A 72,089-nucleotide genomic window follows, 5' to 3' on the forward strand; every position below is an offset into this window, starting at 1 on the left:
AAGAGGCCATTGTAGAGGATCCTGATGCGACCCTATAGGTTTAAATGGAACGATCATGTGTCCTGGATTGGAAGAAACAATCCGTCAAAGTTTGACAATTTTTTCGGACTCAGGGCACTTGAGAGATCACGTCGGCAGGGTATGACTCTCGACGTTCTGGTGCTTTGGTATGCACGAAAAGAACATGCCTAGCGTAAACCTGCCTACACAAACGCACTCATGACGTCGATTTGTGCACACGATGAACCAAATCAATTCTAGCCTATTTTACAACTTTGCATTGCATGCAACTGACGGTTTTTGCAGTAGGTGAAAAAAATCTACCAATTGAAAATGGCTCCGAATCATGAAAAACCGAGATAAGCCATTGTAGAGGAGTCTCACGCGAACCCACAGGTTCAAACAGATTGATCATATATGTCTTGGATTGGAAAAAACAGTCTGTCAAAGTTTGACAATTTTTTAAACTCGGGGCATTTGAGAGATCGCACCCGTAGGGTATGACTCTTGACATTCCGATGCTTTGGGATGCACGAGAGGAACATGCCTAGCGTAAACCTACCCACTCGGACGTGTTCGTGACGTTGATTTATGCACACGACGAACCGAATCAATTCTATCCTATCTTGCAACCTTGCATTGCATGCAATAACGGTTTTTGCAACAAGCGAAAAAATGCTACCAATTGAAAATGGCTCTGAGACGTCAAAAATCAAGATATGTCATTGTAGACGAGCCTCACACAACCCCATAGATTCAAACAGATCGATCATAAGTGTCCTGGATTGGAAGAAACGATCTGTCAAAGTTTGACAATTTTTTGGACTCAAGGCACTTGAGAGATCACGTTGGTAGCGTATGACTCTCGATGTTCCGACACTTTGGGATGCACGAGTCGTGCATACCTAGCGTAAACCTGCCCACTCGGATGCGCTCGTGACATCGGTTTGTGCACACGAGAACCAAAATTTGACCATTGCGAACATGAGGGTGCTCTCACACAACACACATATTATTGTTTATATTCATATTGTCGATTTTTGTTGTTTATATTCATATTGTTGATTACATAAGCAAATATTCATTTAAATTTATAAAAAGGTAGCCACCAAATACAACTAATACACAATAATGAACTGAATACAAGAAGTTTTGTAGGGTTAATTCGACATTTTAAAATTTTTATCAAATCATATTCCACGATTGCAATGTTTTATATCATAGATTTTTGTTGTTTATATTCATATTGTTGATTACATAGGCAAATGATCAAGTAACTTTATTAAAGGACAACCACGAATACACAATAATGAACTCAGTACACATTTATTGGATCGAATATCAACATTTATATATGTATAAAAAAAAAAACATGTATGTCAAGTCAATACAAGTATTACAAAAATGTGGCATATGTCATTGTCCAAATCGATATACAATAAAAATGTAGAATATATCTACATGTATTGGACATTCTATGACCACAACTAACACTATATGATCCTAAACTTGTGGTGGATCATCAAAATAGAGCCTCTTCGATGCAGTACACGACTTTGTAGATGGCTGCAAAACCACAATTCAAAAGCCAAGTTGAATTCTTTTGTAGAAAATAGTTCATAATTAACAACATAACTATGCGTTTAACTATAATTTTTTTGCAATTGAATGTAGATTACCTCATTGGTTGATCTCGGAGCTAATGTCTTCACTCTCCTCTCCTTGTCCCTCTTAGGAGTTTTCTTGAAGACAAACTTAAAAGGATCCACGTTATTGCCAAACAGCAAAAGGGGCTATTGTAGATTAAATGTACAATTAATACAATGTACTAACATAAATACATCAAAAACACTTAAAAGCTATAATATACAGAACAATGACGTATCGGTGCCTAAGATGCTTCTCCAATGGACTGAGAATGACTCACCATCGATGGAAAAACGGTTGCTATTACCTATACAAAAAATGATCAAAGATTAAATAAAATTAATATAATGATAAGTATTGTAGGTTAAAAACAATTAATGTAATATATCAAACAAAAGTGTATCAGGTCCTGAGATGCTTTTCCAGTGCACGGAGGAGGGCTCGTCATTCATGAAGCAATTATGGATATTTCTTGTATGGAAAAATTATAAGATTATAATTTATCACAACTTCACATGTACACATGCATGTAATCATGAAATCAAGAAAATAAAGTAGAGATACATACTTCCGCCCTTTCTCAATCCACGGGCGAATTGGATGCATTCAACAAATCCACATAGCTCAATGCTCGTTGTACATGTAAAATAGACAAAAAAAAACACTAATCAATCTACAAACCTCAACTAAGACTTGATTTCAACATTTTCAAACATTGATACAACTAAAAATGTGTTCCATTACCTTCTTCCCACGTTTTGGCGTCTTCGACGAATTCTTTTGTTTAAGACAAGGCCTAGATGTGGAGGGGGTACCCTAAAAAAACAAAATTAACATGAGATCTTAGTACAGATAATATATTAAACATAATTTTAAAAATATAAAATTAAATGACTTGCATATTCCATCAAAACAATACATAAAAAAGGTTGTACAAAATATGATACCGTGTAGCCTTGTAGGCCAAAATCGATCACTGAGAGTGTGATGTCATGAATTTGGGACATTTACTCCCCTGTCAACACCTACAAACCAAAAATTGGAGCAAGCATTAAAGATAGTTAGTATATCTTGTAATTTTTTTGAATTCAAAACGTACTATTCTATTTTAACATGTTACAAAATTTATACCTCAGGCATCGAAGTTGCAATTGTAGTAACTGCAGGAGTATGGGATATCGTTGCTGCATTCTAAAATACATATTATTTGTCTCAATTTAAATCGATGTATAAATGAAATTTCATTTATGTAATTACAAATTTAAAGTTACTGATAAATAAAATGCTATGAATTCAAATCAACACACCTGTGTTTGTCGCTGATGGGCAAACACCATGTCCATCAACTCCTCTGCCAACGCCAAATCCTTAGTCATGCAGGCCTGACATCTACTCGCAAAAAATGCACGAATGAGATGTGGATCCATCTGTAGTGGCCTCGTCATCCGTCCCTGAGCATATCCCCGAGCAACTAACACACATATGTTGAATAGGCTCTTTGTCGCCACCTGGACCAACTAATGGCTCATCATCCAGTACAAGAGGGTGTGTTAACGACGTCCCATCCTAGATGATGGCACCAATCAATGTTGTGGCCGCTTGAAGAATCTATAGCTCCATCGACTCTATCAGCTCTATTGGGACAGTCTGATGCACCTTGGGTTTGGGTCCTAGGGGGTGGCTACTCACCTATGGGCTCCAGGTCTATCTTCAACAAAGCCGCCACCTCTACCATGGAACTCTCTCATGTCAAAATAGTTTGGCCGCACATTGAGGACAAACTCACAGTATACGTTTTTCAAAAAATACAATGGCACCTCATAATTATTACAAGCTGGATCATCAAACACCACCACCATCTCTACCAAAACATATTCTTCATCTGCACATTGATACATCAATGTATGGGAAACCTCTTTGCATTAAAAGGTAATGACTCACCACTTTTAGGATCAACAAAAAGGGCACATATTTGTTGTTTACTAATATTTTTTTTTTTCACTCCCTCGTCTGATAACCCATTAGCATAGTATTTACGACACCTATCCCTAAAGTTTCCCCATTTTATAATTTGTGTGGAAATGGTTGTGGCACCAATAGCTAATGTTTCTAGGCTAGTGGCAAGGAATTTATGATGCTCAAGCTCAGTTGTTTTGAATTTATTAATCCGAATATTTATTTTAGACGTGTTTTGTCCTAATTGATTAATCAATTGCTCATGTGTTTCAAGTGTACAGTCAAAAGGAAGAACTGGAGGTGTATCTCGTAGGTTTTCTTCAGGGTTTTCAAGAGGTGCATTTTGTTGTTCTTGTTGTGGATAATTAGACTCTATTTTTTGAAACAAAAAATAAAAAAACCTAACCAAAATTAATAAAATTAAATTCAAAACGTAAAACAAATTGAATAAACGGGAAAGAAAGACAAAAATTAATAAAAACTAACCTTGATCCATAGCGTCTGGAGGAGAAATGAGGCAGCCCGTTCGCGGTTTCATAGAGGAAATGGAGGAAAAAATGTCGTGGTCAGGAAAAAAAAAGACCCAATTTTGTTTTGTTTTTTAAAATTGAGAAGTACTGTGTACGCGGTTCTTTAGGGCTTATGAGCGCATACGCGCTCACTTTCCTAAAAGCAACGCGTACACGCTATCTTTTTTAAGCTCGAGAACATCAAACCTAAGCGCGTACAAGATGATTTCAAATTTTAGAACCGCGTACGCGCTGCTTCTTTTTTCATGTTTTTTTGGGGTGGTGTCCACTTTTCTCACCAACATCTTTGTGCACATATGCATAATACTCAAAATCAAGAGCATTTGAGAGGAGAGGACATACATGATCAAGACAACACCCGCACCCGAGATGATACCCATAATTATAACAATGTTAGTGAACAAGGAGATGTTTGTCATCAAACGTCCAATGAAGAAAAATGTTCCCTTAGCTAACATTACGCAACAACTTCAAGCACTCCAACGGAAAATGCACGATATGCAACAAGGGTCTACGAAGAGGTATTCTTTGGAGAGCATTTGTCCTTACCCTTTTGATAGGAGGTTGAACATGATACCTTTCCTACCAAATTTAGATATACCAAAGTATGATAAATATAATGGTAAGAGTGATCCTCGTGATCACATCGGGGAATTTTGTACTATGACCTTGGAGTTTGATCATAACGATACATACATGATGTGGCTATTACCAAGAAGTTTGGGAGGGCAAACAATGGTGTGGTTGTCAAAACTCACACCTCCCATTAGATCGTTCGATGAGTTGGTGAATAAATTCATCACACAATACTCCTACAATATCCAACATGAGGTTACCATGCTTAACATATGCAATATGAAGCAAAAGAACAATGAAACATTCATGGTATTCTTACAACGATGGAGACGTATGGTCTTAGGGTACCCACAAAATTTACCTGAAAAGGAAAAGATGGAAATATTCATAGAGACAATTTAAATGATGAAATGAGTTATCAAATCAAACTATAATGTCTACCTACTTTTACAACAACAAAGGAGCCTACATCGATCACATATATGAAAACGTAATAAATCAAATATTGACAAGCAACAATCAAGTAAATGTCATAAAGATCAAGGATAAACAAGAAAATGTATCGGTAAATGTGATAACGAGGGCTCAAAAATATATCTCGAAGGGGAGCACGTCTAAAGCAACAATTATCCCCAATCTACCCAATATAACTTGGTCGACCAACTGTAACGAACACTCGCTCAGATATCAATACTAGAATTGCTCAAACTTTCACCAAAGCATAAGGATATCTTGTAGCAAGCTCTTGTAGAAACCAACAGTTCCAGACAATCTGGATATCAATCGGTTCCAAGCCATGGTGTCACATATGATGGTGCCACATAACATATCTTTCTCAGAACACGATGACATCTCCTTGAGTCATCTGCACAACACCCCACTCCATATCGAAGTCCTAGTCTAAAAACACTAGATGAAAATAGTGCTAATAGATGGAGGAGTTGGTCTCAATATATGTATCTTGAAGCTTATCCATCCATTGGGCTTCTCCAAGCAAGCTATTGACCCTAAAAAGGATATCACTATCAAAGTTTATGATGATGAAGAAATATCATTCGAAGGAACAATGTTACTACCCATTCAGGTAGGACCAGTGCAAAAAGACACAATGTGTCAAGTCTTCGACATAAACTTGACATACAACATACTCTTGGGTCGTCCTTGGATCCATGAAATGCAAGCAATACCTTCCACGTACCATCAATGTCTCATATTCCCCTACAACAGACAATAGATTTCAATATCAGCAGACACTAATCCCTTTTAGTACTGCAACGCTATGGGGGCAACTCAAAATGTCTTGGTTCCACACAACAAGGAGGCCCAAGCTTCCTCATCATCCAACAATCAAGAAAAACTCAATTTGTTGTCCATAGACTTTGAGAAAAAGATGAAGATAAAGGACCACGGTATGGAGGAATACTCTTTTGAACCCCTGTGTCTATCAAAATTGCCAACCTCGCTACAATCTCACAGACAACTTTCCACATCAAGACATCAAGCAGCACAACCCATCAAGAAATTTGATGGTAAATTTATCCAAATCGGCACACTGGCTGACAAATCAGAAGACAAGGACATCCTCAACTTGCTAAACTAGGATGAGGAAGAAATAAGAGTTGTTGCCCTAGAAGTGGTCATTCCCACATAATAGTATGGAAATGGGTTCAAAATCAAGCAACACATGCGATACAAAGGAAAAGGACCTATTGGAAAGCGTCAAGAGGGCATCCTAGAACCCATACAACCCCATTTACAACTTGCAAAAGAGAAATCAAGACTTGGGTATGGTCAGCATGGCCAACCTATGCAAAAGAGAGATCACCATCAGAAATCTCGATGGAGAGAAAGGGTAACACATAACGAAGACTCATGGCAACAGGAGCTACACCAAGCAGCTGAAAAGACAAGAAAAGAACGAGAGCGTGAAGAAAATGAGAAGCGACAAGAAGAACTCGCTATCCAAAGAGAGGAGGCTTCTTATAAAAAAGTACATCATGTACAAGCACCTGATCAAACTGAATTTGAGCCACAACATGAGGAGATTGCTACTCAAAGAAGGGAGACTGTGTATGAACAAAACCAAAGAGTACAAACAAGCACATATCCTGAATCAGCACAAGCCACCCAACTTGTATCGATTATCAATGACCTCTTTTCGCCATATAACATTCTTGTCTGATTCAGTGGGGTAACCTTGGATAGCGATTCTGAAATAGATTCCAATGAGTATGAATGGGACACTTGTTTGGATATCACTAAGGATATTGAGCTGGATACAATCCACACCTATACACCCATTACTTATGAGGGACAAGGCTCAAATCTAGATCGTTTGAATTCGGACCACAATATACATATGAGGCTAGGGAGAACGAGCAGCTTCAATACGAAAGAGGCAATATCGATGAGAGTACCATCGAAAACCTTGAGACTGTTATAGACCTCACCCATGCTACAGACAACTATGACAATATCTTTATCATGACTCTCACAGCGGTAGATCTTAACCCGCTAAATGACTCCCTACCTCTCATATATCCCAACCTTATACATTGGGAAGGAAAAGAGCACAATGATATACCAATATTCCAGAACGATGAGGCCATTGTTCAATACGTTTGCTCTGTCAACCCGAAAACATGCTCCGTCAGCGAACCACATAACGATATCTGCAATCAAGGGAGTGCCAAGTCTCTCAGTCGCATAATGAACAAAATAAAAAAATGATCTAATGGTGAAAACCATCTAATGGCAGTATTAGATCACAAAAAAAAAGTAAAAACAAAGGATGTATCTGATGATGAAAACCTCTTCAAGGCGCCTAAAGATGAGAGACTTGACACTCTTCTTGAACATTAGCAGGAGAGATCACCCATCTTGATTGAGCCAACTCAATCAATAAATATTGGCACTGAAGCAACAACAAGAACCATACATCTAACAGAATCACTAACAGAAAAGGAAAACCCTGACTTTGTCAAATTCTTCAAGGAGAAGCAAATGAATTTTGCTTGGTCTTATATAGACATGCTGAGGGTAGATCCAAATCTCATCATGCATCACTTGTCCATCGCTCCTGGAGCTAAACTTGACAGACATAAATTAAGGAAGATGAACCCACATATTGCTATATTGGTCAAAGTAAAGCTGAAGAAGTTACTTGATGTAGGATTCATCTGACTCATTGATTATGGAGAATGGACTTCTAACATTGTTCGAGTCTCTAAACCAAATAAAAGCATCAGGATTTGTACAGACTTCAAGGATCTCAATAACGCTTGTCCGAAGGAACCGAATGATGACTTTCCTTTACCAAGCATCGACACCATTGTTGATCTAACAGCAAGACATGCTATGTTATCCCTCATGGATGGTTTTTCTGGTTACAACCAAATCAAGATAACTCCAAAAGATCAGGATAAAACTGCATTCACATTTCCATAGAGTACATACTGTTGGAACGTTATGCCTTTTGGCTTGAAAAATGCTAGTGCAACCTATCAAAGAGCAAAGACAACAATCTTCCACGACATGATGCATACTTTTATGGAGGATTATGTGGATGACTTGCTAGCCAACTCATTCACAAGAGCAGAACACCTGACAAAATCTTTCAATGACTCGAGCAATTCAATGTCAGAATGAATCCTAAAAAGTGTGTTTTCGGGCTCACATCCGAAAAACTCTTGAGCTACATTGTATTAGAAAAAAGCATCGAGGTAGATCTCGTCAAGGTTTAGGCTATCATGGAAATGCCACTTCCAAGGAACATTAGTCAGCTACGATCTCTTCAAGGTAGTCTACAATCTATCAGACGATTCATTACTCAATTGGCAGAAAAATATCTCCCATTCAACCATCTACTTCATAAAAATGTACCTCTCAGATGGGAGGACAAATGTACAGAATCGCTCCATCAACTGAAGCAATATCTCCTGAATCCACCTATTTTAGTACCACCAATGGCGAGAAAGCCACTCATCCTCTACATATCATTTTGTTGTCACTAAGGGCATTACTAGCACAAGAGGACTCAACAAGAAAGGAAAGAGACATCTATTAAATTAACAGGACGTTGAATGGCTATGAACTCAATTACACTTTCATCAGAAAAGCGTTCTTAGTTGTAGTGTTCACTTCCCAAAAGCTGCGAAACTATATGTTAGCTCATACTATCAAGCTAGTGGCAAATATTGACCCTCTAAAGTATCTACTCAGCAAAGCCACTCTCACAGGGAGGTTAGCAAAATGGGTCATGATCCTAAGCGAGTTCAACATTCAGTATACAGAACAGAAGGCTATCAAAGGACAAGCAATAGCAAATCAACTGGCGGAAGCACCTCTACTAGACAAATACCCACTACAAGTCGAATTCCTAGATACGGATGTGCTCACTGTTGCACCAAAGCAATGGACCCTATAGTTTGATGGATCTTATACACATCATGGATTAGGTGTCGGCACCTTGTTCGTCACTCCAGGACACAATTCCGAGATCCTACAGATTGATGTTCCCATGCACCAATAATATTGTCGAGTATGAAGCTCTAGTGATAGGCATCAAAGTAGTCATGGAATGGAAAATCACATAATTGAAAGTCTATGGGGACTCTCAAATAGTTATCAATAAGATCAATGATGACTATCAGACGAAATATGATAAGCTGATGTCGTACAAACCATGGTGGATGATTTTGAGAAATACTTTGTACACATCACATTTGAGCAGATTCCAAGGCTAAACAATAAAGTTGCTAATGCAATGGCCACTATCGCCTCGCTCCTACAAATTCCAGATACGCATAACTGTTATGAATTCCTAGTGGAGCAATCATTTTCCCCAACCTATGACAATTCGGAATCCCAAGTCATTTGTGCCCTAAACGGTTTCGATTCTCCCTTATACAGGAAGATCTATGCCTACCTCAAAGACAATACCCTCCCACAAGACCTATCTCGTAACAAAAAACGAAGCTTTATCTGACAAGCAGCCTGCTATACCTTAACCACTGATACGCTTTATCGTCGAGGTCTTTATGGTACTCTTCTTCGATGCTCGATCGTAACAAATCTAACTCTGCCTTACATGAGCTTCACGGAGGTATTTGTGGTACACATTCAAGTGGACCTACTCTTGCCATGAAACTACTAAGGATGGGATATTATTAGCCAAAAACGGAAAAAGAGTCCTATCAGTTTTTCAGGAAATGCCCTGAGTGCCAAATTCATGGTAACTTCATACATGCACTAGCGCAAGAGTTGCAACCATTCACTACATCTTGGCCTTTTTGTCAATGGGGACTCAACCTAGTGGGAAAGATTCATCCTTCCTCGTCAAATAGACACAAGTTCATCATCACGACCACCAAGTACTTCACCAAGTGGATTGAGGCAATTACATTGACTACAGTGACCGACAAATAGACAACTTCCTTCATTATGAATTACCTCATATGTCAATACGACATCCCTAGTTCCATTATCATAGATAATGGAAGACCTTTCAAAAATCAAGATGTACGAGAGATTTGTGAGAGATTCCATATCCAGCATCGCTTTTTGACACCTTATTAACCACAAGGGAATGGCCAAGTTGAGGCCTCAAACAAAACAATCTTGAAAATCCTCAAAAAGACAGTGAATAATGCTGGTAAATATTGGCATGTCCAACTTAATCGTGCAATTTGGACCTATAGAATGAGTATTTGCACACCTACAGGAGCTACGCCATACTCATTGGTGTATGGATCAGAAGCTATCCTACCTATTGAGGTAGAGATTCCATCAGTCTGGGTGTCATTAAAAGGCCTCATTCTAGATGAGGAATATCAAGTCAACAGGCTGCAAGAGCTAGAGCTGTGAGATGAACGTCGCCAATATGGCTTTGATCATCAAGCTATCCTACCTATTGAGGTAGAGATTCCATCAATCTAGGTGTCATTAAAAGGCCTCATTCCAGATGAGGAATATCGAGTCAACAGGCTGCAAGAGCTAGAGCTGCGAGATGAACATCGCCAATATGGCTTTGATCATCTCAAGGCATATCAACAAAGAATGTACATAAGCTACAATCACAAGGTCATACCAAGGGCATTCAAAATTGGTACTAAAGGAAAAAATCAGGAAAGATTGAGAAAAGAAAGGGAAATTTGAACCCAACTGGTTGGGACCATTTGTCATCATATCAACTTATGGATCAGGAGCATATTAGTTATGAACTTCAAAAGGGGACGTGCTTGATGAGTCAACCAACAACATCCATCTAAAGAAGTTCTACACTTGAGTCATCCAATGCATAAATCAAGCAAAAAACTTTTAAAAAAGTATCAAAAATCGTTACTAGGTTGAAAACCTACCAAATAGGCACCTTGTGACAACAAAAAAAACAAAAAATCAAGAAAAAGACAAAAACAATTAAAAAAAAGGAGTCAAAAAGTGCAATAAAAACAAGTGGTGAAAACCTGGCAACGGGCGTCATTTGTGAGAGAGCAACTCCTCTATCTATCAGTACTCACATCATATCTTTGGTTCCATCTAATGTAAACCAATAGTCATCACAGAACACTTGTACACGCAACATTATCCTAGACATACTTAGCGTAGTCACTGTCCTTGATTATCTGAATCAGTTATCCGAATCATATCCCACCATGGCTTAGTGATCATTGTACATATCCATATTAGAGTAGTATCAACATCAAAGGGGCAAAATCTCAGCTTCGTTGGGGGCATCTCGCTTGGAGGGTTTTAGTCATCGGACCAAACACGTAGCAAGACAACAAGGATTAGGACAACCAATAATGACAACAACGATACAAGAGGCTAGACATCAAGGAATTGAACTAATTTGAACTGAACAAACGATCTATTTGCAAGGTGTTTTACTTGACAAGAATGCATTTCAAATAGCATACATGTTTACTTATGGTTGTTAAATTTTGCTTATCATATCTCCTAAGTGACTCAAGGATGTCTCAACGACTAGAGAAGCAATGAAGGAATGTGATATTTTTTGTCTGTTGTTTAGGAGTGAAACCTTCTACTATACCAATTTGTCTTGCGAAGTGATTAGAGAACATTTCACTGAAGACATTACGGATTTGTATGAGATGAAGGTTAACTCTTATCTATTTTAGGCAAGCAACACTCAAGTCGTCTTGGTTCAATTATACCTGGACGCTTGTGTCATCTTGCAATATCAAAATCTGGATGTAAGTTATACTCGGGTCATTCTGGTTGAATTATACCATGATGCTTGTATCAACTTTCAAAAAATCAAGACCCAATAATGAAAACAAAGGAAGCACTTTAATCTTCCATTAGTATCATTTTATTATCATTGTCATCTTAAAAACGCATTACATTGCACATTATTATCATATTAATCATGCATGTACGTGCATTCTCATTATCATTATCACTATCATTATTATCAATTATATAAAAATTGCATTAGGTTTCATATCATTATTATTATCATTGTCATATCATTTTAAAATCTTGCATCTCACATCATACATATCATTTTCAAGATACATCTCACATCATACATCGCATTTTAAAGATGCATTTCATGTTTCAAATCATTATCGCATAGTGCATATCATATCAAGAACATTTGGCATTCTAGATCACATTATCCAAAGCACATAAAAGCACAAAAACATGTTACAAACATTTACACAATCATAAGCATCTACAATCATCAAATCCAACCATCATAGGCATATCACCTTCCAAACATATAGTATCCATTAGACATACATTGCAATCATCATAGAAGCATCTAAATCATAAAAATAAAAATAAACGCACACATCACATCATCTGCATCATCATCCAAGCAAAAGTCATATAGATCAAAGGCATCTCATATAGCTCATCGAAATCAAAGTAGTTGCATCAATAATATGTATAAACATATCTACTATCATATCATCATGCATATGTGTGACCACATGCTGATCCAAAGGAAAATCAATGATACAAGTCAGAGTCAATCATCAATGAAACAATAAAATGTCCAAACTCACTAGATATCATATCAATAACAATGTCTATCAAATCAAGCAACATCAATATCAAGGAAATCAATGAACATCAATAATCAATGAGATCATTAGAGCATCATATCAGAGCATCAATGAGCATCATATCGATGAGAGCATCAACATATCATATCAACGGGATCAAAATACAACAATGTACCATATCGAGAGGGAGAATCAAAATACAATGATGTGTGTATATATCAATAAATACATCAGGGTACAATATCAACATCTATGATCATAGTCAAGGGGCAGGATAAGCGTGACCACCTCCAGAACCTACCAGTTGAGAGCTCGAGCTTCCTGCACTTGTGTTGCTGCTAAGAGAATCCCTACTAGGTCCTATGACCCCCTCACTGCCTCCATGTCTGCGAGATCCACCCCATTGTGAACTGGATGCATAGCTAGGAGCTCGCTGAGCTGTCGACACTGCCGCAAAGTACAAATCCCTGTAATAAGTGCCCCGCTCGGACTAATAGACGAGACTCTGAATAGTCTCGATTGTCACTCCCTGTGTAGTGACCTGTCATAGGGTCTGCTTGACCCCAATGATCCCTCTCAGTATCTCGCTCAATTGTGACCTGAGCAATCTGTGCCTACGCCGCCTGCAAACCCTGTCAAGAACTATGCCTCTCGGCCATGGCACTATTCCTCTTGGCTCTGGCCAAGTCCCGCTCTAATGACACTATGGTCACCTATCTCTGCAGTTGTGTCACCTGTGCCTAGGCTTGTGTAAGTTGACCCTTTATCCTCTATAGCACGGCCTGTAAACCTGCCAATTGTGTCTGCTATTGATGCAGAAGCACTCTAATATGTATCATATGTGGTTGTGACGGCTGCAGATCCCGACGACGAACCTGTCGAGGTGCAAGCGAGGGCATACCTATCCTCTGTCAGTGAGCAAGTGGTTGAGCATCATCCTCCTCATCAACCGCCACCCTCCCAATCCAATCAACCCTCCTCCTCCACTAACCTCCTCAGACTCGATCTCCTCATTGAAAGAATCATCAATCTCCTCCTTAGATCCATCCTCACCTGATCTCTCCTCGGCCTCAAGCACAACAACATCCTCGACCTACACTGGCCCTCCTCATCCCAACTGCTCCCTCCACCCATCTCCTCTCCCCCTCGCACCCTGCCTACCACCCCTCCCATCTCCTCCACCCTCGCCACCACCTACTCCCCAGTTGTGACCAATCATTCCACCTCTACCATCTCTCCCACCCCTCCTACCTCTCCCTCGTCCTCGCCCACCATCTCGACGACCTCCCCCTCGGCCTTGATCATCCTCGCCATCATCAACCTCCTCAAGTGCAGGAATAGGCTCGCTTGGCCCTATAAGTTGTGGGAACCTGTGTGTCATCATATACTAAGCATAATCATATGTCATGCCCGCATCAGCTACATCCACCTGCATGTTCCATACACAATAGGGCAGGGAGTAGAACTTGGCCCAAGCTATGGAAAAATCGAGTGTCGGCCCCCAATCTGCCCTCTCCTTGTGCACCCTAGCATACACCACCATCCTCTGCGGCATAGGATGCACACGACCAAACTATCGATATACCTGAGAAAGAATGAACCTTTGTACAACATAAGAGGTCCTACCCAACAAAAACCTACTCAAAAACAAATATGGCACCTCCAATCCATCCTCGGGCCAAGGCTCACAAAATTGATACGACCTCCACACCACCATCTCCATATCATCTAAGGCCTGTCTCCAATAATCCAACTTCCCAAGCATGGGTTGGGAAGTGACATGGCTATACATCATCACATATGGTGCTCCCGCTAGTCTAAATCTATCCCCAATCGACCGAGTCACTACTATATGCTCTAATGCCCAAATCTATAGTAGGGTGCACCCGGAAGCTAAAATGGTTGCCTCATCATAGACAATCTGGTGGAGCTCATGATATAAGTTAGCGAGCAAACATATACCCCAAGCATATCATGTGCGCAACTGCACCATCTGTCATAGAACCCGACCCCATCCAACCGACAACACATGTGACTTTTTGTCAAGAATCAAGAAGCTACCAAACAAGCCTGTCAATATTGACGGGAGTGGGGCATAACTATCCACCATGTCCTGTCAAGCCACTAAATAACCAGGCAAATGTGGATCACCGAACACCTCTCGTAGAGCATCTGTCCCACCAACCTCCTCCAAATCATAGATGGCCAGCTCCCCTCGAATCGAAATTTAAAGAATCCGATAGACATCCTCAGGGGTCACTATGATATCGTCAGTGGGTAAATGAAAGGTGTTGTGCTCGTTGTGCCACCTCTCAGCCAACGCAGTGAGTAGACCCCTATTCTTCCACTAGGAAGGCATCTCTAGCAAGTGTATCAAACCACATGCCTTTATAACTGCTAAATCATCAGCAGTCAAATGATCTCTCATAGACAAGGTCTTCGGGTATTTCTCCCGAAACTGAAGAACACCTCGATGGACCTATATCAACAAAGGGGTATTATATCAGTTTTATCTGTCCTAAGCAATCAAGTGATCAACAATCAAACAACAAGGGCATCTATCAAGTGACGACAGTCACGACATCACACAAGGACTATCTTATCAATCAAACAAAAACCATATCGAAATCAAGCTTCATATCGAGGATCAATCAATCAGTCCCATATCAAACATCGAGCAACAAGTCCCATATCGAAAAACTAAACCAAGACCCATATTGAAAACCAAATAAAGACCTAATTGAAAAACCAAGTTCCATATTGACAACAAGAACCATATCGAATTCAGAACCATAATGACATTGACCCATATCGACAAGAGACCCATATCGAAATGAGGACCCATATCGAATTAGGACCCTTATCGAAATTTGACTCATACCGACCAAGAACCATATCGACTTTGACCCATATTGAAAATAAACTCACATTGAAATCAAATTCATATCGAAAACAGACCCATATCGACAAGTGACCCATATCGACCTTGAAACATATTGACTTTGACCGACTTGATCCATACCAAAAATTTGAACCATATCGAACTAACTCGTATTGACAACCGACTCATACTAGCCCGCACACAAAAATCAACAAATCAACATCACATTGACACAAACGACACAAACCGACACATCCGCAGGGTGCAAAACTTCATAACAAACCTAAAAATCAAAATTGCACATGTTGAAAATTTCTTAAAAATCAAAAAATGGCACGCCCTTTCATATACGCTAAAATAGACATCATATGTGTTGTTTTGAATGCTATGTTTAATCAATCAAATGTGCTAAAAATTTCATCATATGCACTAAAAAAAATCATATGCGCAATAATCCTATTCAAATGCACTAAAAAATTCATTGTATGTGCGACGACAATAATCAAATGCGCTAAAAGAAAATTTGAATGCGCTAAAAGAAAAACCATATGCGCTAAAAAAAATTTTAAAAATAAAAAGCCAAAAAAGTAAACCCTGGCGCTTAAAATATTCAAAAATCTAACTAAATCGACCAAACTCTAAGCTAAAAATTAACGAGAAGGGTTAGAAAATCAAACTCATCAGTGGGCCATATTTTGGAGGCCGCTAATATCGTCGAACTCGCTCGAATCGATGAAGATGGTAGGGGCGTGTCATTTCTCCTCTCCACTCTAGAGCTCAAATTCTCAACTGATAAGTGCACAAACGAGGTGGAAATGGGCCCTTGGAGACTTATATAGCCCATGTTGACGCAGGCAGTTGTGATGCCTCGATGGACGTGTGGGGCATGTATGCGCTATCCCCACATAGTCCTAACACCATTTTTAAATATTATTTTTTACTAAAATCTATGGCACGAAAAAAAAATTTAAAATAAAAAAAATCGAAAATTTAAAAATCCCTAAAATCGTCCTATTTCGCGTTGCAAGTTATCGCCTGAGGGAGCATATCATCACTATCATATCGAATATCCATATCAATCTCGTATCAGCTTCATAGCGACAAAATCACATCAGCATATCATATCGAAATCAATTTTTCATATCTAAGGAATCATATCGACAATTTTGGAGACATTATATCAAAAAAATTGACTACAAATTGAGCATTTTTCTTTGAATCAAAATGTGGTCACACGTCAACTCAAAGAGGGGCAAAATTTTGACACCTAAAAGTTGCACAATGAATTAAGTGAAATTTATTCATTTAATTATCCCTAAATCTTCTAATTAATTAAATTAAGATTTAATTAATATTCTTGTTCTTCTAATTGACCTTTTAATCAAATTAAAGATTCAATTAAATCTCCTTCTTCTAGCCTAACCTATTAATTAAACTAAGGTTTCATAAAGTACCCTTAGCCATTTGATTAAAATCTGCTTTTCCCCTTTTGATTAAATTCACATTTAATTGAAAATCCCCTTTGCAAATAAATAAATCATTATTTATTTATGAATAGTTCCCCCACTTGCACAATCCTACAAATGCAAGTTGCATCCCTTTTGGCTAAATTAAATCATTTTAATTTAACTAAAAATCTTATTTTCGCTCACCCACTTGCATTCTCCTACATCTCCTACTTGCCTCCATAATCATCCTTCTAGAAACCTCTTAATCCCATCCTAATCATGTCTTATCTCCTAATCATGTCCTTTCCCTAAATTTGGGGGACTCATAAATTTGGAAGAAAGTCTTCAAAATGCATTTAAGTCTTAACTTGTTGAGTCTTCCAAACATGTAAGGCTCTTACATAAACCATAAGTGGTTTTCCTCTTTGGGCAAGTAAGCCTCCAAAGTCTTCAAAAGGAATTTAATGCCTCTTACAAGCCCACAACCCTTAGCCATTCCCTTTAACCATTTTCCCCTATTGCACAAGAGTTTACCTCTTGGGTAATAACATGCCTCCCTAGTTAATGACATTATCAAATGATGTCACTCCTTGAGGTTATCCCTAATTACTTGCTTAGCATCTAATGCTTGTTTAGCATCCTCTCAAGCCCTCTCAAGGTGACATTTGTCAACTTGGGATTGGATTGAATCTCTCCCATGGATTAATAACTTTCAATCCTAGCACTTGTTGAGATTACTCAATCTCAACCATCCATTTCTCTATTTTGCCTATAAATAGAGGTCATTTCTTCAATTCAAAAAACTCAATCTTGTGCATCCAAATTATAGTCATTTTGCAGGTTCTCAAGGAGCTCATTTGTCATCTTCAAGCATCTAAGTCTTCTAGCATTAGCATCATAGAATTTAACTTAATTGCATTAGGTTTTAGATCATTTTAAATTGCATATCAATTATGTACTTTTTCATCTTCATCTAGCTTAATTAGCTCATCATAATCTTCAATTTGGAATTAAGTTAACCTCATATCATCTCCACCATCTTGATCATAACTAGCTTTTCATCTTCCATCCTTAGCTTTCATTCATATCATCATCTCCCCATTCACTAGGATCTTAGTTGCATTCATTTTGATCCTAGAATCATCATTTAAATCGCGTTCTCGAGGTTGACATCCAAGAGATCAAGTGCTCTTCCAAGTGAAGACCACCTTGAAACTTAAGGATCTTTAGGGATAGAGGAGCGTGGAACGATTTTGAGAGTTTTTGGTTCACTAACATGTTTTTATGATTACTAACTCTAACGCAATGTTTCATGTGTGTGTTTGAGGTGTTTTCTTCCATTTGCAGGATGATCCCACATTTCTAGACACATAAAAGTTGCAAAATGAATTAAGTGAATTTTATTCATTTAATTATCCCTAATTCTTCCAATTAATTAAATTAAGATTTAATTAAAATTCCAATTCTTCTAATTGACCTTTTAATCAAATTAAAGATTCAATTAAATCTCATTTTTCTAGCCTAACCTATTAATTAAACTAAGATTTGATTAAGTACCCTTAGCCATTTAACTGAATAAATCTTATTTATTTGATTAAAATCCCTTTTCCCCCTTTTGATTAAATTCACATTTAATTCAAAACCCCCTTTGCAAATAAATAAGTCATTATTTATTTGTGAATAGTTCCCCTACTTGCCAAATCCTACAAATGCAAGTTGCATCCATTTTGGCTAAATTAAATCATTTTAATTTAACGAAAAATCCTATTTTCCCTCACCCACTTGCATTTTCCTACATCTCCTACTTGCCTCCATAATAATCCTTCTAGAAACTTTTTAATCCCATCCTAATCATGTCTAATGTCCTAATCATGTCCTTTCCCTAAATTTGGGGGAGTCACTTCTCCAAATTTGGAAGAAAGTCTTCAAAATGCATTTAAGACTTTATCTATTTCAACAAGTTAACTTGTTGAGTCTTCCAAACATGTAAGGCTCTTACATAAACTGCCAGTGGTTTACCTCTTTGGGCATGTTAGCCTCCAAAGTCTTCAAAAGGCATCTAATGCCTCTTTCAAGCCCATGTCCATTAGCCATGATGGTTGTCCCTTTAACCATTTTCCCCTATTGCACAAAAGTTTACTTCTTGGGTTATAGCATGCCTCCCTAGTTAATTTGACATTATCAAATGATGTCACTCCTTGAGGATATCCCTAATTGCTTGCCTAGCATCTAATGCTTGTTTAGCATCCTCTCAAGCCCTCTCAAGGTGACATTTGTCAACTTGGGATTGGATTGAATCTCTGTCATGGATTGATAACTTTCAATCCTAGCCCTTGATGAGATTACTCAATCTCAACCATCCATTTATCTATTTTGCCTATAAATAGAGCTCATTTCTTCGATCCAAAAATCTCAATCTTGTGCATCCGAATTATAATCATTTTACAAGTTCTCAAGGAGCTTATTTGACATCTTCAAGCATCCAAGTCTACTAGCATTAGCATCTTAGCATTTAGCTTAATTACATTAGGTTTAAGATCATTTAGCCTAAATTGCATATCAATTACATACTATTTCATCTTCATCTAGCTTAATTAGCTCATCATAATCTTCGATTTGGAATTAACTTAGCTCATATCATCTCCACCATCTTGATCATAACTAGTTTTTCATCTTGCATCCTTAGCTTTCATTCATATCATCATTTCACCATTCACTAGGATATTAGTTGCATTCATTTTGATCGTAGAATCATCATTTAAATCTCATTCTCTAGGTTGACATCCAAGAGATCAAGTGCTCTTCCAAGTGAGGGCCACCTTGAAACTTAAGGATCTTTAGGGATAGAGGAGCATGGAAAGATTTTGAGAGTTTTTGGTTCCCTAACATGTTTTTGTGATTACTAACTCTAATGCAATGTTTCATGTGTGTGTTTGAGGTGTTTTCTTCCATTTCCAAGATGATCCCACATTTGGATACACCTAAAAGTTGCACAATGAATTTAGTGAATTTTATTCATTTATTTATCTCTAATTCTTCCAATTAAATCTTTAATATTCCTATTCTTCTAATTGATCTTTTAATCAAATTAAAGATTCGATTAAATCTCCTTCTTCTAGCCTAACCTATTAATTAAACTAAGGTTTGATTAAGTACCCTTAGCCATTTGATTGAATAAATCTTATTTATTTGATTAAAATTCATTTTTCCCCTTTTGATTAAATTCACATTTAATTGAAAATCCCATTTGCAAATAAATAAATCATTATTTATTTGTGAATAATTTCCCCACTTGCAAAATCCTATAAATGCAAGTTGCATCCATTTTGGCTAAATTAAATCATTTTAATTTAACTAAATATCCTATTTTCGCTCACCCACTTGCATTCTCCTACATCTCCCACTTGCCTCCATAATCATCCATATAGAAACCTCTTAATCCCATCATAATCATGTCTAATCTCCTAATCATATCCTTTCCCTAAATTTCGAGGAGTCACTTCTCCAAATTTGGAAGAAAGTCTTCAAAATCCATTTAAGACTTTATCTATTTCAACAAGTTAACTTGTTGAGTCTTCCAAACATGTAAGGCTCTTATATAAACCACTAATGGTTTTCCTCTTTGAGCAAGTTAGCCTCCAAAGTCTTCAAAGGGAATTTAACGCCTCTTACAAGCCCACAGCCCTTAGCCATGATGGTTGTCCCTTTAACCATTTTTCCCTATTGCACAAGAGTTTACCTCTTGGGTAATATCATGCATCCCTGGTTAATGACATTATCAAATGATGTCACTCCTTGAGGTTATCCCTAATTGCTTGCTCAGCATCTAATGCTTGTTTAGCATCCTCTCAAGCCCTCTCAGGGTGACATTTGTCAACTTGAGATTGGATTGAATCTATACCATGGATTGATAACTTTCAATCCTAGCCCTTGTTGAGATTACTCAATCTCAACCATCCATTTCTCTATTTTCCTATAAATAGAACTCGTTTCTTCAATTCAAAAATCCCAATCTTGTGCATCCAAATTATAGTCATTTTGCAGGTTCTCAAAGAGCTCGTTTGTCATCTTCAAGCATCCAAGTCTTGTAACATTAGCATCATAGCACTCTACTTAATTGCACTAGGTTTTAGGTCATTTAGCCTAAATTGCATATCAATTACATGCATTTTCATCTGCATCTAGCTTAATTAGCTCATCATAATCTTCAATTTGGATTTAAATTAGCCTCATATCATCTCCACCATCTTGATCATAACTACTTTTACATCTTGCATCCTTAGCTTTCATTCATATCATCATCTCAACATTCACTAGGATCTTAGTTGCATTCATTTTGATCCTAGAATCATCATTTAAATCTCGTTCTCTAGGTTGACATCCAAGAAATCAAGTGCTCTTCCAAGTGAGGGCCACCTTGAAACTTAAGGATCTTTAAAGATAGAGGAGCGTGGAACAATTTTGAGAGTTTTTGGTTCACTAACATGTTTTTTGTGATTACTAACTCTAATGCAATGTTTCACGTGTGAGTTCGAAGTGTTTTTCTTCCATTTGCAGGATGATCCCACATTTGTAAACACCTAAAAGTTGCACAATGAATTAAGTGAATTTTATTCATTTAATTATCCGTAATTTTTACAATTAATAAATTTAAGATTTAATTAATATTCCTATTCTTCTAATTCACCTTTTAATCAAATTAAAGATTCAATTAAATCTCCTTCTAGCCTAACCTATTAATTAAACTAAGGTTTGATTAAGTACCCTTATCCATTTGATTGAATAAATCTTATTTATTTTATTAAAATCTATTTTTCCCCTTTTGATTAAATTCACATTTAATTGAAAATCCATTTTGCAAATAAATAAATCATTATTTATTTGTGAATAGTTCCCCCACTTGCAAAATCCTACAAATGCAAGTTGCATCCCTTTTGGCTAAATTAAATCATTTTAATTTAACTAAAAATCCTATTTCCCCTCACCCACTTGCATTCTCCTACATCTCCAAATTTTGGGGAGTCACTTCTCCAAATTTGCAAGAAAGTCTTCAAAATGAATTTAAGACTTTATCTATTTCAACAAGTTAACTTGTTGAGTCTTCCAAACATGTAAAGCTCTTACATAAAGAACTAGTGGTTTTCCTCTTTGGGCAAGTTAACCTCCAAAGTCTTCAAAAGGCATTTAATGCCTCTTACAAGCCCACACCCCTTAGCCATGATGGTTGTCTCTTTAATCATTTTCCCCTATTGCACAAAAGTTTACCTCTTGGATAATAGCATACCTCCCTGGTTAATGATATTATCCAATGATGTTGATAACTTTCAATCCTAGCCCTTGTCTTCAAAAGGCATTTAATGCCTCTTACAAGCCCACACCCCTTAGCCATGATGGTTGTCCCTTTAATCATTTTCCCCTATTGCACAAGAGTTTACCTCTTGGATAATAGCATACCTCCCTAGTTAATGATATTATCCAATGATGTTGATAACTTTCAATCCTAGCCCTTGTTGAGATTACTCAATCTCAACCATCCATTTCTCTAGTTTGCCTATAAATAGAGATCATTTCTTCAATTCGAAAAACCCAATCTTCAAGCATCCAAGTCTTCTAGCATTAGCATCATAGAATTTAACTTAATTGCATTAGGTTTTTAGATCATTTAGCCTAAATTGCATATCAATTACATACTTTTTCATCTTCATCTAGCTTAATTAGCTCATCATAATCTTCAATTTGGAATTAACTTAGCCTCATATCATCTCCACCATCTTGATCATAACTAGCTTTCCATCTTCCATCCTTAGCTTTCATTCATATCATCATCTCCCCATTCACTAGGATCTTAATTGCATTCATTTTGATCCTAGAATCATCATTTAAATCTTGTTCTCAAGGTTGACATCCAAGAGATCAAGTGCTCTTCCAAGTGAGGGCCACCTTGAAACTTAAGGATCTTTAGGGATAGAGGAGCATGGAACGATCTTGAGAGTTTTTGGTTCACTAACATGTTTTTGTGATTTCTAACTCTAATGCAATGTTTCATGTGTGTGTTTGAGGTGTTTTCTTCCATTTGTAGGATGATCCCACATTTCTAGCACACAATAAGTGACCCGAGGAAATCTTTCTTTACGTAAATACATGAGGACTTGCTTACACTCCTTATATACTTTTTCCTTTTGATGCAAAGAAACATTCCTCTATATTGCTCATTGGTTTGTTGTAGTTTGTGCTTCACTTGTTATTGTATTTCTTGAATATGTCTAGCATAGTCCACTACATCTTGACTAAATCATTACATTCATCAATAAGATCAACTCCTCCCTGAGGATTGTTTCCTAAAACAACTTGGAAATAAGACTTACCAATTGACCTATTGAAGTTTGAGTTAAAAGAAAACTCAGATTGTACCCATTTGAGGGTGATAAGCTAAACTATACTACATTTTTCTATCAAGATTTCTCCATCAAGTTCTCCAAAAGTAACTTCAAAACTTTATATCCTAATCACTAGTAATCATTTTGGGAAATCCATGCAGGTGAATGATTTATTTAAATAACAAATCAACAACCTTACATGCATATGTAGTCTTTTTAGTCTTTTTACATAGAATAAAGTGGGACATCTTTAAGAAAAGATCCAAACTAACAAAAAATGGAATCATTTCTCTAGTGAGTATGAGGCAATTCCCACACAAAACACAGAGAGATGTTAATTTATAGTCCCTCAAGAAATAGGTAACGGATGGTATAAACTTATGTTTTGTTGCCCACCTTTAATAATGGTAGAAACCTACACACTTCCTTCCTTAGTTGAGGCCAATAAAACTTCTCACAAGTACCAAGCTACAAGTTTTTTCCCTTTTAAAATGTCCCTCCAGCCCATTTAGATGCATTCTCGGACCACTTTTTCCCTCTTACACCCTATGGGAATACAAAGTTGGATCCTTCTAAATAAAAAACCATCTTCCAATAATTAGTCTTCCAACAAGTAGTCTTTAAATAAAACTCAATGAAGTTTTTAAAGTGACACATAGCATCATTCTTGAGTTGGGAGTTAGGTCAAGGCTAGCAATGGTCCTAAAATGAACTAGGGGAGTGGACTCTAAAGTAAGTGCCTTTAGATAGTGCAAAATAAGGATCACACTATTAGAGGGAATAATGTATGATGCAACAATCATCAATCCTAAACCCTATACCTCAAGGTCTAAACCATTGGATATAAACCATAGGACCTAAATCATAAACCTTATATGCTAAACCCTAAGATCCAATATTAATAATTTCAAACACTAAAACCTAAATAATTTAAATTTAATCCATAAACCCTCAACACTCAACTCTCCATAATATACCATCAACCCTAAACCCTAAAACATAGGCACTACACCCTTAACTATTAGTAATTAAGAGAGGGAGGGGAGAGGGGGGACAAAGATAAAGATAAAGAGAAGAGGGCCAATGAAAGAGAGAGACATGAGATACAAAGAATAATAGATAATTTCAAACACTAAAACCTAAATAATTTAAATTTAATCCATAAACCCTCAACACTCAACTCTCCATAATAAACCATCAACCCTAAACCCTAAAACATAGGCACTACACCCTTAACTATTAGTAATTAAGAGAGGGGGGGGAGAGGGGGAGAGAGATAAAGAGAAGAGGGCCAATGAAAGAGAGAGACAAGAGATACAGAGAATAATAGATAGAGGGGTGGGGAGGGAGGGAGAGGTAGAAGGGGAGAGAGATACAAATATAAAATATAGAAGTAGATAGGGTAGAAAAGGTGAGATAGATAGAGATATATAGAGGATGTAGAGAGATGTGAGATAGAGAGAAGTAGAGAGAGGGGGAGATGTAGAAGGGAGAGATGTGATATGACATGTAATAGGTTGGTAGACCCTTAATGCTCCTAAACTATGACTTGCACCTTGAACCCTATACACTAAACTCTAAAACTTGACATTAATAACACTAAAACCTATACCCTCAACTATAGATTGCATACTCTCGACCCTCAATCCTAAACCCTAAATCCTAAATTCTAAACCCTATACCTTTGATCCTAGACTTATATAAGGTCAACCATAAAACTTATATGGGCTCAACCCTAAACACTATACTCTCAAACCCTAACCCTAAATGTTATACATTGAATCCTCAAACCTAAATACTAAATACTAGTTACTCTTAAATTTTAAACCTAAACACTATAATATCAACCCTCAACCGTAAATACTATAGTCTCAATCCTCAACTGTAAATGTTATATTTCTCAATCCTCAACCCTAAATGATAGCTACTCTCAAACCTTAACCCTAAATGCTATACTCTAACCCTCAAATCTAAACCCTTGGTTTAGAGCTAGACATGAAAGTCGAGAGAGAAATTGAGAGAGAGAGAGAGAGAGAGAGAGAGAGAGAGAGTTTCTCTTCACAAAAAAATGAGCATATTAGAGAGTATCTCTTTTTTTAAAAATATGAGCACATTAAAGAGAAAGGGAGGGAGGAGAGAGAGAGAGGGGGTGTTTATCTTCAAAGGAATTTAAGTGCATTATAGAATATGATATATTTTATGCTTCATTTTAATTGTTCATCAAAATTACAAATAAATTACATTTTAGAAATTAGACTCTATTATATACATAGTAAAAAAGTGGAAATTAGTTTTCATCAAATTTAAGTGTGTGCACACTCATCTTGGTTTCTAAGGATGTGTCCACTTTGAAAATTAGTAAAAAATATGATAAAAAAGTTAGACAAATTGAAAGGAAATTGGGTGACAAAATACAACTTCCTACATTGATCTATACAAGAGAGTGAATGCAAATATTTCCTAACCATTTAACATTTGCAAATCCAAATGCACATCTAATTAAACATAAATAGATATTCAACACAGAATAAACTCATGTCACAACATATACATAATGGGAAAACCCTTTTAGGAAAAAAACCCGCACTCTAAACACTTAGCTCAATTAATCGTCAACAAAATAGTTATAATACAATCTCAAAGCTATGCTCTTCACTTGAGTCTTCACACTATTACAGGATTCTAGAATAATTATGGCAGTATAACCACATGTTTGAAAATATTCAACCTATCATCCAAAATGAGCTAAGGCACCACATATTTATAACCACTCTAGTAGCATGAAGAATGGATGCCAAACTTGCCCAAAATAAACTCTCATGCCTAGAAGTGAACACAAGTCCAATATGGCATGTTGTCATAGTTAGGACTCAATGAAATGACAATTTACCATATCATCACTTGTTAATTCAACCTATCATGTCAACTCTACAGACCACATGCCTAACATGTGTGACAAATGTCAGCTATTGAAATACAACTCCAATCCATAATAGAAATTACAAAACAAGACCTTAGGAAATTGTCAAATTATTTTCCACTGTAGAATAGAAAGATATGACAACATCTTTCCAAAATATAGCATTATCCAAGTGGACACCAACTTCCTAAAAACTAGGGATTATGCCATCTCATCACCTGCTATGTAGGGTGTCACCTCACTAAGAGGTCCCAAAAAGTACATGACAACTTAGGAAGTTATCAACTTAGGATAAACCAATATATGCAATAATATTTAATTAATCAATCAAATAACTCATGTTATGAATCCAAGGTTGAGACACCTTAATCCCAACATTCTCCCATTTTGTATCAAGAGTCTAAGACTTGTCAAGAGTCCACTGCATCAACTACTCAAGGCCCCAATGCCTATGGAGCTAGCACACCATCTAAACTTCTTAGTGCTCACTAGCTTCACTAGTGCATCTGCAACATTCACTAAAGTGTCAACCTTCTCCATCATCACCTATCAATATGATTAGTTCTAGCATGTAGATTCTTTGCTAAGAAAAAGACACTTTGGCTATCATAATAGATAGCAATCTTTCCTACATCACCTTCTCCATCCTCACCTATCAATATGATTTGTTCTAGCATGTAGATTCTTTGCTAAGAAAAAGACACTTTGGCTATCATAATAGATAGCAATCTTTCCTACATCAAATCAAATGTTTGAAAATAGTCTTTTAATCCATATGGTTTCCTTAAAAGCATGAGTAGCTACATGTCCTCTACTTCTATAGCAAACAATAAAACTACAAATTTTTGCTTACTCATCCAACTAATAGCACCACCAAACATCATTAATATGTATTCAATTGGTGGATCTTTTCCTAGCAATATCAAGTCATAAAAAATATGTATCAAGTTTACTCAATGATCATATGTCTAGGAATTTGAATTTGAAGTTTGAAGTTTTAACTAGATTAAAAAAGTACTAATTACGTTGAAGGCGTCTCCTATCTGAGAATGGACTATTCGATATCTCAAATCAATGGTGGACAATCGCTTAGACGCGTGCAAGACGATTGAAACGTCTGCCGCCGTCGGTTTTTTCGGCTGCTTTATTATGTTATTTGAAATCATTTTCGTCGGTTTGTCTTCACAAGGGTTTCGACATATTACTTTGCCCACAAAAATATCTTCTCCACTTTTACCCAGTCTTCCACCTGCTCCCCAGTCACATCGAAGTTGAAATTGTTACACGTCTTTTGTCCATTCATCGCTATCATTTTCTAACCGCGCAATTTGTCTACACGACATACACAAGCAGATTCCGTAATGTGATCATTAGTACAATACTAATTCATTTGTACTTTCGTGAGAAGTACCTATTATTTCTCTTGAAATGCATGAAGACACGTCATATGAGATGAGAGATTTAAGGGAAAACAACATTTAAAATTGGCATTAATTTATACATCTAACTTTAACTAGAAAAAATCACCTCTCTTATCCACGCAGTTTACTTAATATTTGGTTCTAAAACTTTTTTTTAATATAATAAAATATTATTTTAAGATTAAAAATACTATTAAAAAAGGGAATCTTTTTTCATATATTTTGTTATCTTTTATATCAATTATTTTATTATATGTTTAATTTACATAAATTTTATATTATAATTGTATTTATTATTATATATATCTTATAAAATTATATATTTAAATATGTTCATATTAAATATAATATATGTCAAGGAATGTAGGTGTAGTAACGATCCCATTTAATGTATTCAAACAATCCCATATTATTTTTAAGAGGAATTAGATTTTATAATATGTTAGAAAAAATTATATATATAATTAGTAACTTATATTATAATGTGACACTTATTTATAATTTCTAATTTTTTTAGGAAAAATGTGTATAATAATTTATTAAAAAGATATATTCAAAAAAAAAATGAAATATATATCATTTGAATAATTTTTTTTAAGAATTGATTAAATTAATTTATAATTTTGTATATATGAAAAAAGTAATAATAATAATTTTATAGAAAAATGTAGAAAAAATTTCAATGAAAAAAAATTAAATATATCTCTCATGCAGTAATCTTTTGGTTTTTAAGTTTTTCTTTTATGTTTTATATTGGACTAGTGGTTTTATATTTGTATTATAATTAATTAAATATTTTTAAAATTTTTAATTAAAATAAGATAGAACTATTTTCATTATAATAATTTTTAATTAAAATAATAAATATTATAATAAGCTTAAAATAATATCATATTTAAGAATTAGATTTAGAATTAAGTTTAATAAATAGACGCATAGATAAATGATATGAACATGATTATTTTGATTTGAAGCTTACATGTTTGAATGCACATTATTATTAGTTATTTGTTACATTTATATTTAAACACTCTAATAGTTAAAGTATATTTTCTTATTGGTCAATAGGATTGTAAGAGGGTACAATTGTTTAGTAATTTAAATATAAGTTTATTAATTGGAATCCATAAAATTCTAGAACATTAATAAAATGAAATTTAGTTATAATTATGTGATTTTAAGAAGATTGTTTAATTGTTTTTATATCTTATTTACATTATTAATAATTAAAAATTATTTTTATTAGAATAGTTTACTTAATCAATTTTTGATACAAAATATATAATTGTCAATGTTTAAATATATTTAATATACATATTTTAAAATAATATTAAATAATTAATTTTGAATAGTATCATATTTAAATTTTTGTCATATTATTGATTTGAAGAATGTCTAGAAAACAATTTTAAAAATTCATCACAAGGCAAAAATTCAATCAAAGGAATACTAGTAATGTTCTTGATTATCTATCATATGTGATACTTTTCACATTACTTACATGCTTTACCATTCTAGATTTAATTGTTTGTTAGCATATACATTTTGTGAGATGTTGAAGAACTAGATGGGCATTGTTAGATTGCAAGGTTGCTTAATCTATGGAGTTTGGTTGATAAAAAATGATTCATAAGGTGTGAAGCTATAAATCTATTTTCCACATCCTGTTAAAGATAATATTTAATAAAATTTTGAATTTTGCAAATGCATCACACTATCTCTCAAGCTACTAGAAACATGAGATGTCCCACACAACATTCCACCATTGTCAATCCTATGTTCTAGATTCCATCATCATAATAAAATCAATGTGCATCTAGTTTTTTCATCAATGTCTACTCCCTTTTCTTAATAAAATCAATGTGCATCTAGTTTCTTATTAATTGGATGTATTTCATCTTCTAGGAAAATTATGTCATATATCAATGTGCATCTAGTTTTTTCATCAATGTCTACTCCCTTTTTCTTATTAATTGGATGTATTTCATCTTCTAGGAAAATTATGTCAGTATTATAAGTATTATATGTAACCATTGTCAATCCTATGTTCTAGATTCCATCATCATAATAAAATCAATGTGCATCTAGTTTTTTCATCAATGTCTACTCCCTTTTCTTATTAATTGGATAGGAAAATTATGTCAGTAATATATGTAATGGGTACATCTAAGAGATATTAAAGGTGAATTGTTGAGTCCTTAAGAGATATTAAAGGTGAATTGTTGAGTCCTTAAGCACATGATGTATTGTATTGGTGGACACTTCCCATGAAAACATGCCATATTTTGATTGTTGACCAAAACAACAATCAAATATCATTTTTTTTATTGTCAGTATCTCTTTCCCTCTATATCTATCTGTGTTCTCTCTCTTTCTCTCTTTTACCTCTCTATCGATCTACCTCTCTCTCACAATCATATGTCCCTATCTATCTCTTTATTCTTATTTATCTCCTCTAAATCCCTCTTTCTATATTCCCATCTCTCTATCAATATTCCTCTCAATATTCCTCTAACTAACACTCTCTCCCTCTCTTTTTCTCTCTTTTACTCTATCTCTCTAATATATATTCTTCTCTAAGTTATATATATTTACCTTTCTCCATTCTTTGTTTGTATTCTACCTTCATCTTTATCTCAAACTCTTTATATAATTTTATGTATATCTCTCTTTTTCTTCATCCCTCTTTGTTTCATTACATTCCTTTAACTCAACTCTTTCTCCATATCTATCTATCTACATTTATTTTATCTATTTCCCTCTCTCTCTCACTCCATCTCTCCTACTCTATATCTCTATATTTCTATTTATACCCCTCTCTCTCTCTATTTATTTCTCTATCCCTCTATATATCTCTTTATCACCCTCTACCTATATCTCTCCTTCTCCCCCTCCCCCTCTTTATACATTGAGCTATCTCTCTCGCCCCTTTTTTCCAATTTTTTACCAATACTCAAATCCCATATCTCTTGATAAAATGAAAATATAATATTTTAACTTGTCACAACGGATCTAATATCAAATATGCACTCTTCAACTCCCGAGTCCTGCAAAACCCTTAAACTCCATGCCCACAGTTTCCATCTATATATATATATATACCTCTCTCCCTTTATCTTCCCATATATCTGAGCTATATCTCTCTTTCCTTTCTCATATATCTCTATTCTCCCTTTTTTTTTTGTCCCTCTCGATCGTCTCCTATTTTTATCTCCCTCTCTCCATCTCTATTTGTCTATCTCTACTTCTCCTTGTTTTTTTTAACTCTCAAATTGTCTCTTTGCTTCTTTCCCTCTCACCCTCTCTATATATCCTTATATCTCTATCACTCTATCATCATCTATATCTCTCACTATCTATCCCTCTCCCTCTTCCTCCACATATCTCTATCTTTCTATGTCTCTTTATCTCTATCTCTCTTTACCTATCTATATCTCTCCATAAAATTATTTTCCTCATCATCTCTCCCTCAAACTTTCTCTCTCCTCTTCTATCTTTACACATGTACCCCTCTCTATCCATTTATCTCTCCCCCCTCTTTCCCTATCCTTTATATACCTCTATATCTATATCTCTTTGAATATTCATTTCTATCTCTCCATATTTCTTCTATTTCTCCCTCTATATATATCTTGCTATCTCCCCACCTCTATCTACCCCTATATCTCTCTATCTAGCTCCCTCTATATATCACTCCCAATATCTAAATTTATCTTTTTATCTCCCCCTCTCTAATTCTCTTCCTTTGTCTCCCTCTACATATTTATCTCTTCCATCTCTATCTTTCCGTCCTCCTCTCATTATCTCTCACTCACCTCTCAATATCCATCTCCATCTCCTATTTTCTATCTCTTGAGCCCTCTCTCATTGTTTATCTCTTCCCCCTCTATCTCTCCTTTCTATCCTTACCCATCAATATTTATATCTCTCTATATTGTAAACATAACATGAGCATGTTGATAATGGGCTCTAATTATTGACCTTCCATGTCTTTTTGGCGTAACCATTGCACACCAAGGTGCAATTGCTAGTTTTAAATTCATGAGGGGATGTAAATGATTTCTCAATTTTGAATGTATAAAAATGAAATAAGGTTGAATAATATGTAAAAAATTAAAAGACAAAATATGTACTGTTTTTCCCTACATAAAATCTATTATTTAAAAAAAATTGATATTTATCCCATTCTCCACGGCACCGATGGTGACCATTGGTTTCTTTCTATTTTCCACAGGCACCGACATGGATGCACATGGGCTATTGGTTTGGTGGACTCGGTCAAACAGTTTATCGATTATTTAACTCTTTAAATGAGTGGGTCTGTAAACGAAACTGAAACCAATCATGGCAGAAATTGTCTACATTCAAAGCAATTTCTTGGAATTGTGTTCCAGGAAAAATCCAAAACTACCTATCATAATCCAAAATAAGATACAAATAAATATCCTTTCAAACCTGTCATTATGGATGTACAGGTCGGTGATTGTTTAATTTATAACCTGTTGACTTTCCTTTCCTTTCTTTGAAGAGTTAGGTTACTGTCTAATTTTAAGGCGGTCCTTAGGATACTTCGAGGAAAGCACTGAGCCTGCTGCGTTATTTGAATACGTGGGTGCTTGTCTATTTTTTAAGCGTTTTCCCTACCTGTCATAATCCAAAATAAGATACAAATAAATATCCTTTCAAACCTGTCATTATGGATGTACAGGTCGGTGATTGCTTAATTTATTACCTGTTTTCCTTCCTTTCTTTGAAGAGTTAGGTTACTGTCTAATTTTAAGGCGGTTCCTTTCGTACTCGCCTTAGGATACTCGAGGAAAGCACTGAGCCTGCTGCGTTATTTGAATACGTGGGTGCTTGTCTATTTTCTAAGCGTTTTCCCCACTGTTATTTTCCTCATCGTTTTGAGGAGCGAACTAGCACAACTCTTATTTTCGTCGTCGTTTCAAGGAGAGGACTATACTCGCCTGTCGCATGATCTATTTAATTCATCCTTCTCTTCTCCTTCAAGATAAACTCATAATTGCAATCAAATCCTAATCACCCTGCTCTCTTTCTATTTTTTAAACGGGTAGTTAGCCTTCGAATTGGACCAATGGCGGCTTCATCATCTCGCAAGCAAAATCAGGAATTTAATGCTTTTTCTAGCAAAAGGGGGAGGATTTGTCAATCTTCAAGATTGTTTGATGTGTTCATCAACCACAGAGGCCCCGATGTCAAACAAACTCTTGCTATTCAGCTCTACGATTCCCTTCAGCAGTTGGGAATACGGGCGTTTCTTGATTTCCAAGAGAAGGAACTTGGAGATTCTTTTCCTTCCACTATTCAGACAGCTATTCACTCTGCTTCAGTACACGTGGCCATCTTTTCCAAAGGATATGCAGAGTCAGCTTGGTGTTTGGCTGAGTTAGTTCTCATGTTAAAAAGCCAAGCCAAAATTATCCCCGTGTTTTATGGAGTGAAGCCTAGTGATCTCCGCCACATAGAGAAGGGAGCATATGCTGATGCATTCATTAAATATGAAGAGAAGCACAGGTACCTGGAGAAGCTTAACGAGTGGAAGGAAGCCCTTCAGTCTCTTTCACTTATAGCCGGTGAGGAAATTAACAGGTAATATTTTTGCAATTTCGATAGTTCTATCTTATATAATTTTTTTTCCTTTTTGTCAAATCGGATTAATAATTTTCTTATCGAATTCTCCTTTAATGGTATACGGTTTAAGTGACGGAGACTGCCAAAACATAGTAGAAGCTGTGCAAGCGGAAGTACAAAGGAAAACACGTTTACATGTTGCTCAATATCCAGTGGGGCTTAACAATGTTGTCAAAGATCTTGAACGGCGTTGCCTCGGGGAACTTGTATACGACTTTGAAAACCGGCGCAGGCTGAAGACAACTCTCGCCAAAGGGTTGTTAAAGGATGAGGCTAAGGTAGTTGGCATTTTCGGTATGGGTGGAATAGGGAAGACAACTCTCGCCAAAGAGTTGTTTAATCGAAAGAGTTGTAATTACTCTAGAGCAAGTTTTTTGTTTGATGTGCGAGAAGCATACGAGAGAAGAGAATTACCTTCTTTGCAACTGAAGCTTCTCAAAGATCTCTTCCATTCACATCATCTCAGTTTTAAAAATACAGAAGAAGGAATAAGCTATCTCAAAGATAGTCTAGAAAGAAGTCCCGCCGATTTAAGCTTCCTACTTGTTGTAGATGACATCGATCATGTGGAACAGTTAAATGCTTTACTGGTCATGGATATCTTAAATAAATTAGGCAATAGTCTTGTCATTATCACAACTCGTGATGTTGGGGTGCTTATCAACACAGGGATTACTGATGGTTATCTTTTAAAAGGAATGGATAGAAATCATGGAAGCGAACTCTTCTGTTGGCATGCCTTTGACCAACCCAATCCATTGGAAGGGTACGAAGAGCTGGTTGATTCCTTCTTTGAAGTGTGTGGAGGGTTACCTCTATCTCTTCAAGTTTTGGGCAGGCACGTTCATGGTAGAAGTGAGGATTATTGGAGGTCAGAATTGATTGAAGTTAGAAAGATGCTGCCTCGGGATGTAAAGCAAAGACTCAGAATAAGTTTTGATGCATTGAATTCCGAAGAAAAACATATTTTTATGGATATTGCTTGTATTTTCGGGGGCAGAGAGCAGAGTATAGCCAAAAGAGTATGGGATGGATCAGGATGGAATGCTCAACATGCACTGGAAGCGCTCAGAGATAAGTGTCTTGTAGAAGGAGGAGATTCTCATTTGCGAATGCATGACCACCTGAGGGACTTGGGAAGAGAAATGGCAATTGAGCTCAACCCTCCTCTTCGCCTATGGCGTCGTCAAGATTTGAAATATTTGGTATGCGTGTTTTCCCCAAGATTTCTCCGTAGTATTGTAATATTGGAAATTTAAACTTGTTGCTATGTTAATAGAAAACTGAGCTGCTTTTGTGTATGCAGGAATCAATGGGTTTTAGAAATATCCTCACCAAAACCAACCTCAGATGTTTCCATTCCTTTTTTGACAAGTCCATGAATTCTCAAGTGACATTCTTCCTAGGCCAATCAGACAACTATGTTGAAATGTCATCTTCCTTACTATGGCTCGAGCTTGAGGGCTATTCCACAAAACAATCAATAAAGGGCATTCCTTCATGGATTCCTCTTCAAAGTTTGCAGTATTTGAAAATTAAGGTCGGACCATTTAAAACGTTGTGGAAGGATCGCATACAGGTATTTTGATCTTATCAAACAAAAACTAAATCTCCTTCAACAGTATGGTGAAATTCTCTGGGCTTTTTTTATTTATTATGGAGAGCTTTACACAAATTTATTTTAAATGAATTTCAGGCGCCCTCCCAATTAAAGAGTCTTGATATTACAGATTGTAAACATTTGAAAAGTGTACCAGGAATATCTAATTGTGTAAAGCTTGTGGAATTGAATATTAGTCGATGCCCAGAGCTTGAGGAGCTAAGGTTTGGTCATCTCGAATCTCTGGAAAGGATCACAGTTGTGGATTATAAACATCTGAAAAATATGTTAGGCACATCTAATCTTGTAAATCTTGTGGAATTGGGTATTACTCAATGCCCAGAACTTGAGGAGCTAACTATTGGTCATCTCAAATCTCTGAAAACAATCACAATTGCAGATTGTAAACATTTGAAAGATATGTCAGGGACATCCAATCTTGTAAATCTTGTGAAGTTGGATATTAGTCTATGCCCAGAAATTGAGGAGCTAACTCTTGGTCATGCTGAATCTCTGAAAACAATCATAATTGCAGATTGTAAACATTTGAAAAATGTATCAGGGACATCTAATCTTGTAGAGCTTGTGGAATTGGATATTATTCAATGCCCAGCGCTTGACGTGCTAACTCTTGGTCATCTCAACTCTCTGGAAACGATGAGAATTGCAGATTGTAAGCATTTGAGAAATGTGTCAGGAACATATTTCTACTTAGACTAAAGCTTATGAAGTTGAATATTAGTCAATGCCCAGAGCTCGACAAGCTAACCCTTCGTCATTCATCTATCTGGACACAATCACAATGCAGATTTTAAGGGGCATCTAATCTTCTACAGCTTGTGGAATTGGCTATTAGTCAATGCCCAGAACTCGAGTAGATAAATTTTGGTCATCTCATATATATCTGGAAATGATCAGAATTGTAGATTGTAAACATTTGAAAAGTGTGTCAAGCAATTCCAGATCTTAGGAATTATCAGGTTTATGATTTCAGGGAGTTAATAGCAGCTGAATATTTGAATAGTGTGTCAGTAGCATCTGGTTTTAGGATATTGAGTATTACTGAATGCCCGGAGCTTGAAGACCTAATGCTTGCAAATCTGAGCTGCCTGAAGAGAATTATAAATGAAATTGAAGACTCTAATCATTTGAAAGAGTAACTCATTGATAGAAATATAAAAAAAAAATTGTTGTGAAGAGCAAGCAGCATTTGCGGTCGTCCGATGCTTTAGGTGTTGTCAGATTTTAGAGGTTTAATTTGTTTGTAAAGGGTTATTTTTAATGAATGTGGTAAGCATAAATATCTTCAAGTGTATGGTAAATCTCAAGTTGAAGGAAGTATCGTTCAAGGGCTATTGATTTCAAGAATCCTTTTAACAGCCAATTGTAAATCTCATGTTGATTTAAGTATTGATTTATTTCTTTTTTTCACTTGTTCCCACACGATAGTCTATATTTTCGTACGTAGTGCTTCAAGAGATTTTAACTGAAGAATTTACCACGAAGACCCGAGTATTTTACCTTTTGTTTCAGACTCTGTACACATTAGCCTTGTTGATGGACTTGAAAACTTTAAATATCTGTTATATGGCGCTGATGCAGTTGCTAAAATTGGTTGCTGAAAGCAGTGAGGAATTAGAAAAATGTATTCTTTTCGATTTTGGTTGACAGCTCTACTTCAGTAGAGGATATAAACGAATCACTTCTGCACGGCCCCTACTGTCATGACAGCAAACTTCAAATGTGTCAGGGACATAAAAAAATCAATAATGATAACATAGAACAAAGGGATTCCTCATTTAACATAAAAAATCAATAATGATAGCATAGAACAAATGGATTAGTCATTAAAAAAAAACAATAATGATAACATAGAAAACAAGAACTGCGATGCAGCTAGAGTCCCTGCCAGTTGCAATAATTTGGAAAGGAGGAAACTGGAGTGGGTGTAAGTTATGTGACAGGCAAAGGATAATTCAGAGGGGTGATAGTGGCTCGGTTTCCACCAATAGCTACAGGTACCTATAAGCAGCTACAAGGGACGTGCTAGAAAAACCTGTGCTTGATGACCACAAAACCGAATTTTACTACAAAGATTTAAGTTGTGCATGTTTTCAAAGCATGTTGTTTTGGCTTGGCAATCAAAACTCAAAGTTGAAATACTTATGACTAGTTTAATAAATTGAGAGTCAAATCTTGGGCTTAAATTACATGAGAAGTAAATGTCAAATTGGATCTTTATTTTTCCTGTCTTTCCAAATTTTAATTCTTATGAAAAATATTTCTAGTTTAAAATTTTCCCATTTTAAATTCAAGTAGTTGCAAGAAGTAGAAACAGAAGCTTACGTATAGCTAGTCCTATTACTAAGTGGGATTATGACAGGCAGTCATGATGTTGATTGGATGGCCTGCTTGATCAAGTTACTTATGCATTTAAGATTGATGCAAAATTTACGTAGGTAGAATTTCCCATAATCTTTAAAATGTTTGAGAATCGAATGTGACATTCTAACAAGCAGACCATTTAAATGAAGACAAATTCCAGTAAAAGCCTACATTGTCCTCTCTGTTTTAAGTCTAAAAGTGATAAGAGGCAAATACTTATATATTTATATCTGTAATCAATTCTGATTCATAACTCTGCAATAGAAACCAATGCCAGAACATAATAGAGGAAATTGAGTGCATCTATTCAGAAAGGAAAATATACAAGCTGAATTTAACCAAACACAATGCCAAAAAAGAGGTTTGATATAATTTTCTGTCACAATTTTCTGAGACTATCAAACATTCATGCTTGAGGTCTAGGAAATTTTAAACATTCAATTGCAATGCTCTGCTTAAAATTTTACAGAACAAGCCAAACTAATGAAAAGCTTTAAAAAGATATTGGCTGGAATCATAGTTCTCAGAAATAGCCCATCCATTTTTGCTTAGTAACCACGAATATTTCAAGCTACAAAGACAATTGAACAAAGAACAACAATCAATACTGAAAAATGTACTAATGACAAAAAGACTTGCACCTCAAAATCCATTATGCTTGTTCTTGACAGGTGGAGCTGGCACAGGCAAAACTTTTACAGCTAAAGTGCTTTTTGAAACAATGAATCGATTCTATGATAAGCAACTAAATAGTGACCCGCTCAAGATGAAAGGCATAATTGTAGCTTCCACAGGAAAAGCTGCATTTAATGTAGGTGGCATTACTGCACATTCCATCTTCCATCTACCATGCAACTCTTCAAAATCGCTACCTTTGGACTCAAACACACTCGATAGCCTAAGCAAAAAACCTGAGCAACTACAAATTCTACTTATTGACGAGGCTTCACTAGTTGGCTCTAGAATGTTGTGCAACATTGACAAAGGACTCCGTCAAATCAAACACACACCAACAAAACCCTTTGGCAATATTGATATCATATTTTGTGGTGACTTGTACTAAACACAACCTGTATGTGATGCTTGGATATTTGAAGAACCAACAATAAATAATGAGAAAATGCCATACACTTTTTGGCTTGATAATGTCACATGCTTCGAATTACACACTGTAGTCAGACAAACAAGTGAACATTTCATTTCCATATTGAACCGTGCCAGGACTTGTCATCAAACAAGTGAACATTTCATTTCCATATTGAACCGTGCCAGGACTTGTCATCAGACTGATCAAGACATCTCCCACTTGAATACAACATGTTACAAGACTCCTCCCAATAATCCAAGATTTCCATACTTGTTTCAAAGAAACTCAATAGCCGATGAGCACAACAAGAAAATGTTAAACTACTTGCCCACTAAGCTTTATGTATTGGAGGCCGTGGATAACAAAGACACTCCCATTGACAATACCCACTTCCAACATGATAAATCATCACTACCTAGCACAATCTTTGTAAAGCCAGGAATTTTGGTTGAACTAATTGCTGGCAACCTCAATACACAAGATGGACTAGTCAATGGTGCTGATGGCATTTTCCAATTGCACACAACTGATCAACAAGATATTGTTTGGATTCAATTCAATGACCCTGCAATTGGGAAATTGCGTCGCCAAAGAATGCGAAGTCTATAAAAAAATTGTATTTTGCCTTCCTGGACACCAATAATGAGAATTGCTAGAAGAGTCAAAACAGGTACAAAAATAGTCACTCGAACACAATTCCCTTTCCAATTAGCATGTGCACAAACAATCCACAGAGCACAGGGCTTGACAATGGACGCACTTGCTTTTGACCTATGGTCTTGTCTACATTGCTTTGTCACGTGTAAGAAACATTGAATCGGTGTACCTAATGCACCAATTGCAACACTCAAATTTCGAAGTATGTCAAAAAGTGGACAACGAAATGCAACATCTTTGAACTTCAGCGCAATGGAAACTCCAATATAGTCTTTCTTTAGTACCGTCAAACCAGATCATTATATGCTATTTGAATACACGTAGCTTTGAATTGCACGCACAAGAAATAGCCCATGACTATGATCTGCTTGCAGCAACTGTGCTTTGCTTCCAAGAAACAAAAGATAGGACTCTTGAACATCTTAAATTGCTCAATGCAAAATTCAGATGCTATCCTTCGCTAGCTACTCATGGCCTACTAACATGTTGCACAAAAACAACCACATTGCAAAAAACTGAAACTTTAAACATTTTTTCAATATTTGTAATTTGTTCTTTGTTTGCATTGAATGGTTCATTAGTTCTAAAAGGTACATATAACATAAGTTTTTCTCTGCAGTAGTTCTCATGATCAATATGTAGATTGTATCTTACATAGCGTATGATATGTGGCTTTCTCCTTTTTTGTATCTTTGTTGGATTGTTGGAATAGAAAGCTGTATATTCAGCTAGTGATAGTTTGTCAGAAACAATTGGTCTCTGTGTGTATTTTTCTATTGCAAATGTGTACATAATATTTTCAGAATCATCTTGTTCTCTTGCCAATAGCATAGGGCTTTTCAACATGAAAACTCTGCTTTCTAGTGGTGCGGTATTTATGAAAACAGTTTTCCTCGAACATTTATGCAATGGCAATGAGAGGACAATGTGAACAGCTTGTCGACTGGACATTTGTTGATAGTTAAGCAATGCATTACCTAGTTTTCGCATGAACTGTATCTTCTCATCATAAGCATAAGTGCATTGTTGTCACAATTGGCGAAATGCAAGAGATAATGATCTATCTTGTTTTGTCATATATGAACAACAGTAAGATGCGGCAGCATATGCATCTAATATAAATTGTGTCTGTATTTGCATACCATAGAGCTGGCACATGCCTTGCAAATGAATTTATCCAAATATCAGCTGGGTGTCTTTCTAGCATCACAATTTTCCGTGACAATGTTGATTGTAACATTCCGATGTATTCTACTTCTATCTCAAATTCTTCCAAGACACTGTCAAATGTAGTTTCCTTTGTATAGTGTTTATTTGCTAATTGCTTGAAAAAATTTCTTGCTCTATCTTTCATTGCAGTATTAGCAATTGGCAAGGGCTCTAAAATTGTTGTTCTTCTCATGGGGGGCAAAGGGAAACTAAATCGGCAGCTAGAGGTTTTGTACTTTTTACAAGTTTTTGTATGATGATGTGTTTGCATTTTGACAAGATTTGTATCAAGCAATGAGAAATCACATGAAATATACTTGTCAACAAAGTTTTCTATTTCAGTATCATTGCAATTTCCATATATAGGTGCATTTTTTATCCACAGCATAAAATACACATGTTCATCTCCTCGGTTTTGGAACTCTGTGACAAAAAAGTAGTCCAATACTTTGTCAAATAACTGATTGTTTTTTGACATCATTTTCCGAAATGCATTGACCCTTTGGTTGAAGTAGCGGCTGCAAAGTACTAGATTTTTCCTAATTTCAAAGAAGTCCTTATCTTCTATAGTTTCATTGTGCTTAGTCTCTTGTGTGGTAGATATATGTTGCAATGCTAGTACTGGATTTTTCCTGATTTCAAAGTCTAAGTCCTTATCTTCTATAGTTTCATTGTGCTTAGTCTCGTGTGGTAGAAATATGTTGCAATGCTAGTACTGGATTTTTCCTGATTTCAAAGTCTAAGTCCTTATCTTCTATAGTTTCATTGTGCTTAGTCTCGTGTGGTAGACATATGTTGCAATGCTTTGCACAATGGCTCCCAAAAGTGCTCAGCGCTTGTTAATGTTACGAAAAAAGTTGGCATTATCATTGCAAATATATTTTTCCTTGTGTTTTCTAAACAGTCAGGAGATGTTCGGATAGTCCTTAATGATCTAAAGCCCAATGGGGATCGCAATATTTTTTTCCAAATTAGCAGGACTATGGACGTCCTTTGCAAGCACCTTTTTACCTTTCAATTCAGCTTTCCTAATGCAAACCCATGCTAGGGAAGATATTTGTTGGATAATAATTTTAATGGCTTTGAAAAAAATATTTGTTGTGTGTGGCAAAGTCATTGTCTTTATGCATGAGCTCCCATTTTGCTATTTTTTGATAGGATAATTTATTGGTAATGTCAATTGGTCGAGCAGCCCCATAAAACAGAGTTGGGAAGTTCATTTCTTCTAAGTGCGTATCTTGGAAAATACCAAGAGGTTTGCAACCTTCAGATGGTGCAATTTCAATTATAGTTGTGTCTAGGTCTTTGATTGCATGTGCATCATTAAACCAATGTATTAGTGATTCAGTTATGGGTTCTTCATCATGTTCAGACATGTCATCATGCATATCTATTTATGTTTCAGTGTCCATGTGCATGTGTCCTTTTTTGCTTACAAGTAGAGCTTCCCAGTCTTTATTTATTGAGATATTCTCTTTTGTATATAGTGGTGTTTTGGATAAAACTGTTAAAGCATTCATTACGTATGCAGGCCTAACATTGCCTTGTGCATATGCATTTTCATATAGTAGCTTTCGTTTCAATTTGACTTCAATTGTTCTACCTTCATCTATTTGTCTAGGCAATGCTTGTTGAACCTTATCAAAATCCACAAGAACATTGATTATTGAGACATTTAAGCCATATTGTTCTCTTTTATATCCTAATTGTCTTTCTTCTAGAGACATCAAAGAATGGACAACATTTATTCGTGTATTGCACCTTATGTTCCATGGGACAGTGAAATGAGGGAATTTGCCATTTGAGGTAGCTTTTATAAATTGTTTGCAAATGGATTCTCCTATTGTAATTCTTTTCTTGTTGGTTGCAATAGGGAGCAAAGAAAAAGCACTAATAAATGCATTGTCTGCTTCGCATATGTTTTTATGAAAATGCAACATCTCACAAAGAGCACGTGATTGAGTAGGTGTGTCATTGATGCTTTGCAAGTATATGTTAACAAATTTTTGGATTGCATTATTCTGTGTGCGTGCATGTCTATGCTTCGTTGCTTGATGGCTAGGTCTTGTCTTTCGGAATAGAAAATGTTTACCTAGAGTAGATTTGACATTTGAAACAATTGGAGCTTTTGGTTTTGTTGTGGCTGGAAATGCATTAGCCTGGAAATGTGTGGTTGCATGATTTGCAGTGTTTGTTGTTTCAGCTGCTTGTTCGTTGGCTGTCTCTTTTTGTTGCCTACCTTTTTCACGTATTACTGCTTTCAGACATCGCAATGAGCGAGGTATTTCCAAATTTGTGCTATGAAAAGTTGTGATTCTTTCCAGCTTGTGTGCTTGTTGCAAAGGAAGTAATTGTATTCTTTGTTCCAACATTCTGTGAACAAGTCCAATAAGATTCATTACAAAAATTTGGCTCAAGTGTGCATACATTTGGTGACAATTTTGTGTTTCCTTTTGTTGAATAATAGCTAGCTCGGATACCTAATTATTGCATTATAAATACAAATGTATTATCTCTTATGTAAATTGAATTATCTTGGGCTAGACCCAATCATGTAACGTGGAGGCAATCAATTGTAACTTTGGGCTGGACCCAAACTTGTAACGTGGAGACACTTAATTGTAGCTTTGGGCTGGACCCAAATTTGTATCGTGAAAGGCAATAAATGAAATTAATCAATAAATTAGATGCAAGCCGACTTGAGGGTTGGCGCCAAAGATGGGATATAAATATAACAGCAAACAAAGTCATTACACGATCATCATCTCATGCAAATGTTATCTGCTCTCCAAGCAGTGATCTCTCCTTCACTCAAGCGAACTCATACAAGCCTATTGTGTGAAAGATTCAAGGTTGATTGTGGCGAAGTAGTCAAACACCCTCATGCGAACTTGACAAGGATTTCTATTGTGCGATTCTGACCTTATACATCTGTTGTTGATCCTCCTATCCATCCGTTGTTGATAAGGGCTGCAAGCTTCATTGATATATTGAACAGCAATCTGAAATAAGTGTATTGCCTTGTAATTGCCTACATTTGAGATAATACATATTGTATTTGAGGATGGGTTTTCCACCTCCAAGAGGAAGTTTTTCCTAGGGTATTGGTGTTTTTTGTCTTGTGTTTTATTGCTGTTACTGTCATTCACAGTCTGATTATAATCTAATTGCTTAAATCAACAACTGCTTGCTTAAAATTAACATGGTATCAGAGTTTTAGGTTCATTCAAAATAATCAGATTATTAGTTGTACTTCACTTTCAGTTTGCTGTTTTAGTTTTGCAAGATGGTTACAGGTCTAAAATAAGAGGACAGACTTGAAGGTGCCCTCAATTTTACATCATGGAAGGTTTGTGTCCTCCTCACTCTTGAAGAATTGGAGTTGTTACTGTTTGTGGAAGACAAGGATCTAACTTAACCTTCGGATCCGGAAGAACTAAATTCAAGAAGAATGCTCTCAAGGCAAAGAAGTTCCTTATTGATTCAGTGAAGGATCATCTTGTTCCAGTTATCTCCAAACTGAAGACAGCCCAAGAGATGTTTAAACATCTTGAAGGGATATATGAGATCAACAACATCAGCCAGACACTTACATTGAGGCAGCAACTTCTTCAAGTCAAAATGAGCAAAGGAGATTCAGTCATGTCCTTCTTCATGAAGATTTCAGAATTGAAGGACCAACTCAGCGCCATTGGAAGCGAAGTTGTGGACAAGAATATTGTCATGATTGCTTTGAATGGTCTTCCTAACTCTTGGGATCCTTTCATTCAAAGCATAAGTGGAAGAGCTGAATTCCCTTCCTTCGATCGCCTCCAGTCAGATTGCATTCAAGAGTCACGCCTTGCTGCAATAGAAATGCATAAAGGCTCTCATGGAGGAGATCAACATGTGCTTGCATCTCAACATGTTAGAAGAAAGGGAGGCCATTGGAAGAAAAACAACTTCAAAAGAGTTAGAGACTTCAAACCTCCTGCTTTCGATTCAAGGAAGAAGCCAAGGGATCTTTCATGTGTCTGTTGCTTCAGATGCAACAAGTTTGGACATTATGCCATATAATGTCAGAATCCGCCCATGGAAGGAGAGGTCAACCTGAATGAAGTTGCAAACTCAAAGGATAATGAAGACTATCTCTTCATTTCTGTCTTGTCCAACAATGTGCCAACCGATAGTAACACTTGGTTGACAGACAATGGTGCATCTAGACACATCACGAGATATCAAGAGCATCTCTTAGACTTGATGGAGAAAGAGTCCAACCTTCATGTGGTAATTGGTGATGATGCTCAGTATTTGGTAAGAGATTTTGGTAGCACTTCTTTAAATTTAGAATCTAGCATGTCCTTGCATCTTAGTGATATTTTATTTGTCCCTGGAATTAAGAGGAATTTAATTTCTATTTCTGCCCTAGAAGATAATGCTTATCAAATAGCATTTTCTGAGGGTAAAGTACTTGCATGGCCTAAGAAATCTAGTCTGCTCGTGTTATTGGAAATAGATATGATAGTTTGTATAATCTTTCAGCTAACCTCATTCGAGCACTCATTCATGAAGCTCCTGAATCTAGCGAGCTATGGCATCGAAGGCTCGGTCATCTTCACTATTAGGTACTTCCTTCACTTGAAAAGATGGTTAAAGGTATGCCTAAACTTAATCAATTTCATGATGATGCTTGCAAAGGTTGTGCATTAGGTAAGAACACTAAAAGTCCATTTCATAAAAGTGAAAGTAGAGCTAAGGAAAAATTAGCACTTGTTCATTCTAATCTATGTGAACCCATGTTTGTTTCTTCACCTCCTTCACTTGAAAAGATGGCTAAAGGTATGCCAAGACTTAATCAATTTCATAGTGATGCTTGCAAAGGTTGTGCATTAGGTAAGAACACTAAAAGTCCATTTCATAAAAGTGAAAGTAGAGCTAAGGAAAAATTAGCACTTGTTCATTCTGATCTATGTGAACCCATGTTTGTTCCTTCACCTAGCAGATTTCTATACTATGTTACATTTATAGATGATTTTTCTAGAAAGACTTGGATTTACTTTCTAAAATCTAAAGAATCTAATGAAGTGTTAAGTAGGTTTAAAGAATTTAAAGCTCTAGCTGAAAATATGTCTGGTAAAAGGATTAAAGTGTTAAGATTTGACAATGGAGGTGAATACACCTCAAGTGGCTTCAATGACTTTTGTGTAGAAACAAGAATTAAGAGGGAATTTTGTGTTTCCTACAATCCTCAGCAAAATGGTGTAGCTGAACGAAAGAATAGAGTCATTGTTGAAGCTGTCAAAGCTATGATTCATGATCAGGACCTGCAGACCTTCTTATGGGCTGAAGCATCCAAGACTGCAATGCACGTTCAAAATAGATGCCCTCACTGTGTCCTAACCAGATATCAGCCACCTAAGGATCTTTGGAAGTCATGTCTATGTTCATGTGCCAAAAGAAAAGAAGACTAAGTTAGAGCCTTCCGGGAAGAAGGGTATCCTTGTTGGATATAGTGAATCTTCTAAGGCATTTTGCATCTACATTCCTGGTCAAAGGTACATTGAGGTAAGTAGGGATATCACCTTTGAAGAAAATATTGCTTTCAAGAAATCTAAAGATTCTCTTATTGATAATGATAAAGAAGTCAATTATAATCAAAATATGGATATTGATACTAACCCTGAGATTCAAAGGGAGTCTATTGAACCTCCTGAACCTATTGAGCATGATGATCCTCCTTAACCTCTGGTTCCAACTAATGGACCTAGAGATATTGCAGTTAGCAAGAAACGGCCGCTTTGGGTTAGAAGCACAATTCAAGATGCAGAAAAGTTTGCAGCTCCTAGTGGCACTTTCAGAGAAAGTAAGAGACCTCAGAAAACTCTCCAACTATGTTGCAATGATGTGCAACATCATTGAGGCTGAACCATCCAGCATAGAAGAAGCTATGAACCAGCAAGCATGGAAGTTAGCTATGGACAAAGAGTATCAATCCATCATCAAGAATAATGTCTGCGATATTGTGCCTAGACTTAAAGGTAAGTCTGTTGTTTCTTCCAAATGGTTGTTTAAAATTAAACATGTTGCCGATGGTAATATAGAGAAATATAAAGCTAGATTTGTAGCTCGTGGTTTTTCTCAAAAGGAAGGCATAGATTATGATGAAACATTTGCTCCTGTTGCTAGATATACTTCTATTAGAACTATTATAGCTATTGTTGCAGCCAAAGGTTGGAAATTACATCAAATGGATGTAAAGACTGTCTTCCTTAATGGTGTTATTGAGGAAGAAGTCTATATTGAACAACCTGAAGGTTATGAGATTCATAATAGAGAAACTCATGTGTGCAGATTGAAGAAAGCTCTCTACGGCCTCAAGCAAGCTCCTAGAGCTTGGTATGAAAGAATTGATAAGTACTTAGTTAGTTTAGGATTTTATAAGAATGATGTTGATCCTAACATTTACTTTAAAGTATTTAATGGTGAAAAGCTAATTCTGGTTCTATATGTGGATGATTTATTTCTAACTGGTGAAGATAGTCTCATCATTAGGTGTAAGAAAGAATAAGCAACTGAATTTGAAATGAAGGATCTATGTCTAATGCATTACTTTCTAGGGTTAGAAGTGTGGCAAAGACCTAATGAAATTATTCTAAGTCAAGGTAAATATAATATCGATATATTGAAAAGATTTGGTATGATGGATTGTAAACCTACATCTACTCCTATGGAAACTAACATGAAGAAGTTGAGTATTTCTGCAACTAACTCTGATTTTGCATATCCTTCAGAGTATAGGCAGTTGATTGGATCCTTGATGTATCTAGTCAACACTAGACCAAATATTTACTATGCAATGAGTGCACTTAGCTAATACATGAACCAGCCAAAGCATGTTCACTTGGTGGCAGCCAAGCACATCCTGAGATACTTGTGTGGAACAGTTGGCTATGGACTGACGTATTCAAACAACACAGTAATCAATTTGGAAGGCTACTCTGATTTTGATTGGGCTGGAAGTGTTATTGACAAGAAAAGCACTTCAGGAATCTGCTTCAGCTTGGGTTCTACTATGATCTCTTGGGCCAGTAGGAAACAATCCTCAGTTGCACTGAGTACTGCACAAGCTGAATACATTGCTTCAAATGTAGCAACTAGAGAAGCAGTTTGGCTTCACAAGCTTCTTGCTGGGTTGTTTGGACAACCTTGGGAATCCACTGTTATTTACTGTGATAATCAGAGTTTTATTAAAATGTCTAATAATCTCGTGTTTCATGACAGGTCAAAACATGTGGAAACTCATTATCACTATGTTCGTGATATGGCACAAAGAGGTGCCATCCAACTAAAATATATCAGCACTGATGAACAGGTTTTAGATGTTCTCACCAAGCCTCTAGCTCGAGTGAAGTGTGAGTACTTCAGAGAGAAGCTTCAAATTGTGGAGAACACGGCATTGATTGAGAGGGAGTCTCAATCTCAGTGATGCAATTTAGTTTGCATCCTCCACCCTCTGTGGGCAATGCAAGGTGGAGTCACCCTCTACGAGCAATGCAAGGTGACATTGTATCCTTCTTTGGGAGAAGACTGAGGTGTAAGACCTCTTCCACCCTCTGCAAGCAATGCAAGGTGGATCCATCTTCTGCGCGCAATACAAGGTGGACATCATGAAATGAGTTCATGATATTTACGTGTTTTATTGCAAGTATACTCTATGGAACTTATACATTCATCCTTGCGGGCAATGAAAGATGAAAGTCATGAATGGATCATGACAAGTGGCAGATATCCTCTCTAGCTAAGAGGGAGTGTTGAAATAATAGCTAGCTTGGATACCTGATTATTGCATTATAAATACAAATGTATTCTCTTATGTAAATTGAATTATCTTGAGTTGGACCCAATCATGTAACGTGGAGGCAATCAATTGTAACTTTGGGCTGGACCCAAACTTGTAACATGGACACTTAATTGTAGCTTTGGGCTAGACCCAAATTTGTAACGTGAAAGGCAATAAATGAAATTAATCAATAAATTAGATGCAAGCCAACTTGAGGGTTGGCGCCAAAGATGGGATATAAATATAACAGCAAACAAAGTCATTACACAATCATTATCTCATGCAAATGTTATCTGCTCTCCAAGCAGCGATCTCTCCTTCACTCAAGCAAACTCATACAAGCCTATTGTGTGAAATCTTCAAGGTTGATTGTGGCGAATTAGTCAAAGACCCTCATGCAAACTTGAGAAGGACTTCTATTGTGCGATTTTGACCTTATACATCTGCTGTTGATCCTCCTATCCATCCGCTGTTGACAAGGGCTGCAAGCTTCATTGATATATTGAACAGCAATCTGAGATAAGTGTATTGCCTTGTAATTGCCTACATTTGAGATAATACATATTGTATTTGAGGCTGGGTTTTTCACCTCCAAGAGGAAGGTTTTCCCAGGGTATTGGTGTCTTTTGTCTTGTGTTTTATTGTTGTTACTGTTCATTCACAATCTGATTATAATCTAATTGCTTAAATCAACAATTGATTGCTTAAAATTAACACCTTTAAGCGTAGGAGGTGATGCAAATGCAGGTGCACTTGTCATAACTTGTACCAAAATAGGTTGTTTTCTATGCATATCACTCGTTAACTGTTGTTTTGCTTTAAGTGGTTCATAATGACAATGCCCTGAGCTATGTTCAAAGCAAATCAAGTTAATGTTTTTTTTTGGTTCAATACAATTGCAATATACCTTGGCTTTGGGTTGTGGAATTGCTTGCCATACATATATAGTTACATGGAATGTGTGTGAAAGCCATAATAAGCTAAATTCAGAACCTTAAAGACTACTTTCCTTATATGGCACTCCAATCTTAGAAATTAGTGATTGCAATTGTAGAAGACGATTGTTGTCTACTATAGTAGGTTGGCCAAACATATGGAAACATGCCAAGGCAAATTTGTTTTGTACTTTCAATGCATTCACTCAAGATTGAGCCATAAATAATTGTAACGCAATTGCATCGAATCATTCATCAACTAGGAAAGCCATAGCAGCGAACATGCTTTCTCCACATGCAGTAGCAAATGTAGGAAATCAACAAAGTCCAAGTGTGTCAAACGCACGTGTATTTGTGCTCCAAACATAGTCCAAATCGCAATTTGTAATTGGCAATTGTGGTTGCATGTTTTGGATACAATTGTTTGTGCTTATCCTCGAAAAGATAGGCTCATAGTACCCAATAGTTGGATTTGTATCATGGAAAAGTATTGATATTATAGGACGACATCCATCTTTATTGAAATGTAAATACAATTTCTTGCGTGTCAGAGACCAAATGCATATGGGCATGTTTAGCCAGTGCGCTAACTATTGCATGCAAAATATATCACCCCAAAGTCCAACTTCACCGTTGGCATTGATCTTTGTTGTTGAAAGCCTCATTCTTCGCAAATATGTGTCTATGTCATGTATGTTATGCAAATCGTACAACATTGTTGGGTGTAATTCATGCTCGAGAGAGCTCAAAGCTGTTGTACAGCCACTGTGAAGGCAATGCAAGAAATGGTCCACAAGGCCATTGCGAAGTTCAGTAGGTGTATATTGACAATGAAGCAAAACATGTACCGTATCAAATAAGGAATCACCTACTTTGTAGTTGAATGATTCAAATCGAAAGCATTGTGCATTGTTTAGAGCTTCATCAATAGATATGTTTTGTGGTTGATCATGTGTTTTGTATGTTTCTACTACAATTGGGTTATGTGACACATTTTGTGTCTTTGGAAGCATGTTTGTAAGCATATTGCAAAATTAGTTGACTAGTCTAGAAATCTTGTAGTGGAAGTGATTTAAGTATGTACCAACTTACAAAATGAGAAATGGAAATAGAGAAGAAAGCAAATTGGAACTGAATCTAATTAGCACTAAAATGCCACACGCAATGGAAACCTTGCAAGCAAAAAGAAGCATTGCATTGTCCATAGCTAAGCTCATTATACCGTACATTGCAAAAGTCATGGGATTGGTATGTTTCTACTATATGTGAGTTTTGTGACACATTGTGTCTTTGGAAGAGTGCAAGTAAGCCTATGCTGAATTAATTAATAACTAGTTCAGAAATCTTGTAGTCAACGTGATTTAAGTATGTATTGACTTATAAAAGGGAAATTTAAATGGAAAAGATAGCGAATATGAACTTTATTTAATTAGCACTAATATAGAAATGACAAGGGTGTATTGTAAATGCATGTTACTCTTTTCAGATGTCTTAAATGGAGAAATCTCATAAATTTAACTATTCATTGCATATTGCAAAATCAGTTGACTAGTCTAGAAATCTTGTAGTGGAAGTGATTTAAGTATGTACTAACTTACAAAATGAGAAATGGAAATAGAGAAGAAAGCAAATTGGAACTAAATCTAATTAGCACTAAAATGTCACACGCAATGGAAACCTGTTGATGTGTCTTTTGTACAAGACCAAACACAGAATAAAATACCTAAAGGTACCTTATCCTCTCTTGAATAAAGCTTCCCCGAATGCTGAAGATCTCGCAAAAGGATCAATCATAGTAGCTCCAAGATTCTGATTGTAGGTTCTCTACGTGTGGATAAGCTCTTGTGGTATGATGTGATTTTGCTGGAATCACAAGGGGACTTACATTCGATGACCTAAGTGTCTGATTTGCTATGGATATCACTGGAACGTGGGTCTATACTAATCCTTGATTTTTTTTAAAGGGAAAAGGATAAGGGTTGGAGAAGGATCTAATTCTAGCACTAAGAATGTAAGAGCAATGGATGACCTTTGATGAAACTTTAACTAGGTCTTGCTTTGACATGCTAGGATCATCTCCACAAGGTTAGTGCGATCTTCTAAGGAAAGCCTTATGATGTTCAAATTACCGCTACAAGCATAGACACCGTTAGGTTGATGCATATCAATGAAGAAGCGATAATTGAAGTTAAGCTTAAGCTGAATGATTCCAATCGACTACGCAAGGCAAGTCTGCAATCAACAAACTGCTAGTAGTATGGATACACAAATTTCACCATTGATCATACAAATTTCTTCCATTCATCTAGTAACATGAAATTAAATTTGAGAAGTATAGAGACAATGCAAATTGTAGAATCGACACATAGAATTCACCACTCCTTCAATGAAGTTTACATGTCTTTTGCAACAACATCTTGGCAACAATCTTTGCCTTCTCTTTCTACTCTACTCTAACTGTTTCCTACTCTCTGACTATTCACTATTAGCTAACTATTAACTATTAACCTTTACAAATGAGAAGCTAGGGCTTTATATAGAGAACCCTTTACAAACAGACGACTCTAATTGTCTTATAGAATCAATGGCTAGGATTACAAGATAGAAACCCTAATTAGGGTTTGTTACAACAAACTTCCTCTAGCCAATGAGAAAATTACATTCCAAGAGTGAGGACCAATAGGAAGCAGGGGTAGGTACACCGAAGTTTGTGCTGCCTCCGATAAATTAGGTGCATTGAATCTGATCGTGCTGAGGTGGACCAATCTGATCGGAGGAATGATGATTGGGATGCCGACTTGTCTAACGTGATGAATGATGTACTTCCTTTGCTTGATGAGGCTTCCTTATTGTCAAGTCTTCCTTCTCCAGTAGCATATCTCGCCCTGAAGTGCTAGCAAAGCCTTTCTTTGTCATCTTGTGGTAGAATGAGGTATTGAGTCTAACTTGAACTCCTTGAACACCCCTAGTCTTCCAATGCTTCAAAGCACCTTGAGTCCTCCCTTTTTGCATGTGGAACGTCCTTGATGATGATGGACTGGAAGAGGTCGTCCTTGCGCTGCCTGGTCTTCTTCCATCTGCAAAACCAACCAAAAGGTGATTAAGGACACATAATGAATTCATAGCATTTTCTACCTTAAATCATCAACAAGAAGACATCAAAATGAAGTTTGCTCAAGACTCTCCCCAAGGACAGGCCCAATTAGAATTTCGCTCAAGACCCTTTAGAAGGGTCAAGAGCGAAATTTGCATTCCTGGCCTAAATTCTTCTCACTTTGTGACCATACTTGCTCAAATGCATGCCTAAGGATGCCCTTAATCTCAATCAACACTAGGATTGATGCGAAATTGGAGCAAAATAGAGGTTTTAAGAATTTCACTCTGGACCCTTTGGAAGGGTCAAGAGTGAAATTCACATTCTAGGACAAATTCTATCATTTCTCTACTCCAAAATGCCTTCCAAGGCAAGCATACACTAGTCTTCTCTCCACCAAGGCCTGGGAATCCATCTCTTGACCTTCATCATGAGCAAATTAGGTGAAATTGAGAATTTTGCTCTGGACCCTTTGGAAGGGTCAGGAGCGAAATTCTTGACTTGCTTGTTTTCCTTCACCAAGGTCTATCCTTTTCACTCTCTATACTTGAACTCTCATCTTTGGATCCCTCTCTCATACATGCAACAGTTGCTTGACCCTCAAAATGGCTAGAAAAGAGAATTTCGCTAAAAATCATGGCCAGGGACAGGACCTATCTAGGATTTCGCTCTGGAGCCTTTGGAAGGGTTAGGAGCGAAATTCATGTCCTAGCCTAAAATCTCCATCATTGGTGGCCACAATCCATTCCAAGGCATGCCTAGGGGTCCTTCCAAGCTCAATCTACCTTGATCCACACTTAGCTTGACACAAAAATGAAAGAAAAGGTGGATTTTAAGAATTTCGCTCTGGACCCTTTGGAAGGGTCAGGAGCGAAATTCTAGTTTTGAGCACATTTCTTCATTTTTTCAACCCCAATCCACCTCAAAAGGCAAGGACACATCATCTCACTTCCATCCACGCCATAAAAACCAAGGATTTGACCTCCTCCAAGGGAAAAATAGGTGTTTGCAAGAATTTCGCTCTGGACCCTTTGGAAGGGTCAAGAGCGAAATTCAAGATTTAGGCTTGATTCTTCATTCCCTTCGCCCTCATTCACTTCCTAAGGCAAAAACATGTTGATTTACTTCTGAATACGCACAAGGGACTAAGATCTTGGTCCAAACAAGGAAGAAATGGGTGTCTTCTTGGAATTTCGCTTTGGACCCTTTGGAAGGGTCAGGAGCGAAATTTGCATTTTAGGGCAAATTCTTGACTTCAATTCTCACATTTCTTCATCCAAACAAGTGTTTTGCCCTCAATAATGCCTCGAAATGAGTTAGTTCTAAGTCTGGGTCAAAGTAGAATGTCTTATGGAGAATTTCGCTATGGACCCTTTGGAAGGGTCAGGAGCGAAATTGAAATTCGCTTTGGACCCTTTGGAAGGGTCAGGAGCGAAATTTGACATTTTGGTCTCTCCGTCAGGATTCATATATGGAATATAACATTTAAGTATGTCACTTATATTATATTCCATATATACTATCAGGATGTTTGAAAGTGGTTTCGGACCTCCAGGAGTTATAATGCAAAATCTAGTTTTTGGAGGATTCTTCAATTTTCCAGACTTAGTCAAATATCAAGATCAGGATGACATTCCAGACTTAGTCAAATATCAAGATCAGGATGACATTCCAGACTTAGCCAAATTTCAGGACATTTGAAGATCAGGATGACATTCCAGACTTCATCAATCACCAATTTGACCTTACTCAAATCTTCAAAGATGATATTCACTCACCAAGCTTCATTGACCTCCTGAAACTCAAACAAGACACAATTAGCAACAAGAGCAAAACTTTGTCCTAAGGAAGAATTTCAAAGATGACCCTCACCCGGAGCATCCACTGACTCACCTTTAGCTAAAACAAAGCCTTCTCTCTTAGTGGTCCCTCTGGCAACACTCAGCATGCAAAGGCTAATAGACAAAACCCTAAAAGACCTAGAAACAAACCCCAGAAAGCAAAAAAGTAGGGGTCCCCATTTGCAATGGGGCGATTAGTGGTCCCTCTGGCAACACTCAACATGCAAAGGCTAATAGACAAAACCCTAAAAGACCTAGAAACAAACCCCAAAAAGCAAAAAAGTAGGGGTCCCCATTTGCAATGGGGCGATGTGTGAATACGTCACAACAAAACCTTGCAAGCAAAAAGAACCACTGCATTGTCCATAGCTAAGCTCATCATACCGTACATTGCAAAAGTCATGGGATTGGTATGTTTCTACTATATGTGAGTTTTGTGACACATTGTGTCTTTGGAAGAGTGCAAGTAAGCCTATGCTGAATTAATTAATAACTAGTTCAGAAATCTTGTATTCAACGTGATTTAAGTATGTATTGTCTTATAAATGGGAAATTTAAATGGAAAAGATAGCGAATATGAACTTTATTTAATTAGCACTAACATAGAAATGACAAGGGTGTATTGTAAATGCATGTGACTCTTTTCAGATGTCTTAAATGGAGAAATCTCATAAATTTAACTATTCATTACTCACCTTGAGTATCAAGCATGCAAAAGCTGGGAAAATGCCACACGCAATGGGCACCCTGAAAAGCAAAAGCAAAATTGCATTGTCAATGCCTAAGCTCATCATACTCTACAACACAAAAGTTTTTCTACTAATAATAATTACAAGTTGCACATTAGTAACTGTTTAGCTAAAAACCAAGTGATCTGAAAGCCATAGCTTGGCCACTACACAACCCATACAAGATTCAAGAATGGTGCTCAATTAAGCCTGTTCCAAAATTTGTTGTCAAGTGCAATTTCTTGGGCAGCTCAAGTACATGGCATATTGGACTGAATCTCACAACTACTTACATCAGGCTGGTCTATATATAAGCAATTGCCAAATTGAAGAAAGAAATTGACAACCTTCAACAACTAAGCAGCTGCACCCTAGGTTGAATAATCAAAATCAGCAAGCTTGAACAAGTAGCTCATCATACTCTACATTTGTCTATATATAAGCAGTTGCTGAATTGAAGAAGGAAATTGATAATCATCTACAACTAAATAGCTTCTTATATCAGTCTGATCTGGATATAAGTGCTGTCTAGATTGAGTAATCGAAATCGACAAGCTTGAACAACTAAGCTGATCATACTCTACAGTAAATGCAAAAGATGACACAGAAGCGAACAAAAGTGATGAGGTGAAAAGAAATAGATAAGTTGAATAACAAATCGAGAATGTGTGATGATGCCAATAACAAATTGCTTGAGACAATGACTTCAGATAAAAACAAGTCATTAGGGACCGTGCCAATTAGAATGCAGGAAAAGTGCAGGAGTCTCAAGATCTACGCTTATAAATAGAGTAACATATCACTCCAGACATGTAAAGAAGATCTTTCCAGCATAGCATCTGCAAGGAAACTGCCATTTTTACTTTTACTGATCGTGTCACATTTCCTGTTTTGCTTCTGTGAACAAGCATACTACCGCATGTTTTATCATCTGAACAATTGATTTGGTTCAGTATATTCTACCACAATCTCTAATAGAGGCTCTGTCATTTTGGACATCATATGATAACAAAGATTCAGCTCAAAGCTTGTCTTTGTTCTGATAGCATGTTTAAAAGCTTCTGAACTACAAACGATCAGTTTATAAATAAATTGTGTGATAAGTTGGTGAGCATATTTGGGGTTACAGAATCAGATTGTCCTTATAAAAAACCCAAAGTAGCGGCTCTTCCTTTAGTGTGCATCTCTAAAACGGATTAGTTATGTTATATGGAATGGCTTTATATGAATGGACTTGGTTTCATTAAACAATTATGGTATCAAATAAGAGTTACTTGTTTGTGTTTAGACAGTCTAGTAATGCATATTTCCTGTAACAGGGGAAAACAGAAACTTTATGGTAGACAAGCAAATAAGGGAAATGTTTTTTGTTTCTGTAAAAGGTTATTGTATCATGAGTGTGATTATCCTTTAACTTCATGGCAAACTCCTGTTGGAAAGCTTTATGTTGCTTTCTTTCCATAAATCTCAGCATGCGAAAATCTCGTGAATTTTTATCATAAACTGTAAACCTGTTGATGACTTCATTTATCTTGCAGTTAAAAAGGCTAGCCGGCTAATGCCCTTAGGATAGCAGGGGAATGGATATCAGGGCTTGCCGACATAAAACTAGTTATCAGCAGCGGCAAAACAAGTAACGCCTACAATTCTATGGGCAACAAAACAGCGGGGGTGGGTGAGAGGTTAGTTCGTAAGCTGACTGCGCCTATGCTTGATTTACAGTCCAGTGGATCTGCTCGGTTGTTGAATGTTCTGCCCTGTGCTTTATTTCGGTGGACATTCAAATTAAACATTTGGTTTTTGCCCTCTAGCCCAAACTCATGCTTTGGCTTTCATCTATAAGAAGCGATTTTTGGGGAATCTTGTTATTATATAGCTTTCTATTAGTTGGGCACAAGAAAGTACATCTCGTTACAGGGGTTTGTATTGCCATATATTTCACCTTCTCTGCGTTATGTCCCTGCTCATTAATCATTTTGTTAATTAGGCATCCATTTGCAGGCACTGTTATCAACTACGATAACTACTTTGAATATCGCTTGCCAAGGGTTTGAGTTTATTAATACTTATACTGCAGTGATGATCTAACCGATAAGGGGGCTTTTAGAGAACAACTATTTCAATAATTTGAGCATTACAGTCGAAGAGACTAGAATGGTCAAGGCTTAAATAATTTAAGTAAGAAGCAGTAATATTTAAGGAACAATCTCTTCTATTGTGTGGCCGTATCTATGCATTTTTATCTCAAAATAAAATCAAAATGTTACGAAGAGTGGCATATGAAAGGGAAAATTTCAGACAGAATGGAATCGTTCAAGATAAAAACCAAACCCAGGCCCATGATACCTGCAGCTAGAACCGGCTTCATCTGTTGTTCCCCAGATTTTCTGCAACAAGGTCCGCCTTTCTCTTCCTGAGCATGGAAAACTCCTGTGTAGAAACAGTCTTCGATAGAACCAGAATTAAGAATATAGGACACAAGCAATTTTGTTTCGAGGGACCTGCACATTGACTGCCCTGGAAAACGCCAGCGAAAACCCGAAACACTGCATGCATAGGACACATTTACAGGCGAGAAACAGCTAGCGAAATAAGGAAATGTGCCCCTCCAAATGTTAAATGATTTTCATCAAATAAAAAAGAAAATATGTAGGACACGTTTAAAGGTAAGGTAAAGGCATGTCCTCATGGTACTGCTTAGCTTATTTTGGCTAGCAGATGGTCAAAATGACTGCTTATTTTTATGCAATCTTAAAAAATATGGTGAACCCATGTGTCTTTTTATTCAATAAGCAGTCAGTGTTTATTTCTAGCCCCCCTTTTTTTCAAAGCTTATTTTCATTTTTTAAGCAGCTGTTGCTCCACTAAAATAGCGAAAGATTCCAATTTATCTTTCTCTCTTATTTAGAATTTTACATGGGAACACTCTACCTGCTTAAATTTAAGCAGATACCTGCTTAAATTTAAGCAAAAAATGCTCATAAGCAGCCGCATGGGGACATGGGGTAAGAGACAGCGTGCGAAATAGGGAAATGTGCCCCTCCAAATGTTAAATGATTTTCATCAAGTAAAAAAGAAAATATCACCGACAAAAATCCATGCAGCCAATCATAAAATAGAGATAATTATGAGAAAAATCACTTTAATAGCAAAATTGCACTTTTGTTTCGAGGGACCTGCACATTGACTGCTCTAAAAACGCCAGTGAAAACCCGAAACACTGCATGCATAGGGCACATTTAGAGGTAAGAAAGGGTTGTAGCTATTCTGGATCCAAACGGCATGCCATGCCATGATGAGGCTCCCCAAAATTGCATGCCCTTTCATGCCATATGGCCCCATACAACACGTTTTAGGACCCACCATCAAGCTTATGACATGGAGGCATGTTGTTGTTTGCAGTTGACGGAAAGCATTTGCACATGGCTAACATTTGTCGGCCACTCTCCCAGTCACGTGTGTCCAAAAATTTGAATTTCAATTTTAAAACTCCTCTCCCGCTCCCACCCAAACATAATTTCAAACATATTTGTTTTGAATTCTATCGCTATTGAATTCCATTTTCATTTTCTAATGCTTAGGTTTAGAGTCAAGGTGAGGGAATTGGGGTTTTCTCTTTGTTTGATTTTGTTTGGTGTTGCAGAATTTTTAGATGGAGAAGACGGAAGGAAACCCTAGATCTCGTCATTGGTTGTCGTGACTAGTGTTGTAAATAGGAAGGCGGAGTTGGCCCGACGGAGTCTGCTTCTGCAAGGCAGAGTGTTTCTGTGCGCAGATCGACAGTGAAAAGATCAATGTCTGGTTTTGGTAACCCCTCGTACTGTGGACAGGACGCTGGGAAGGTATTATTATATTAGTCCTCAGCAGAGTGTGTAAGTAGATCATGGTCTGTGTCCATAAATGCCCAAGGAAAGGCTGGAATAAGCAAGAGATTTAAGAACGACAAGGATTGTCATGGTAATTATTGGGCAAGGAATTTCACTGGAGAAGCCATGGATGCTGATGAATTGTAACAGGCAGCTGTGGTCTTAAAATTTGAAGTTGAAATAGCATAGCCATCCATAGGAGGTAAAGCATCCTCTTTGTATATAGGAGATGTTGTATGTATATTTCTATTATAGATTCTCTTAAACAAGGGGACTCGATCAGGGCCATTTTGTTTTCGCCCCAGGTTTTTGTGGGCTTAAGTGTTAAATATATCTATTTGTACTGTGTAAGAGTTTATTTCGCATGACAGGCCTTGTAATATAGTTGTGCAATGTAGCTTAAGAAGAAATTTTGAGAAGAACCCTTGTCTTCAGCATGGTGTCAGTGCTCTTTTGTCTGTCTCAAGATGAATTTCTTTGTATACAAATGAATCAATCTTCATCCTTATGTGAAAAAAGAGCACAAATAATCAACAATGCCTTTTACATTATTACACAACTTCTTCAAAAAAATCTTCTCTGAAAATATAATTTTTGGCATCGATATTGCTCTATACAGTTACAGGTAGGACATTTGGAGGGGCTTTCTTTACCTTGAATTTTGTAAATAATTTCTATTGTAATATACATTGCTACAATTTTCAAGGTTATCTAAAATATATTTAGTGCCTTTGAATTTTTAATAATATCAAAATTATATTTAGTGCCTTTGAATTTTTAAGAATATCAAAAATATATTTAGTGCCTTTGAATTTTTAAGAGTATTGAAAATATATTTAGTGCCTGATTTTATTTATGGCTTGCTCTTTTTATTTTTCGACAAATTCCTGCTTTACATGTTGAAGTTTCTCTGCTACGGTTGATTGTTCTTTTCATCATAGTGTTTTTTCTCTGAGAAACGAATTCTGAATTTAAAGGCAACTGCAATTCCTGTTGTCGACTGGTTAGTTAATAAATGTGTCGTTACAAACATTAATTGAGCCGAACTATTTTGATTGTGCAGAAGTGATATAAATACACATTAAAATGAAGCATTAGGAAATCAGCAGTTGAAGCATGACATTCCTTATTGATTTCTTAAATGGTTTAGTTATCATCGACACATCGCATTTGACAAATCAGACTTATGCACTAGAAATAAATGGCGGATTTGAACGCATAAAATCCTTATGAAATCCTTACATGAATGGTGTATTAGGCTATCAAATATGATAAACGAAAATCTGTTTTTTTTTTAAAATGCATTTCTAGCTTTGTTATTCCAGCCGAGTTCTCTGCGATGACAGGTTGATCGAAGAGAAAATTGTTAGATTTTTTTTAGATCAATGTTTTGGATCGAATGCTTAATCTTAATGGCCTGAAACCTGTTTTACAGTCTTTTCTGGTCGATCAATTTTTTGAAATAATTTAGATCTGAATCTATGAATGAATCACACTTCATAATCTACCAGTGTATGAAGAAAATAGATAACATTTTTTCCCCTTTACATTTCAGAAACATTTCAGTCTATTATTATTATTGTAGACCGCGATAAAAAATTGTCTTCAATTTTTTTTTCATTTTTTTTTTCTTCATATTGCTTTATGAAATTCACAGTGACATCTGCTTTATAATTTTTACAGTCACAATGGTCAGTACAGATAATGGATGAGGCATATGTAACATATGCTCAAGTTTTACCTGCAGCCTTATCAGTATGGCTTTGAAGCCTCCAAAATTACAATTTAGTTTTCTGAAGGGAAAAATTATTAATAATTACAATTTATTATTATTGATTAGGCACAAAATTGACAACAGGTATGATTTTTTAATGGTTTATGAAGAAGAATTTAAAGTGTTTTTAATTTAATTGTAATTTTTCTGATCCAAATTATCTACACAGTTATATTTTAAAATAGAGCGAAAAACTTAGTCTAGCAGATTATTTAGAAAATGATGTTTGCATCCTCATATAAGGATCCAATCATAATTTAAACAAAACTTTTGAATCATAACCCATCTAATCATAATTGGAACAAAACCTTTAAATCATAACAGAAACATAACCTACGAAACAAACTTTAAATTAGGAAGATAATCAATTTATGTTTAGAATGGGGTGGGAGGGAGAGAGAGGTAGAGATAGAGATAGAAATAGAGGGAGGAAGAGCAAGAGAGAGGTTGGTACAAGAAGATGTACAGAGCTAAGGAGAGAGGATTGAAGAATAGATAGAGATGAAAGAGAAACAAATTGGGGGGAGGCTGGGAGAGAGAAATAGAGATAGAAAGAGGGAGACAATTAGAGGGGGAGATAGAGAGATAGAAAGATAAAGACATAGGGATTGATATATAGAGATAGATGGATTTATAGAGAATAGGAGAGATGAAGGGGTAGTTGAGTGTATAAGATAGAGATAGGGAAGGAGAAATAGAGAGTGTGTGTGTTTGAGTGAGAGAGATATAGAGATATAGATAGAGAGAGAAATAGATATAAGGTAAAAGAGTAGAGAGATATGAAAGAGAGCAATAGGGGAGAGAGAGACAAAGAGGGGAAATGAGATATAAGGGGAGAGAGATAGAGATGGAGATAACAATCAAATGACATGCTACCTTAAGTATAACTCCCCAAGGTCACATGTTATCCTTAAATTAGTTCTATCTCTCTAGTTTGCTCTCTTGCTCTAAACTTTTAACTTGTGTTTTAAATTGAAATTAATTTTATTATATAATTTAAAATAAAAATTGAAATTTAATTATTTTAGAATTAATAAAGCAAAAATTTATAAATTAAATTTTAATAATTTTTAATTATTATTTGTAATTTCATAACTAAACATAAATAATTAAAATGATTTTTTAACTTAATGAAAAATTAATTCTTAGAAGGAAAAAAAAAAGATAAATTATCCTAATAAAAAAGATCATTAAAAATATTCTTATCAAAAGAAGATAGTAATAAAAGATAGATTATTAATTCAAAATATAATAATTCTACAATAATCAAAATTTTAATAAGATAAATAATTATAATTTAAATTAATTTGATAACTTTTAATTGTTATTTATAATTTCATCAAAAAACATAAATAATTTAAATAAATTTTAAACTTAATGAAAATGAATGGAATTAGAATAAATTCAATTCTTTCTTTTCCAATAAATTTTCATTTTCCTTTTGAAATTTTAAAGAATAAGATAAAATATCTTAATCAAAGAAGATAATATTAAAAGATATTCTTATCAAAAGAATAAATGATACATTTTTCCTTTTATGCACATTCTTTTTCTAATGAATAATATTTAAATATATATTTTTTATTTCAAGTTTTTGTTTTGTTAAATTGATATAAATGTAAGCAATGGTTGAGATTAATTCCATCGTCTTACATCTGTCTCTCAATTTTGAACCACTTATTTGAAAAAGTAGGCCATCCATTTCATATAAGGAATACCTTTGACATAAATATATAAATTTAAATAAGATTTGGAAGTCTTAATTTGGCATTCAAAATGAAGCTCTTTACTTTTTATTTATATATTGTATATATTTTTTCTTTATTTGTTCGTATATGTTTGGTTTTCTTTTAAGCATTTGTATTATTTTTTAGTATCTGAAAAAAATATTTAAATGAATTCTTTGATTGGAAATTTTCAAGAGTTTTTTGTTTTATTTTTTTTTAATTGATATTTTATGGAATTTGGAATACAAATGTCAAACATACCTTGAAGTTTTGAATATATAATTTGATGGGTTTTAATTAATTTTTTTGGACATATCATTATTTTAATTTGTAAAAAATAGGGAATTTATTTTTATTTTCTTTTTTAAGAATTTATTTTGGCTTGTATTAATGTGCATAGTCTAAAACTTGGATCATTAGTAGTCTACTAGGGTACAAAGCTTGTGAGCACATTGATCCAATGGTGGTTTGGAGCATGAAATCAATGACTTATCACAAAATCAATAGCTTGGATGCCATTAGCTTCGAAATGAGTGTTGGAAGTTGTTAACATAATAGATTGGTGAGGGTACAATGTCCATGATCACAAAATCCCATTAGGGGTTTGAATCTTGGTGGCTAGAACAACAAGACTATACTTTAAACAACACACTATGCTACATTGTGATGTATGACTAAAACTTTGATTTCCAAGTTATTAATTTTGAATAGTAATCCCATTAAAGTGGTATAATAATAAGGAAGTCCCCAATTCTATGCATGAAGATTGAAAGGTCTTGGAACCTTCCTATAATAGGGAAAAAGTCGTCAAGTAGCCAAAGAAGTGAATAGACTAGTTCATACTAGGAGGTACCTCAATTAAGGCTAGGATTAAGCCTACGATTATAATAACTAGGGGATGGTTGAGGCATCCTCGCCTAATGAATGAACCTTACCCTCAATATTAGGCACATATCAAGGCCTAAACTACAATGAAGAAACATGAGGAATTATCTTCATTTGCTACAAAAGGGAAGGCCAACATAAGTAAAGAAGAGGTTCCCATGTTGCAAACCATCTTGAAGTCATAGGAAGAAGAGATCAAAGAGATAAAACCATTGAGAATAATTGGAAGGACAAGAGAATCAACAACTCAAGAGGTAGCTCAAGCACCACCTTTCTCTCTAGTCAAAATGCTAATTACTTTATATCATCCTCCATAGATCCCAATTCCTTCTTCATCATAGGCCAATATTTTAGAGGTATAGGTTGAAGCAGAGGAATACGAAATTGATGGGCTATAAGATTTATCCATTTAGGAGGAAACTAAAATACTTGCAAAAACACAAGAGGAAGAGGTTCAATACTTTATGCCATCTATAAACACCTAAAATTGTCCTTTGATTAAGTAAATATTTATTATTTATTTAATTATTTTTATCCCAATGACTTCTATTAATTAATTAAATATTATTTATTTATTTAATTAATTCATTTAGCCTTGAGGGATGACCCCACAATGCAGCGATTAGCTGTGAGCCTCCTACATGGGAGGTCTTGGGTTCGAGTCTACTTGACTAGTTCTTAGCTCCAGGGAAAAGCTAAAAAATATCACTTCAGTTGTGACTCATAAAAAAAAATTAATTCACTTAGCCTCTTCTTTCGATTTTAAATATAAATATTTATTATTTATTTAATCCTTCCACATCTCTCCTAAATTAAACAGATATTTTATTTATTTTATTTATCTAGCCTTTCCTCTATTAATTAAATAAATACTTGTATGTATCTAGTTAATTCATTTACCTTTTTCTTCTTATCCATGACAACACGTCTCCCTAAATTACCTACTCCTCAATCTTAGCCCTCCATTTCAATTTAACCTCTTAATCTTATTCATTCTTATCTTTTATTTCTCACCTCTTAATCTTCTCTTTTCATCTCTACCTACCCTTCAAACCTATTGAGTCTCTTTCATTTATGTGATATTGATCATTCATCATTCAACCTCTTAATCTAAACCCTTGATTCTCTTGGAGATTTCTACAAAAGAGGTTTTCTCCTTCAAGTTTGTCATCCATAATCAAGCAATCATTGGAGCACCTATACTTTGCCAAAATCATTATAACATACATCATCACAACCTCATCCATTTTTCCTTGATCTCTTGTGCAAGTGCAACACAAATTTGAGAGCAACCATTATTAATGCAAGATCATTGAAGATAGGACAACAATGAAGACAAGGGTCTTATGCATGTGAAGGTATATTGGTTTATTTCATTGTTTTTTACATGCATTTGTAGATCTCTACTGATATTGTGTTGAATGCATTTGTAGATCTAGGTTGGTAGTTGGATCATAAGGGTTTACAAATAGGTTCAAATTCAACATAAACATTTTGGCATCCCTGGTGAGAATTGAATCTCTATTGGATCTATATTTTTGTAGGTTTTCTTAACTCTATATTACTATTTTGTGCAAAAAAATGGAGACTAACATTTTGCCTCTAAGGTTGGAGACACAAGCTTAGAGTTTGGAAATATGTTTTAATATCTCTTAAATGGATATAATTTTTTGTAGTTTGGGGATGGTATAAGGATTTTTCTGTCCAAAACTCAAATTTTTCTCATTATTTTTGAGCGATTTATAATATTTTTTTAACGATTTTTTATGAAAATTAAATTCTGAGTGTGAATTAATGAATTATTTAGAAAATATTATATTTTCACAAATCTTGTAGAATTCTAAAGGTGTTCGTTCTTTGTACGTTTATTTTGATGGCAAATAACCAGCAAAAAATTAGATCTTTAAAAATTAGGGTTTTGAAAATATTTGATCATATCTCTCAAACAGCTAAAAAAAATTTGCACAAAATTTTTACTGCAAATTGGGGATAGTATAAAAAGATTTTTGTCCAAAACTACGATTTTTTAGATTGGTTTTGAGTTTAAAAATTATTTTTTTATAAAAATTAAATTTTGGGTGCAAACCAGCGAATTTTTAGGAACTTGTTATATTTTTAGAAATATCTCAAAATTATAATGGGGGTATTTTATTTGTATTTTTAATTTTGACAAAAAATAATTAGCAAAAAATTAAATCTTTGAAAATTAGTGGTTTTCCTTAAATCTTCTCTCTAGTGTGTAAATCAAGCATTTTTTTTTTAAATTCTAACATTTTCAAAAAGCTCAAAATTTTAGTAGGGGTATCCTCTTTACATTTTAAATTTTGGAGTTAAAATCATTACAAAAAAAAGATCTTGTTGACTAGGTCAAAAAAAAAAATTGTAATTTTGTGATGAGCTTATATTTTATTTGCATGTATTTTATTACATCATAAATTGCATCCCTATGCAATTTCTTGCTCAAATAAGCTTTATTTTAGCATGTATGATCTCTCGCATCTGGTCCCGTTCACCCTATGCACACACCACATGACTATGTTACACTTTATGCACACACCGCGACATGTTTTCAATACTTAAGTTACTTTGCAAATTGAGCCTTGTGCTTTGTAATTTGGTATTTTTCTTTTTCATGATTCATAGTAAGCAAAACTTACTAGGCTAGTACAGTCATGTTCTATCTCCTCCTTTCTTATGTTGTCTCTTTTATCTCGATATTAGAGTAGTGAGATCTTAAAGTCACTAGGGGCTTGGTGTGTCTTGTCTCTTGATATCTAATGATAAATTTTCAATGCAACTTTTTAGTTTACTCTGAGTACATGCTTAGGCTCATACTCTCACTAAAGTGGAGGCTAACTATAGCATCCTAAATTGTACTCACAATTTTGTCCTCACCTAGGCCTCACTTTGGCGTTCTAGCTTTTGATGCTTGATTTCAATACCAATTCTGATCAAACCCCATTCCAAACTTGCATTTTCATCATCTTCCCAATTCTTCCCCCATTTTGGAGTCACGCCTGAGAGAAGGGGAGAGTGAGATAGAGAGGATGAGAGGGAGAGACTTTGGAGATAAAGAATGGTGTCATTATGGGTCGTATGGTGTCCTAAGAGGTCATATAGTGTTCTATGACCCCTTAGGACACCATTTGGTGTCATTATGGGTCGTATGGTGTGCTAAGGGGTCATATGGTGTCATATGACCCCTTAGAACTCCATACAACATCTTATGTGTTATTACGGGTCATATGGTGTCCTAAGGAATTATATGGTGTCCTATGACCCTGTAGGACACATGCATGGATCCCTAGGATACCATATGAACCCTAAGAATATCATATGATCCTAAAGAGGGAGAGAGGGGGAGGAGAGGGAGGGAATGGGAGAGAGACACACCTAAGAGAGGAGGAGAGTGAGATAGAGAGATAGAGACTGAGAGGGAGAGACAAGAGATAAATGAGAGAAAGAGAGATGGAGAGAGAGACAGAGGGGGAGACAGAGATAGAGAAAGGGAAAGGGAGGGGGAGAGAGAGATGGAGAGAGAGAGAGGGAAATAGAGTGAAATAAAGGGAGAGATAGAGATAAAGAGCGACACAGAGAAGGGGACTCAAAGAGAGAGAGAGAGAGAATGGGATAGAGATTCGACTAATATAGCATGTTGATGGAAGATTTGACTAACATAGTGTGTTAGTCACTTTCATTGATTCGTGGACTGCGTGGCTGCCATTTCCTTTTGCCCCGCGAAACATTGAATTCGACTAACATAGTGTGTTAGTCGCTTTCGCTGATTCGTGGGTTGCATGGCCGCCATTTCCTTTTGGACCATGAAACGATGAATTCGACTAACATGGTGTGTTAGTTGCTTTCGCTGATTCGTGGACTGCGTGGCCGCCATTTCCTTTTGCCCCGTGAAACGATGAATTTGACTAACATGGCCTGTTAGTTGATTTCGCTAATTCGCGGACTATGTGTCCGCCATTTCCTTTTGCGCCATGAAACAACGAATTCGACTAACATAGCGTGTTAGTAGCTTTCGTTGATTCGTGGGCTGCGTGGCCACCATTTCCTTTTGCCCTGTGAAATGACAAATTTGACTAGCATGACGTGTTAGTCGCTTTCGTCGATTCGCGGACTGTGTGGCCGCCATTTCCTTTTGCCTCGCGAAACAGCGAATTTGACTAACATAGTGTGTTAGTAGCTTTCGCTAATTCATGGTCTGCGTAGCTGCCATTTCCTTTTGCCCCTCAAAATGATGAATTCAACTAACATGGTGTGTTAGTCGCTTTCGCGGACTGCGTGGCCACCATTTCCTTTTGCTCCATGAAACAACAAATTCGACTAACATGGCATGTTAGTCGCTTTCGCTGATTCGTGGACTGCGTGGCCACCATTTCCTTTTGCCTTGCGAAATAATGAATTCGACTAACATAGCGTGTTAGTCACTTTTGCTGATTGGCGGATTGCGTGGCCACCATTTCCTTTTGCCCTGCGAAACAACGAATTAGACTAACATAACGTGTTAGTAGCTTTCGCTGATTTGAGGACTAACATGCTATGTTAGTCGAATTTGTCATTTCGTGGGGCAAAAGGAAATGGCGACCACGCAGCCCGCAAATCAGTGAAAGCTACTAACACGCTATGTTAGTCAAATTCATTGTTTCGCGGGGCAAAAGGAAATGACGGCCACGCAGTTCATGAATCAACGAAAGCGACTAACACACTATGTTAGTTTAATCTTCCATCAACACGCTATGTGTCTAAACAATGTTCCATGAATCTTGTCTCTCTCCGATGAAACCTTCTTTGGTTTATTCCTCCAGTCGCTCCATCAACCTTTGGAATGGGCTGAAGCTATTCTGGCTCCAAAATAGACCTTTTGTACAACGTGATAGCAACGTGTTAGTCAATCACAGTCATTTATTGCAAAATCGACAGTGTAAAACGCACGACTAACACGCGTGTTAGTCAAGTCATACTGTCATTTTGGAGCTAGATGACATCCATAACTTTCTTTTTAATTGGCATAACTTTCACCGATTGCTTCATCAGGCGTCGACATAGCATATTTTCCTTGCTTCTGATAGTTATAGTCTCCCTGATAGATCCGCCCTCTGTGGCATTCTGCCCATTGGGCATCGACACAACTCTAAAAATGTTTCTTCAATAGCGTAAGCTATCCCAATGAGTCTTCTTGCACCTTACTCTCCTTATCGAGTTGTTTCAGTCTTATCGACGTAGGCTCCCCCGATGTAGTCACTTCGTTTGTGCCATGTAGCCCACGAATCAACGAAAGTGACTAACACGCTATGTTAGTCGAATTTGTTGTTTCGCGAGGCAAAAGGAAATGGCATCCATGCAGTCCACTAATCAGCAAAAGTGACTAACACGCCATGTTAGTCGAATTCGCAGGTTTCACAGGGCAAAAGGAAATGGCAGCCACACAGCTCGCGAATTAGCAAAAGCTACTAACATGCTATGTTAGTCGAATTCATTGTTTCATGGGGCAAAAGGAAATGGTAGCCACGTAGTCCCTGAATCAGCGAAAGCAACTAACACACTATGTTAGTTGAATCTTCCATCAACACGCTATGTGCCTAAATAATGTTCCATGAATCTTCTCTCTCTCTTTCTTTCCCTCTCTCCCATTCTTTCTCTCTTAAGTCTCTCTCCCTCTCTGCCTCTATCTCTCTATCTCACTCTCCTCCTCTGTCAAGTGTATCTCTTTCCCACTCTCTCCCTACCTCCCCCCTCCCTTTCTCTTTTTCACTTAACTCTCTCTCTCTCTCTCTCTCTCTCTCTCTCTCTCTCTCTCTCTCTCTCTCTCTCCCATTCTTTATCTCTGAAGTCTCTCCCTCTCATCATCTCTATCTCAGTCTCCCCTTCTCTCAGGTGTATCTCTCTCTTATTCTCTCCCTCTCTCCTCCCCCTTCCTCTCTCCCTTTCTCATTACTACTCTTTCTCACTCTCTCCCTCTCTCCCTCTCTTTGCACCAATTAGGGTGACCTCCAATGCTTAAATTGAGACACCAAGATCCAAAATCACCAAGAAGGGGAAGTGCACTGATATATTTAAATATGTCTTTTTTAAGGAAGGCAAGGATGCCCTGGGCACCCCTATATAGAAAAGGGTGCCTCGAGTGCACCTGTTCATCGCAAATAGGGCAAATAAATGAGAAACAAAGAACAAACAACTCAATGTTAGGGTTTAGATTACCGTGCAGAAAGATGACATTAGTTTTGAGGTAAAAAGGCCTGAAATGGACTCGGGTGAGAGCTAAGATGGGACACATGAAAGTAGGGGCACATAAAGTTGTGTAAATTGTGCAAGGTTATAAATTACAACACTTCACTATCTCTCTCACTCATACACACACTCCTTGTTTCTATCTCTCTATAAATCACCTTTCCACCTCTCTCTATCTCTTTGTTCCTCTCTTTGTTACTTGTCTTCATCACCTTTCTCTCTCATTATTGCTCCCTCCATCTGAATCTCCCTATCCCTCTCTATCTATATCTCATTATCTATACCTCTCTCTTATTCACCCCATCTCTCTTGCTTTATATCTTTATCTCTCTATTACTCTCTTTATCTCCCTCTTACACCTCTCTCTATCTCTTTCTATCCATATCTCTCTACCTCTATCTCACTATCTCTCTCTTATTCACTCCATCTCTCTACCTCTATCTCTCTATCTCTTTCTATCCATATCTCTCTACCTCTATCTCATTATCTATACCCCTTAGGACACTATTTGGTGTTGTTATAGGTCCTATTGTGTGCTAAGGGATCATATAGTGTCCTATGACCCCTTATGACTGCATATGACATCTTGTGTATCGTTACGGGTCATATGGTGTCTTAAGGAGACATATGGTGTCCTATGACCCCGTAGGACACATGCATGGATCCCTAGGATACCATATGAACCCTAAGAATACCATATGACCCTAGAGAGGGAGAGAGGGGTAGGAGAGCAATGGAATGGGAGAGAGAGAGGGGGGGGGAGACCGAGATAGATAAAACATAATATTGATGAATCAACACCTTGAGGTCAACATAATTTGTATTCTGATGATGTTTCAAAATCATTGTTGAGTTATTATAGATGTATCTTCTTCTTCATCAATAACATACAAAGGTAGCTCATTAAACAAAACAAGCATTATCTCATCATCTTGCTCAATATAACTAGGTAACTCATTAAACAAAACAATCAAAAACTGGTTATCAACACTTTTTCCTTGCTCTTTAACCTATTGTTCTATATCATCATACATATCATTTTATTGCAATAAATTTAATTTTTCTATTTCTACATCATTTGTAGGTGTATTGACAAAAGATAACTTTGTTTCCACCTCAAAAAAGTCTCTCTTTTGTTCAACAAAATAGCTCTTTTGATATATAATAGGACCTCTTGGACAAAGGCAGATGATGTTAGGGCATGAAAGTTGATTTGCAAAAGGACTTTGATAAGATTTGGGGATTCCTTGAGGTGGAGACATCTCTTTAAAGGGCTTCTTTTGGGGAATGATGACCTAGTTTTCTACATACATATAACATCTTGAATGCGTTGGAAGCTTCTAAAATTTGGGATTTCAACTTTAGAAGACTCACTTGAAGGTTGAATAGGTTTACTTTGCCCAAAACTTTAAAATTTGTACTTATGAACCTCTTCTTTCATAATATGATCTATTGTAGTTGAGGGAGCTTGTTTGAGGATAGGAATTGAAAGAGCCGATTAAGTCTCCAACCTCTAAAATTGAGCAAGAAAAACCTTCATCTACTTCTGCTTGGTTTTTATCTCACTGCAAGATATTCTTCATACTGCTCATTTGATCCTCTAAATCTTTCTCATGATGATAGGCTTGATAAGCCCACTCATCCTATTGCAAATCAAATTCCCTTGATAAGTACACTTATATTCAAGTTACCAAGGGGTTTGAGCAGGGATGGGTGGGTGGTAAGCATATTGAATATGCTAATAGCTTGCTGTAGAAAGTTTGTCTGGGATAAAACTAGCAACATTTTGGGTCTAATATAGATAATACGGTGTAGGAATATCACTCTCATGAAATAGGGGTTGATAAGACAAACTCTTATGAAGTATAGACATATTTATTCATTCAAAGAGCCGGAGAATCAAAATAAAATAGATTTGCTTTGAAACATACCAACACTTGGACTATTGAACCAATAGATTTGAACTCAGAGTCACTAGGCATGTGAAGATATTACCTCAAAAGGAAGATATCATTGATATAAATACCAATATCAACAATGTATGGAAAATCCTTAGACTAAAACAATCCAAACTATCCCACTTGGTGTGCTAAAAGCTATTGTTACTAAGGATTGTGCCCAAATGCTAAGATGTAAAACTCGGTAATCTTGCACAACATGAGGAGTTTCTCAAGCTATGAGTGACCTAAAACAAGGATGAACCTCCATATTATGGGATACTTCCCTTGGAAAACCTCCTAAAATTATTTTACTAGAGAAGAGAAAATGGTAGAAAGATTGCTTTTGAATTGAAAACTACTAGCCCTAGGAGGTGATGCACTAAAATTTTGAGATTCTATTTGCTATCCTAAAATCACAATCAACTTCAATGGAGATCAAATTTCATTAGCAACTCAAATTAGAAACATGTAGTATATAATTGATTCATAGGAAAGTTTTAAATTCAATAATTGCTTGGAGGAAAATGATTGTATTCACAACTTCAACTTGTCAAAACACTCAACAAAACTTATAACATCTACTAACATGACACTTCTTGCCTTGAAAATGCTTAAATAAGACAAAATTGAAGGATCTTTAAACAAACCATAGGAACATCATCATATCATCCATTGAGGAGTCAAATAACAAGTTTAGATTCTATTTATTTCTTACATGTTATCTCTATTAGCTATGTCTATGTAAAACTATAAAATTTTGTAGGCTAGAGCAAGTGTAGATTATGTCATTGAAAGACTCATTCAAAAGAAATAATACTGAAGCTTTAAATAAAAACACCATGTAACAAAAGAAATCAA

The 72,089-nt window shown here is 36.1% G+C and overlaps 1 protein-coding gene and 1 long non-coding RNA gene across 4 annotated transcripts; one reads left to right on the forward strand and one right to left on the reverse strand.

Annotated features, from left to right (window-relative positions):
* Positions 1-1,396: 1,396 nt before the first annotated feature.
* On the reverse strand, positions 1,397-57,399 carry LOC131049844 (uncharacterized). Of its 3 annotated transcripts, none has more exons than XR_009371818.1 (7): positions 57,146-57,399; positions 54,767-54,818; positions 2,595-2,672; positions 2,392-2,463; positions 2,216-2,311; positions 1,680-1,954; positions 1,397-1,566 (listed from the first exon to the last, which is right to left on the reverse strand). It is a non-coding gene; the product is annotated as an uncharacterized LOC131049844 (long non-coding RNA). The 3 variants fall into 3 exon arrangements; XR_009106813.2 differs by having other exon boundaries at positions 1,680-1,793; positions 1,928-1,954; positions 2,216-2,463; XR_009106812.2 differs by having other exon boundaries at positions 2,216-2,463.
* Positions 33,461-36,475, forward strand: LOC131049843 (disease resistance protein Roq1). Its single transcript, XM_057983928.2, has 3 exons — positions 33,461-34,649; positions 34,751-35,023; positions 35,141-36,475. Exons 1-3 carry the CDS (start codon positions 33,498-33,500, stop codon positions 35,762-35,764), a joined length of 2,049 nt encoding a protein of 682 aa, XP_057839911.2. The 5' UTR covers positions 33,461-33,497; the 3' UTR covers positions 35,765-36,475.
* Positions 57,400-72,089: the final 14,690 nt, after the last annotated feature.

Source organism: Cryptomeria japonica, chromosome 1, assembly GCF_030272615.1.
Source record: "Cryptomeria japonica chromosome 1, Sugi_1.0, whole genome shotgun sequence".
Taxonomy (NCBI): Eukaryota; Viridiplantae; Streptophyta; class Pinopsida; order Cupressales; family Cupressaceae; genus Cryptomeria; species Cryptomeria japonica.

What these genes read in the sequence shown, in the direction of transcription:
- LOC131049843 (XM_057983928.2), top strand. Translation starts at nt 33,498, where the DNA reads ATGGTATACGGTTTAAGTGACGGAGACTGCCAAAACATAGTAGAAGCT. An exon ending in GTCAAGATTTGAAATATTTG is followed by an intron (nt 34,650 to 34,750) that starts GTATGCGTGTTT and finishes TTGTGTATGCAG; the next exon opens with GAATCAATGGGTTTTAGAAA. An exon ending in TGTGGAAGGATCGCATACAG is followed by an intron (nt 35,024 to 35,140) that starts GTATTTTGATCT and finishes AATGAATTTCAG; the next exon opens with GCGCCCTCCCAATTAAAGAG.